Source organism: Globicephala melas, chromosome 3 (assembly GCF_963455315.2).
Source record: "Globicephala melas chromosome 3, mGloMel1.2, whole genome shotgun sequence".
Classification (NCBI taxonomy): Eukaryota; Metazoa; Chordata; class Mammalia; order Artiodactyla; family Delphinidae; genus Globicephala; species Globicephala melas.
In genome coordinates, this window is record NC_083316.1 from 132737802 (window position 1) to 132809890 (window position 72089).

At 38.8% G+C, this 72089-nt stretch overlaps 1 protein-coding gene across 3 annotated transcripts; it reads right to left on the reverse strand.

The window, feature by feature from the left end:
• Positions 1-17687: 17687 nt before the first annotated feature.
• Positions 17688-51385, reverse strand: SOX30 (SRY-box transcription factor 30). 3 transcript variants are annotated; one of them, XM_030834254.3, is made up of 5 exons: positions 50365-51385; positions 48134-48373; positions 46738-46917; positions 40112-40604; positions 17688-19357 (listed from the first exon to the last, which is right to left on the reverse strand). In XM_030834254.3, exons 1-5 carry the CDS (start codon positions 51383-51385, stop codon positions 18976-18978), a joined length of 2316 nt encoding a protein of 771 aa, XP_030690114.1. In that variant the 3' UTR covers positions 17688-18975. The 3 variants fall into 3 exon arrangements, with proteins under 3 accessions (XP_030690114.1, XP_060152531.1, XP_030690115.1); XM_060296548.2 differs by lacking the exon at positions 48134-48373; XM_030834255.3 differs by lacking the exon at positions 40112-40604 and having other exon boundaries at positions 19124-19357.
• Between the last annotated feature and the right edge of the window lie 20704 nt (positions 51386-72089).

A 72089-nucleotide genomic window follows, 5' to 3' on the forward strand; every position in this document is an offset into this window, starting at 1 on the left:
AACAGAGGTGAAGGGAGCCAGAGAGATAGATAGAGACCAGATCATCCAAAAGTGGTTTCTGTATCAGGCTAAGGTATCTGAGCCTTCATCCTGAGGATAATGGGGTGTCCCAAAAGAACTGAAGGCAAGGACCAATGTGTTTGATCACCTTTGCTTACCTTGCAAGGTACAATACCCGATGCATACTACTATAAGCAAGAATAGTTAATAATATTTTCTCTCTCCTGCACTAGCCTTCATGAACTCTCCAGTGACTGTGAGGAGGATACTTTGAGGAATCTTTTATAATAGACTCCGCTAAACCAGTGTGTTTCCATGTTTTTGACCATGATCCTCAGTAAGAAATACCTTTTACAACAGAATTCAACTGAATTATGTTTAAAAAAAGAAAAACACTTCCCTAGACTATCAAATTCACGATGGCAGTGACAAAAATGTATGACTCTTTTGATTATCACTATAGCCTCTATATCTGGCACAATACTTGTCCTATGGTGGGCCCATAATATTACTATTATTACTAAGTATGTATTTACTGAATGAATGAATAGATGGACGTTCGATAAATGATTCAAAATGCGTTGCAAACTACAAAGAGTTATACAGATACAAACAATTGCTGTTAGCATCCAACTCAGAGCTGGATTTATGAGGCTGTATGTTAGATCACCAGAGCAGGCAGGGGGAGGGGATGCTGAGGGCAGAGTAGAATTTGGATATAATGCCAACAGTGGGTGGTGCCCCATACACCCCACTGGAATGATTCATAGTACTTCCTGGGCCAGGGTCCCCCTTCATAGCCCCACTTCCTCTTTAACAGACCGTGAGTAATTTCAGTGGCATACTGAGACCATGATTCAGAGACTGGAGATGAGAGGGTTTGAAGATTCCCTCTCAAAGAGAGTGCATCAAATGCACAAGGTAGTCTTCTTCACTGATTAGGGGACCTGGGTTTTAAAAAGCCACTGCTTTAGATACCTTGAAAGTGCGTTTGGCTCAGGGAGGGTAGCCAGGGACCACTTAAACCCATCATATCCTCCCTGCCTCTTGAAGCTTATTGACCAGTATCATTTGCAAAGCCCTTCTCTTGCATTCTCTGTAACCAAAGTTCTCTAAGCAAAAAGCCAAGCCAAGGAAACAACTCTAAAAGGAGTTGTTTGCCCAAATATTAGCAATGCTAACTGGGGCTGAGAAATTACTTCCCCCCAGTGTCAATATTCCTGCAAGGTTTAAGGATTAGAATCCCATTTGAAGAAGGGCTGGTCAGAAGAAATAATGATTTTCTGTCATTTTCAAAGAGCCAGAATCTTTTGTGATGAATGAAGTCATCATTAAAGATCTTTAGTTCAGGACTGCACTAACAATAATTTAATAGTTATAGATGACTGTGGGGGGAATTTCCAATACCAATCACATAGAGCCTTTTTCATTCAAAAAGCAAGCCAAGGGCTTCCCTAGTGGCACAGTGGTTAAGAATCCGCCTGCCAATGCAGGGGACACGGGTTTGAGCCCTGGTCCGGGAAGATCCCACATGCCGTGGAGCAGCTAAGCCCGTGCGCCACAGCTACAGAGCCTACAGTGTAGAGCCTGCGAGCCACAACTACTGAGCTCTCAAGCCACAACTACTGAGCCCATGCGCCACAACTACTGAAGCCAACGCACCTAGAGCCCATGCTCCACAACAAAAGAAGCCACTGCAATGAGAAGTCCGTGCACCGCAACAAAGAGTAGCCCTGCTAGCTGCAACTACAGAAAGCCTGTGTGCAGCAATGAAGACCCAATGCAGCCAAAAATAAATAAATAAAATAAATACATTTATAAAAAAAAAAAAAGCAAGCCAAGAGTTAAGACAATGTTTGAAAGCTAAGGTTCAAGATTAAGGGACTTTGGGAGCAAGACCTGGGTTGGATTCCATTCTCTCCCCTATACCTTTTAAGTAATCACTTTGGTCAAGTTAAAGAACATACCTCTCTAAGCCTCAAATATCTCAGCTATAAAAATTCAAAGGTACTCTGAGGATTGGAAAAAAAATGTGGAAAAGAATGTAGTGCTGTACCTGGCACATCATGTGTTAGATAAATAGTTGTGGTAGTAATGGTGATAATGATGATGATGGTGGTTGTGATAACCTTTATTATTTTGTCCTAAAGCAATATGAAGAGATATAAGATCAGGTTAATACTCAGATTCCAGTTGGAAAAATAAGCTGGATTCCCAAATAACCACAGTACCAAGCAGTATTCAAGAATGAGTATCACATTCCTATCTTCTTGAATTTATCCAAGCTGTTCCATCTACTGGAAAAGATGTCTCACACCATGTTCACTTCTTCAAATATGGCCTGACTTTGTTTCAAATGCTGTTATTCTATGAGACTGTCCTTGATCACTCAAGTCAAGGAAGCTCTCCTGTAAGCCCCCCGCCCTTCATTTGTGAGACAGTCCTACTGCAGCCTTTCAATAAACACTGCTTTCTACTTGAGTTAATTTGAGTGAGTTTCTGCTTCTTGCAGCCAAAAGAGCTTTGATTCAGATACTGCCAACGCATGTGGTTTCAGACATATTGAGTGTGAGGGTGCTGGAAACGCAAGGGAGGATGGAAGCAAGCCAGGCAGAGGGTAGGATGTGGGAGTCACAGGCTGATCATCAAAGATGGTTCAGAACCCATGACATCTCTAGGGAGGGAAAGAGAGATGAGAGAAAAGACTGGAAATATGACTGATTTCAAGAAGAACTTAGATAAATTCTTGTCCCACTAAACGAAATCACACTACCACCGAGCACCTAGTGTGTGTGGCTGAGCACTGCCTAGGCACCAGGAGAGAATGCAAAGTAGAGTAAACACGACCTCTGACCTTCAGGAAATTACACCTACAACTTCTACTGAGCACAGATGAAGTGCAAGGATGACTATCTTGCAGTTCTTTCTCTTAGAGGGTCTTAAAGCATGAGACAGAAGAATCAGACAAGATCATACCAAATAATATATTCAAAAGTGCTTTAGCAATGGTAAACAGCTTTGTATATATAACTGATGTTAGTGTTCAGTCCACAGTTATGGAGGACCTACTGTTCCAGGCACAGTGGCAAATCTTTTATACATATTCTTTGAAGGAAAAAAAGTACCCTAGAAGTAGGTGCTATTATCCCATTTTACAGATAAGGCAATGGAACCTCAGAGAGGCTAAGTCCTTCTGTAAGGTCATGAGGCTGGTGAGTAGCAGAGCCAGAAGTAAATGCACATTTATGTTTAGCAGATTGTTGACAGAAGGAGAAAAAAATTATATTTTCAATAAGTGGTACTGGAACAACTGGATATCTGTACGAAGAAAAGGGAATCCTGGCCTATACCTCACGTTGTATACAAAAATTACCTTGAAATAAATCATACAGCTAAAAGTAAAGCTAAAACTACAAATTTCTAGAAGAAATCACAGGAGAATATATTCACAACCTGAGGTAGGCAAAGATTTCATGGACAGAATACAAAAGTATAAACCATAGGAGAAAAAAATGATAAATTAGACTTCAAAAAAAAGCCACCAAACTTCTGCATTTCGAAAGAATGCAGAAACAGCAAGCCACAATTTGGAAGAAAATATTTGCAATGTAAGTATCAGATAAAGGGCTTGCAACCAGAATAAAAAGAAGGTAACTCAATCTTTTAAAAAGGACAGAAGGTTTGTAAAAGATGATACATGAATGGATAACAAGCACAAGAAAAGATGTTCAACATGATTAGTTATCAGGGAAATGCAAATTAAGACCACTGTGAGATACCACTTTATACCCCTGAGAATGACTACATTTAAAATGACTGACAATACCAAGCACTGGGGAGGATGTGATGAAGCACCTGGAACTTTCAGATATTCCACTTTGGAAAACAGTTTGGCAGTTTCTTATCAAGTTGAAAATATACAGGACTTCCCTGGTGGTCCAGTGGTTAAGAATCCGTCTTGCGATGCAGGGGACACTGGTTCAATCCCTGGTCGGGGAACTAAGATCCCACATGCTGCAGGGCAACTAAGCCCGTTGCGTCACAACTTGAGAGCCCAAGTGCCACAACTACAGAGCCCACATGCTCTGGAGCCCGCGCGCCACAGCGAAGAGCCCACACGGCGCAATAAAAGATCCTGCATGCTGCAACTAGGACCCAACACAGTCACCAAATAAATAAATAAATATTTTAAAAATATATATACTTATTCTATGACACAATAATTTCACTCCTAGGTATTTGCCCAAGAGAAATAAGTGCACATACAAAGAGAGTTTTACATGAATGTGCACAGAACCTTCATTCATAATAATCAAAAAATGGCGAACTCAAAGGCTAAACAGATCATTGTACATCCATAGAATAGTATATTACTCAGCAACAAAAAAGAACTATTCATATATACAACAACACTGATGAATCTCACAAAATTTCTGCCGAATGAAGCCGGGAACAAAATACTACATTCTCCGTGGTTCGATGTAAAAGACATTCTGGAAAAGGCAAATCTAAGCTGCAGCGGCAGAAGATACATCGGTGGTGGCCTGGGGTGGGGAGTTGGGGGGTGGGCATTGCTTGGAAGGGGCAGGTAAGAATTTTCTAAATCTTGATTGTGGTGGTGGTTGTATTGGTGCACACTTCTGTCAAAATTTATTGAGCTATTTGTACATTTAAAATGGGCACATATCACTGTATGTAAACTCTACCTCCAGAAATAGTTTTTAAAAGAAACTTAAAACATGGCGAATTGTTCCACAGGCTCTGCGGCGGGGAGAGGGCCTCCTCAGGTAGACTTGTTGTGGAAGACGTGGAGTTGGCATGGGCGGGAAACCTTCCGGAAATTATTTAGTTTATAAGTCACTCTCCACCTTGCCAAGACCTTTCACACTCTTAGAAGTTGCAGTCCCTCCTCAGGTCCTGTCAGACATGGAGTGCTGGGCCGGCAGGAGCAGGGCTGCCCAAAGGACAACAATATGGAGAAAGGGGACTGTTTTTTCCAGGTACCTCCCTGAACGTAGGACACATCATCTGACTTAGTTCTGAGTTCCCCACAAAAACCCTCACGGCCTTGCTCCTCCTCTGGGCTCACATCTCTGCCTCACTTCCTTAGAGGGCTTGTCTCTGCCTCTAGCTCTCACTCAGCAGCCAGGGGCCCCTCACAGGTCCTTGGGCAGAACAGAGACTGCAATAGCCATCAACTCTGAACCCTTTACCTTCTCCTTCAGGGAAGCCACAGGACACATTGGATGGAATAAATCCCGCCAATCACAAGCATTCAAACATTCTCATAAGTACTGTTCTTTTAAAAAGCTGGAAAGTTGGGTTGAGGAGTTTGGGGTTATTATTAGCACCACACACTATAAAAAGGAAATGCCACTGATGATCTTAGATGGCTGTATTTTTATATGGGATAATTCAAGCTTCCTTCTTAGAGTTTCCAGTCATAAGAAATCCTTAATAAAAATACTACCTCAGGTCGTACCCTCAAACCCAGCTCAGCATTGTTGAAATCCGTTGGGACTATTCCAGTCAGGACTGACTGGGAGAATTAGGATTGCATTTTTAGCCCATTCTTATGGCTGTTCCCTTCTGAGCTGCTCAGGTCTGTCCTACCAGAAGAAAACAACCAATTAATCAACCTATGTATAAATATTTGTAGTGACCATGTGGAAGCAGCATGGCAATGGGCTGATCTGCAGACTCTTATCAGACTGATCTGAGCTTGGTCCCTGTGTTGCATAAGGCAAGTTGCTCAGCCCTTCTGTGCTTCCTCTACAGAATGGGTCATTGTGAACCCTGTGAGCTAATGCCTAATGTCTGGCACTTAGTAAATACTCAGTAAATGCTGATTCATTATTATTATGTGTTCACTCATGCCTCTTACCATGGGGACTGCAAAAGTGTGGTTTTGCCTTTGGGAATTCTATATTCCATTTTGACACTCAAAACATACAGGCAGGAGAATAAAAGAACAACAGAAGTAATGAAATCTCACGTTAGTGAAGTTGCTAAGAAACGTGCAATTTAGCCTTTCAGATACTGCTGGCCCCCTGCTTTGAGCTTTATTGGAGAGGAATTTGTCAGTGTGTGTCAAAAGCGTTTAAAATGTGTTTGTCCTTAAGAAAGCAATCTGTCTGTCATGGAGGACTGACACAGGAGGACCATGCCATTTCTGTATGTAGACTAGAAAACTTTAAGGTCTCTTAGAGCCCCAGGAGTCTGGGGCATCTTTAAGTGAAAATATTAATCTGAATTTGGAAAGTCATAGGGGTTAGGGGTACCTAACTCCATGTATTCAGTTTAGTTAGGCTGTAGCAGATCACTAATTTTCCATCTTATTTCACAGAACCCAAGGCATGACTTGGGATTTACTGACATAGAAAATAGTCACGGCAGTTGTGTTTCCATTGTATTTGCACCCATCACCTCCCATCCCAAGAAGAAGGAATAAATCTGCAGCTGTTGTTTGAACTTCTGCAATCTGAAACAATTTGAAAACCACAGCTGTTAGAGGCATAAACCTGATTCTGGCTTTGTCCTTGATCCACGTCTCATGTTTCATGGAACTCACCAAAAGCCGCGCTCTGGGGGTTGAGTCAGAGAAGGCCGCTTCTCCTAACCACCAGCCTCCCAGAAAACAGAAGTGCTGAGTGCTTATTCCTGAGGGGACTTTCCAGCGTGAAGCAGAGCCCGTTTGTGCCTTGGTTCAGTGGAACCAAACCCCTGAGAGGGGTGCTGATATTCCTAAAGTCCTACGAAAAGTTCAGCTACTACCCAGCTCTGCCCACTGGCAAGCAGAGATGAACACTATGGCAAACACCAGCATCTGGCTCCCAGCAGCCTGGCTATTTGGAGGAAGGGGCAGTCTGGAGGGCTTTAGTGCAGCTCAAGTTAACCACGCTAGTCTACCCTCACTTCCACAGAGAACAGCAGGCTGTATTCAGGCATCTCAGCGACAGCTGTGCCTTCCAAACCAAAACGTTGTTCGGAAAGATGATCCAAATGTGGGCTATGTGTTTCAGTGGGATTAGGTGGGACTTTCCTACTCAAATGGCCCTTTGTGTGCTTCACAAAGACAGGGTATTAACCTCACGCGTGCTAAAGCATGATGGATGACTTGGAGCTCTCGATCTACATTTGGCTGGCAGTCAGAACTGAACCATCAGAATGCCTGGGTATCTGATGGACAGTGCCTGGCTTATTCAGACTTGTTTCTGATGGAGCGGGTGGATCCTGGGGCTTTTGCTCCATCCAGGTTTGATAAGCTAAACAAGGCTGGAATGTTGTTACAAAGTTCCTCTCAAGGCAGCAGAATTCAGTGTCCTGAATCAGTAGGCTCTATTATCATTTTTGTTTATATTCAGCATCTTTACCTACTTCCAGATCTACTCCGACCTCTGCCCATTTGTTGCAAGGTGTGGTCTCACCCGAGACTGGGGCAACCGGAGCACAGGGCCTCTGCTCGAGTCACTTCTCCCAGCTCCTTAAAGTCACCTGCTTGGTCTTCTTGCTTTCTCAGTAAGATCCCTTGCAAGTGTGAAGTGCTTCTGTCTTCATCAGTGCTTTGGACTGTCTTCCCAGGCCAAGGGGAGTCAGAAGTTGACCTGCTCTATCTTGCCTGTTACAGGCTTGCACCATTATATGACAAGAGTTCAACACTCCCAGGCTGGAAGTGGGGTGGGATTGCCCCTCCATTCTCCTACAAACCAGAGTGGAGAAGGGGCTGCTTCATCTTCTGGTGAAGAACTGAGCTTTTAGAGGTTTCAGAATGATTCAGATGTCTTGGTTCCCAACAAAACTGTGTGGGAGACTTAGGCTGGCCTGCTGCACTGATCCCTTGACTAGGCCCAATGGCAAACAAGTTATCATGTGGGAGGAGCTAAGCTAAGTACCTGGGGTGTCACCAGAAGTCATGAACCCAGAATCCAGGCATTATAAACCTAATAAAGGATTCAAGGGAACAAGCACTCCTCTGGCCTGGCAGACCCTTCACTCCACATGCTGAGTCTCTTCACTCAGTGTGAAGAAGGGGCTGAGACTGAGATGTGTAGGCTGCTGGCCTGAGACAAAGTGAGGTCTGGGGTTGAGGTGGAGAGTGGCTGCATCTGCCATCATGGAGCCCTGGTTCTATGTGCAGCCTCTGCCCTGCTCGCTGGCATTGGCAACAGTGAACCAAAGTGAGAGCGACCTCAGTAGAATGGCACATCTTCTCAGTTATTCCCAGACACAACCAGCCTTTGTGCTCTGGCCTAGCTCAGAGGAAATAAGAGAGCCTCTTAGAAAGTTTAACTCCGGGACTTCCCTGGTGGCGCAGTGATTAAGAATACGCCTGCCAATGCAGGAGACACGGGTTTGAGCCCCAGTCCGGGAAGATCCCACATGCCGCAGAGCAACTAAGACTGTGTGCCACAACTACTGAAGCCTGCATGCCTAGAGCCCATGCTCCACAACAAGAGAAGCCACTGCAATGAGAAGCCTGTGCACCGCAACAAAGAGTAGCCCCTGCTCACTGCAACTAGGGAAAGCCTGTGCACAGCAACGGAGACCCAATGCAGCCAATAAATAAATTTATATATATATATAAAAAAATAAAGTTTAACTCCATGGAAACTTTTACAAGGTCAAACTTTTTAAGCTCTGGCACTGAATTTACTTACAGGAATCTATTCTAAACAAAAGAATTTGTTGTCCTCTCCATGTTGGTAATCACAATATATGTCAGAAATAATTTAAATTCCAATAGAAAGGGATTGATTAAAGGGATTATGTTATATCAATACAAGTAAACCATTAAAAGTTGTATTCTAGATTAGTTCTTCCTGGTAGAAGTACAACCCACCACCAAGAAGTTTTCTGATCAAAACTCTAGATCTAACCACCAATTTATAGAAAATTCAGAGGACAGAGAAGCATGTTAAATGACAGCAAGGGAATGCAATCAGGAAAATTCAGAATGCAACTACTCTACAAAACAAACCTAGTTTCTTCTTCAACAATAAAATATACAAGAAAAATAAAAGACAAAATGGGAACATACAGAGAAAGAGACTTAGGATATATCTGAACCAAATGCAATGGGAAGACCTTTCTTGAATCCTGACTCAAACATACAGTTGCAGGGCTTCCCTGGTGGCGCAGTGGTTGAGAGTCCGCCTGCCAACGCAGGGGACATGGGTTAGTGCCCCAGTCCGGAAAGATCTCACATGCCACGGACTGGCTGGGCCCTTGAGCCATGGCCGCTGAGCCTGCGCGTCCGGAGCCTGTGCTCCACAACGGGAGAGGCCACAACAGTGAGATGCCCGCGTACCGCAAAAAAAAAAAAAAATAATAATAATATTTGCAATTTGCTTTTTAAAACTCCATGGGGGGTGGGGGCGGGAGGGTAGGAAAGTATAGAATTGGTGATTGTCAAATGTGAGTGATAGGTACAGAAATTTTATGATAGTATTTACGCTTCTTTTTAATAATTTTATTTATTTATTTATTTTTGGCTGTGTTGGGTCTTCGTTGCTGCACGTGGGCTTTCTCTAGTTGTGGTGAGTGGGGGCTGCTCTTCGTTGCCGTGCACGGGCTTCTCATTGCGGTGGCTCCTCTTGTTGCGGAGCGTGTGCTCTAGGCACCCAGGCTTCGGTAGTTGTGGCATGCAGGCTCAGTAGTTGTGACTCGTGTGCTCAGTAGTTGTGGCTCGCAAGCTCTAGAGTGCAGGCTCAGTAGTTGTGGTGCATGGGCTTAGTTGCTCCGCAGCATGTGGGATCTTCCCGGACCAGGGCTTGAACTCATGTCTCCAGCATTGGCAGGCAGATTCTTAACCACTGCGCCACCAGGGAAGTCTTATGCTACTTTTATATAGTTTGAAATTTTTCACAATAAAAAGTTTTTGGAAATCATGTTGTGGAAGAAATCTTGTGTCATGGAAAACTGTTTATGGCATATTACATTAAAAGAAAGAGGGAGTTGTATCTTAAGTACTATTATGATCTCATTTTTGTAACTCTGTGTATGTGTGAAAAAGTCTGCAAAAATATATGAACCAAAATGACTGATGAACTATGATTAATTCTGAATGACTGAATTACAGTGATTATACCTTTTTAGTGTGTTCACTGCTATAAATTTTTATAATAATCATTATTACTCATATATAAGCATGAAATAACAATGAATATATTTAAAATTAGAAAAAATATATGCATAACTATATTTGCACAGAAAAGTTATGGGAGGATAGTCTTCTAGGATTTGGGGCTTTCCTGTGTTTTCCTAATTCACTGAAAAGAGTAAAATTTCTTATAAAAAGAAATTTAAAACAAAGAAAAGTTGGCTTCATTTTAGGGCACTGAAATGGTTCTGATCACCAATTCCAACCTGGGGCAGGGGGGCCTTTCCCACACCACCAACAGGCAATTCTCCATGACACTGGCTGGGTATTCTACAATGTAGCTCAATTCTGACACCATCCACCTGGAGATAATGTCAGACCCTACAGGTGAAGGACTCAGTCCCACAAGACTGTTTCCACCCTACTTCAGACACCAGTCATATCCCCAGGTTACCACCTGTGTTTCCGACTGACCAGGTAGAGAATGAAGCTTCCCAGTGACCCTCTGCTAGGATTCAACCAATTTGTTAGAGTGGCTCACAGAACTCAGAGAAACATTTTATTTATTAGATTACCAGTTTATTATAAATGGTAATAAACGGATATAAGTCAGGACCATCCAGATGAAGACATGCATCAGGACAAGGTATAGGAAAAAGGGCATGAAGCTTCCATGCCCTCTCCAGGTATGCTACTCTCCCAGCAGCTTCATATATTCAACCTGGACGCTCTCTGAACCTCATACTTTGGGGATTTTTATGGAGGCTTCATCACATAGGCATGATAGATCATTAACTCCATTTTCAGCCCTTCTCCCTTCTCAAGAGAATGGGGGGCGGGGCCGAAAATTCCAAGCTTCTAATCATGGCTTGGTCTTTCTGGTGGCTGACCAGCACTCATCCAGCCGTCATCCAGGAGCCCACCCAGAGTCACCTCATCAGAACAAAGACGCTCCTATCACCCAGAAAACTACAAGGGTTTCAAGAGCCCTGCATCAGGAACCAGGGTCAAAGACCAACTATTAGAAAAAAAGACGTTCCTAGTTCTCTGATCACTTTGGAGATTCCAAGGGTTTTAGAAACTCTGTGCCAGAGACAAAGACCAAATCTGCATTTATTGTTATAAATCATAATATCACAGATATTTTAAGAAAATGTTTGAATACGTCATAACTACCAATTTATGCACTCTATTTCTGTACAAAGTTGAACAGTTCCCTGGCAGACCTGAGTTCTGTTCCTCCACAGAGATGTTTGATGTGGGACAAGTCAATTGTTCCTGAGTCTCAGTTTCTTCCACTCACTTGGTGGGTGGCCTTGGATAAGTCACTTCACTTCTTTAAGTCCTCAGTTTTTTCATTGGTTAAATAAAGAAAACAACTATTTACAAGCTTGTTATGAAGACTGAGATAATCCCATAACATACCAGATACAGTTGCACATAGTAGGTGTTCAGTAAAGTGTAGCTCCTATCTATTAATTAATCCAACAAATATTTATTGAGCATGCAATACACTGCAGGCACAGTGCTAGGTATTAGGGATAATTCGTCAAGCAAGAAACACAATGTCCCTGTTCTCTTGAAGCTTCTAGCCATGGTTGGTGGGGAGAAAATAAACAAGGAAACAAATAAATGAGATAATTACATTTGGTGATAAGTGCTTTGAAAAGAAAATTATTTCTGTGGTTATATTTACTATTAGTGTAAAAACCTTCCTGGTCAATCTCTCTCTACTCCTTTATGTTTTAGGAGCCACTCTCAAATTAAAGAGAGCTCAACAATGACTTTAACTGAGCTTGGAAATTCACTGAACTATTGACTCTTAAAGCGACATGAAGAAGACAGAGAGAAAAATGAAATGTTGGTGAGAGGAAAATCCTGAAGCTCTACCATAGCTCCCAGATGCCATTTGTGAATCATTGCCTGGTGGGATTCAGAATTACCTGGGGAGCATTTTAAAGATACAGACTCCCGGGGCTTCCCTGGTGGCACAGTGGTTGAGAATCCGCCTGCCAATGCAGGGGACACGGGTTCAATCCCTGGTCCAGGAAGATCCCACATGCCGCGAAGCGGCTAAGCCCGTGCGCCGCAACTACTGAGCCCGTGCTCTAGAGCCCGTGAGCCAGAACTACTGAGCCCATGTGCCACAACTACTGAAGCCCGCGCACCTAGAGCCCACGCTCCACAATGAGGGAAGCCACCGCAATGAGAAGCCCGCACACTGCAACTAAGAGTAGCTCCCACTCACCACAACTAGAGAAAGCCCGCGCACAGCAACAAAGACCCAACACAGCCAAAAATAAATAAATAAATAAATAAAATTTATTAAAAGAAAAAAAAAGATACAGACTCCTAATTCCCATCTTCAAATATTCAGATTCTCGAGATCCAGGAATTTTTGTTGTTGTTGCTTTTTTTTTTTTAAGTTCACTGGTAATTCTTATGGGCAATCAATCATGGGAAGCAGTGCTTGTCAGGCAACTTATGAATTCCATTAGTCATTGAAGCTGAGAATACAGAGCTGTGTCTGTTAGTCTGCTGGCCACCATATATTTATTTTTCTAATTTCTCAAATACTTGCCCTGGTTGGCCCTCAAGGAACTTAGAATGTAGTGGGAGATATAAATGAAGGTGCTGTGGGAATACAGAGCAGGAACAACTAAGTCTTTGAGGGTTAGAGAAAACTTTCTGGAGGGGAAGAATTCTGAATGAGTTAGAATCTGCTCCAGCTGCATGTGACAGAAAACACAAAATTATAGTGGATTAAACTAGTTAAAAATTTACTTTTCTCTCATATAAAAGCTTCTAGTCTGTACAAGTGCTCACTCTGAAATCTCATCATTGAAATTTACTAGGACAAATTACTGAAACTGCAAACTTAACACTTTCATATGATTAATTACGGCACATCTGCCTGAAGCCATATTATGCAAACATGAAAAGTCATCACTTAGGGGCTTCCCTGCTGGTGCAGTGGTTGAGAGTCTGCCTGCCGATGCCGATGCAGGGGACATGGGTTCGTGCCCTGGTCCGGGAAGATCCCACATGCCGCGGAGCGGCTGGGCCCTTGAGCCATGGCCACTGAGCCTGCACGTCCAGAGCCTGTGCTCTGCAACGGGAGAGGCCACAACAGTGAGAGGCCCACCCACCGAAAAAAGAAAAAAAAAAAGAAAAGTCATCACTTAGGAAGCTACAGAGTATGAAAAACAGCTCGTGATAAAATATTGAGGAAATGCAAATTTGTGTATATGCAGAATTGTGTATGTGTTGTGATTACAACTGTGTGAAAAATGTGTGTATATGGGCAAATATAGAAAGACCGTCATAAAATAAAAACAATTATTGGATGGATTACAGGTTTTTTCTTCTCTGAAGATTCCCTTTAGTACAGTTATATTGTTTTCATAACAAAAATTTAAATGTCTTGCAAACTTTACATGGTGTCAAAGGTAGGAGTGCTTAAGAATCACCTGAGGAGCTTATTAAAAATGCATATTCCCAGGCTCTAGCCAGAGAGATTCTAATCCTATAGATCTAGGGAATGGCTGCATTTTTAACAAGTATCCCAGGTCATTTTGTTGGAAGCAGTGCACTGACCACATCTGAAAAACACCACCATATCTAGTGTCTCAGAGACACTTAAAAGTGTATAGAGTTGGAATATTATGTGTGCCAAGACAGCCCAACTTTGCATTGTCCTAAGGACTCTGGCCAATATTCCACTATCATTGTTGGGGAAACAGTAAGAAAGTTTAAAACAAAGACTCCATATTCACAAAAATGTTTTCTCTCCCTGGTTTATATAGTGAAATATCACTAAAAGGTACAGCTTTGATCATTTTTCTTTTGTCTTTAAGCAAACTTGAAGCTACCTAATAAAAGCAACCCAGGCACTAACAGTTATGTATCTCCAGTTCTCTTACAGTCCCCATGTATCCTGTAACTTACTCCATGCCTTTCTAATAGGCCCAACACAAGTTCAGCTATAATCTGCCTTCGTGAGTGAAGCTCAGTCATTTCAAATTCGACATCTGCATTGCACAATGTGCATAAGCATAGATCTGCATAGATCCAGTTGATTCTGTACTCACTGTATTCACTAGAATGATCAGTTTATCTTAGTTTGCCCAGGAATTTTCTGGTTTTATCACTGGTCCTAGGTCCCATGACCTCCACCCCTGCAACCCCTCAGTACTGGGCAAACCAGGACGGTTGGTCACCCCCATACCTTTCCATTGCCTGTGACCCATGTAATTACGCACAGCTTAAAAGATCCTTTCCAGGAGGGGTTATCAGCCTCCACAGACAGTGTCCCAGGGAATCCAGGCACGAACATAGCTTTTGGAAGATCTTCCTCTGAAAAAGAATACATATAAAATGCTGTTCATTATTTGTTAGAAATAAAACATTTCCCTGAAGTGGTTTCAGAGGAGCCAGGGATTTAAGGTGCAGCAAATGGTCCTCCTCCTACATCTCCATCTCCCCCTTTTTCCTGCAAGCATTCATCATTTAATGAAAAGTTTACTAAGATTTGTGTGTGTTACCCATCAGAAAAGAGACATGTAGGATTCGGTCAGGCAGTTAGAATGAGGAAAGCAGAGATAAAGGGTAAATCTGTCTAGAGGATGTGGAATTTTTCATCAAGTAGAATTAGAAAGTAACTCCTTCCACACTTGTTTTCAGAAAAGTAGTTTTATTGTGAAACTCTTGGAATTTCTCTAAAATCCTAAAAAGTTAAGATGATTCAGAAAGCTGGAACAGGATGTTCCTCAGCAGAGTCTGTTCTAACATGTAGGACAGATTTTTCAGAATTACGTTGTTCACATCAAAATTATACTACTTTAAAATATTGCAAGTAACATAGAATCCCCAGAATTTCATTTTGAAATCATTTCCAAAATGGAACTTTCAAAAGTAGCTTGTATTTTTGGCTCAGGAATAATCCTTCTGACAGCTGGTTTTCACTGTGAAAAATACACTTATATGGGAATTTAGCACATTTGCCCACTCAAATTCTTGGGTGCAATATCAACTTTCATTAAAAAGTCAGTTTAGTGGACAATCAAAATTTATAACAACTCTAGGTTTCAGTTCTTCTGTCTTTTAAGACCATCAGATACTTAATGCAGAATACAGGTTAATTAGTCACCACCTTCTTTCAGTAAATGATTTAAGGATTTTTTCCGATCAATGCAGAAAACCATATGTGAAGCCAATGAATGAAAACCGAAGCAACAGCCATAAGCAGCATTTTCCAGAGTGAATTCTGTTAGTAGACATTATGTTAAAAGAAAAAAGGATACTCACACTCAGGTAGGGGAGCACTGAGATAAACAGAGCTCAACATGTCATGTCAAGATTTTTGAGCTTTGTAAAGACAATAGGCATTGGCACTCTCCAAGGTGGGAACACAGCATATATTTCCCAAAATTATTTGACCAAATATTGTCAGAATATCTAAAAGGCTTGGGTTCCAACTAACACCCTTAGAAAAAGACTGCTCTTGACTTTCTAAATTTGATGATTCAACTACTTGAAGTTGGGACTAAATCTATTTTCAGTCTATTTGCAGTGAAAAGAATTTTTATTTGCAAATAAGAAGGGCAGATTTGTCCAAAGCACAGAACAGTCTGAGTGACATTCAACACACTTTGAAAGGAAGTTATTCTTATCACAAATATGGTTACCTCCAATTTACAATAAGAACAAATAAGGCCTTGAAACCTATTAGAAAGTGCTTGTGGTTTCAAGCTTAGAGAATTTCACTTTGATGACTTGGAGAGGCAAATGAATTCATTCCAATAGGGCAGGGTTTTGTTTAGTCTATAGGTCTCTACTCAGAGCTAACAGTGGTTTGAAGAGCTATAAATGAGCAGATATGGGCATTTGCAGCTAGGCATGCTTAACTGCTACTGGATATTGTTTCACCTAAGAGAGACCCATATTTCCCAGCCCGAATTATATTGTGGATCTGTAAACAATCTAAACTGACTTCTGATCCCAGCATTAAGGGAGAGAAGGAAGAAGATTAAAAGAGTAGCCCTGACTCAACAGCCATTAAAATGAAGATTGGGGAAGGACTAGCCTGAAGACAGTTAGTTAGGACACACTGAACTATCCTCTATATTATTCCACTGCCTTACAAAGGGATTCCCCCAGTGAATTTGTCTATAAGAACAAGGTCCGTTGGAGATATTGCCTCACACCTCTCAGAATGGCTATAACCAAAAAGTCTACAAATAACAAATGTTGGCACAGACGTGGAGAAAAGGGAACCCTAGTACACTGTTTTTAGAAATGTAAACTGGTGAAGCCACTACGGAAAACAGCATGAAGGTTCCTCAAAAAACTAAAAGTAGAGCCATCATATGATGCAGCAATTCCACTCCTGGGTATATATCCAAAGAAAAGGAAAACATTAATTCGAAAAGATATACACACCCCAATGTTCACAGCAGCATTATTCTTTTCACTGCAAATAGACTGAAAATAGATTTAGTCCCAACTTTCAAGTAGCTGAATTATCAAATTTAGAAAGTCAAGAGCAGTCTTTCTCTAAAGGTGTTAGTTGGAACCCAAGCCTTTTAGATATTCTGACAATATTCGGTCAAATAATTTTGGGAAATACAAGATGTGGAAGCAAACTAAGTGTCCATCAATAGATGAATGGACAAAGACACACACACACACACAATGGAATATTACTCAGCCATAAAAAGAATGAAATTTTTCCATTTGCAACAACATGGATGGAGCTGGAGGGTATTATGCCTTTTTTTTTTTGGCCACATCACACAGCATCACACAGCACAGGATCTTAGTTCCCCGACCATGAGGGACCCATGTCCCCCTGCAGTGGAAGCACAGAGTCCTAACCACTGAACCGCCAGGAAATTCCCTATTATGCTTAATGAAATAAGTCAGACAGAGAAAGACAAATACTGTATATTTTCACTTATATGAGGAATCTAAAAAATAAAACAAACAACTATAGCAAAACAGAAACAGACTCACAGGATAAAGAACAAACTAGTGATTACCAGTGAGTAGAGGGAATGGGAGAGGGGCAAGATAGGGATAGGGGATTAAGAGGTACAAACTACTATGTATAAAACAAGCTACGAGGATATAGTGTACAGCACAGGGAATATAGCCAGTATTTCATAATAACTTTAAATGGAGTATAATCTATAAAAACATTGAATCACTGTTTACACCTGAAACTAATATAAATTGTAAATGAGCTATACTTCAGTAAAAAAAAGAATAAGGTCTGTGATCAAAACCCCGTTCAGTCACTAAGGTGCAATTAAAATGAAATGGGATAAAATGGCTCAAACTGTCACATACAACGGTGTAGACATCTGTCATGGTGTAGACATCAAATGTGCTGTAGCTCCAATGTGAAGTTACATGTTTGTTCTCTACCAAGAAATTCAAGTTTTGGTCTTTAACCACATTCAGATGATATTGCACAGAGTAATAATAAATATAAAATGTGAAAATAAAAATTTTATTGGGAAGAGGAAATGTTACATACAATTAAGTATATGGTTGATGAAATGTATCATACAGTAACAGCCTTTGCTTAAGGAACAGGTTTAGTAAAGGAAGAAGTTGGAAGCTTAGTATAGGTTTCCATACATAACTTCCAAGCAGTTTTAAGTAAAAGATCTCAATTTGCATAAATTATACAGATCATTGAGAGAAAAGTGTATTGGTTTGTGGTGATTTCTGATCATCAGTTCACGTTGTGTCTTGTAGATCTCTTTTACCCTGATCCCAACTCTGGTGGTTCTGATCCTGTTCTAATATGGTTCTCTCCATCCATAAGTGGGCATTTACCCAGAGGCCACATCGCAAATAGGATTTTTTTGCTCATTATGAATTAAACAAATTCCAGGTGCTCTTAAATGAACTCCATGGTTTTAAAGACAGCTGCTTGAACCAAATCTGGAAGAGCTCTTCCATTTAGGGAGTGTTTAAGTCATAGGTACACATCTGTAAAGAGTTTGGAAATGGCATCATAATATGTGTACACCATCTTTGTTGATACAGTTTCAAGTAAGCTAATAGGATCTGTACAATTCTAGAGACTATTAAGTTAAAATGAATATCGCATGTGGTATGGAACCCATTCTCATTTGAGCAATACTCATTTTGCTTATTTCTGTCTCCCAAACAGAAAACATCCAACAAGAACAATTTTCTCTATGTTTATTTAATTATAAAAAAAGTAGAACAATGCATACCAAATGTAAAAAGATATCCAAAAAAGATGATGAAAATGTTTAGGAACAGAAATGACTAATTTAGCTGAAGGAATTACTCAGGTTCCATTAAGACATATTTGCAACTTATAATTGGTTATTAGTGTAAATTAACTTTAGTAACTGAGTCCCAATTTACTACTAAAAGTTATCAAAATATTTTCAAAATGTTACATAAAAAGTGAAACATCCATAAGTATTACATAAACACCAAACAAAACATCATATAAAGAAAAATAAATGTATCCTGAGATAAAATACAAATCACACTTGTCATGCCAGATTACACACCCCCTTTCCCCTCACATATAATTGTGAGGATTCAGTGTTTTGCACGTTCCAAGATAAAGTGATGATAATATACGCTGATGCAAATTTCAGCCATAAAAATAAACTACTTCATATCTTAAATATTCCTACGATGAAACATCAGGATTCCAGTTTCACTAATCAAAAGTTTATGAAGGCATAAATTGCATTTGGTTTTGACTCCTCAGATCACAGCTGAAAACTCTCAGCAAAGCATTCTAGGCTCTTTTTTTCACATCAAGTGACCCAGAATATATTTTAAGAAATATTTATTTTCTGCACATATTTGTTTTATAATTATAAATTCTTGAGCACTTTTTCTTCTTCCTCATCATCACTGTCAGTGACATTGACTTGCTGGATGTTAGAGGGAGTTGATGTCGGGGTTGTGAAGACACTTTCCAAGGCTCCAGTGTCCAGCTGAGGCACGAGATTTAAGTATTCTTCCCCACTGTGGCTATGGCTGTTACAGTAAGAGGTCCCATCCATGCTCTCACAACTCCAAAAATCTTCGCTGTGAGCACGTTCATCTGGGTAGTCTCCATAAGGATAGTCTCTATTTAAAGCTGAAAACATAGCCTCATGGTTCTGGCATCTGTCTTCATAATAACCAAGGCATTCTGGCACTGCACTTGGAAAATTTCCATAGCCAAAAGGAGGCCGACTATAAGGGCACGTGCTGTATCAGAAAGACAAAAAAGGAATTCGATCATAACTTGTCCACATGTTGCCTTGTATACAGACTAACTGAGCAAGTTTAACTGGGGCCTAGAGAGCTCCCAAGATAACTTTCTGCAACTACTTCATGTACTCATCCACATGTTGCCTAGTCCCAACATAAAACAAAGTAAACAACATAAAGCAAAGTAAGCTTATAACTATTACCTATTATCAGCCTCAGGTTTCTTACCTTTGGCAGCCTTAATAAAGAAAAATTACTTATCTGGGCCTTTCTCTCATGATGCCTTATGCCATGTAAGGTTTTAGAAATGCAGACACCTGCTGTGCTGTGCTAAATATTGACACTTAGTAAGCAGTGTAACAATTGTTCTTACTAGTATTTGAAGCAAAGTTTACAGGAGGTGGGGGGAAATGTGTAACTGGGTTGAAATCAAGAGCTCTTGGGGATGGGGGAGGGCACTCGAACAGAGGATAACAACTTAATTTTTAAACTCACTTTCAATAATTAATTATATTAAAACACTCAATACCAGAAAGATTTAGAACTGATATTAAACTGTGGTTTTTAGAGATCTTTTCCAAAAAAAAATTTGGAGTGTGGGAATGTGAAGAATTGAAAAGATCACTTTGCTGTTTTATAAACTAATGGTTTTTCTTGTAAGGCAAATCTAAAAATTCTGCCATTCAAACCCATTTGTCAATTTTTTAAAAAAAGTATTACTCCACTTTTCAAAGGCACAGAACAGGAATCATTGGAAGAGTTATGTAGAAAAGTCCAACCAAAAGTTGCCTGGACTCATGGACTCCATCTAGTGACAGATAATATAAGCATAATAACCAGGCTCATTAGCAAAACCCAAGACAAGTTTGGTGTTTCATTTCATGCTCCCACATTTTTTTTAAAAGGTCAACTTTGTTTCCTTCCCTTTAAAAATATAAGTATGATTGACATAATAGACTATCATCTCAAATTCTTTGTAAATATAGGGTTTCTTCAGTGGTTGGTGTCCTACCCCCAAATCTCCAAGTGCTAGGGACCTTGCCCGTGTTCAATATCACAAATATGAGACCTAGTTTCTGAAACGTTTCAGGTTTCCATTCCTACTGCCACATCCTTATTCAGGCATTTTTACTTTAATACATACATCCTGAATGCATTGTACTTGCAGCTACTATGACTTTGCTCGGTAGCTCTTCCACCTTTAGATCTCTTCATCCATTGGATTCCACAAATACTTCAAGGGTGTGCTCAAATCTACTTCCTTCACAAAGCCTTCTTCTCTTCAGCTAGGAACAATTCACCTACTAACTGTTCTTTTAGGACTCAATATAGGCAAAATATTACACAAGGTTTGGTGGAGAATTTAATTTAAAAAAAATCTAAAATCCAGGTAGTATATACTTGATATGTGCTAAAGTGTGCTATAATGCAAACATCACACAGCTATATTGGTGTGGTAAAAACAAGTTAGTGTTATATCTGGAGAACAAAAAGATCAGTAAAGATAAGAGTAATCCTGGACTTCCCGGGTGGCATAGTGGTTAAGAATCCGCCTGCCAATACAGGAGACATAGGTTCAAGCCCTGGTCTGGGAAGATCTCACATGCCGTGGAGCAAATAAGCCCGTGTGCCACAACTACTGAACCTGCACTCTAGAGCCTACGAGCCACAACTACTGACCCGGCATGCCACAACTACTGAAGCCCATGTGCCTAGAGCCAGTGCTCCACAACAAGAGAAGTCACCCCTATGAGAAGCCCGCGCACCACATCGAAGAGTAGCCCCTGCTTGCCACAACTAGAGAAAGCCCGCATGTAGCAACAAAGACCCAACACAGCCAAAAATAAATAAATAAATTTATTGAAAAAAAAAAAAAAAGAGTAATCCTAAAAGGTTACATGGATGAAAATGAATACCTACAGAAGCATCATGGTGTAGTGGGAAAAGCAATCCTGATGGGTGTGTAGTGATATTGCAATGTTGTTTAAAGTTGCAATTCCCTAATGATATATGATATGGAGAATCTTTTCATATGCTTAATTGTCATCTGTATATGTTCTCTGGTGAGGTATCTGATCAGGTCTTTTGTCCATTTTTAACCGGGTTGTTCATTTTCTTATTACTGAATTTTCAGAGTTCTTTGTATATTTGGGTAACAGTCCTTTATCAGATACATCTTTTAAAAATATTTTCTCCTAGTCTGTGGCTTGTCTCCTCTTTCTCTTGATACCATGTTTTTTGATACAAAGTAGCTTTGTAGTAAGTTTGAGGTCACGAATTGTGAGTGCTCCAACTTTGTTTACCTTTTTCAAAATTGTTTTAACTATTCCAGGTCACTTAAAATTCTATGTAAATTTTAGGATCAGCTTTTCCATTTCTGCAAAAAAGCTGCTGGGATTTTGAAAAGGATTATATTGATTTTGTAAATCCCTTTGGGAAGTATTGCCATCTTAATAATAAGTCTGCCAATGCATATACACGAATACCTTTCCATTTATTTCAGTCTTCTTTAATTTATTTCAGCAATGTTTTATAGTTTTCAGTTTACAAGTTTTGCATCTCCTTGGTTAGATTTATTCCTAAGTATTTTACTCTTTTTGATGCTATTGTAAAAAGAATTGTATTCTCAATTTCCTTTTTTGAGTGCTTATTGCTTGTGTACAGAAATACAAGTGAATTTTGTATATTGATCTTATACCCTTCAACTTTGCTGCATTCATTCATTCACTCTAATAAATTTTTGTGGATTCTTTAGGATTTTCTATATATAGGATTTTCCATATATAGTATCATGTGTGAAAAGAGGTAATTCTACTTCTTTTCCATTTTAGATGTCTTTTTTTCTTGCCTAATTGCTCTGGCTGGAACTTCTAGTACAATGTTGAACAGCAGTGGTGAAAGCAGGCATCCTTGTCTTGTTCCCAGTCTTAGGGGGAAAGCTTTTGGTCCTTTGCCATTGAGTATGATGTTAACTGTCGGTTTTTGATAAATGCCTTTTATCATGTAGAAGAAGTTCCCTTCTACTCCTAGTTTGCTAAGTTTTGAAATCAGGAATTGATTTTTATCATGAAAAGGTGTTGGATTTTATCAAATGCTTTTTCGGCATCAATTGAAATGATCACGTGGTTTTGTTCCTTCATTCTTTTAATGAAATGTATTACCCTGATTGATTTCCTGATGTTGAACCACACTTACAATTCCTGGGGAAAATCCCACTTGGTCTTGGTGTATAATCCTTTTAATATGCTGCTCGATTCAGTTTGCTAGTATTTTGTTGATTCTGTAATTTTCTTTCTTGTGATATCTTTTTCTAGCTTTGGTAACAGAGTAATGCTGGCTTTAGAATCGTTCCCTCTTATATATTTTGGAAGACTGTGAGAAGGATTAGTGTTAATTCTTCTTTAAAAGTTTGGTAGAATTCACCAGTGAAGCTATCTAGTCCAGGGCTTTACTTTGTTGGGAGGTTTTTAATTACTGATTCAATCTCTTGATATATACTTATTCAGATTTCCTATTTCTTCTTGAGGCAGTATTGGTAATTCAAGTATTTGTGCATTTCATCTAGGTTATCTAACTTGTTGGTGTACAATTATTTATTATTATCCTATAATCATTTTTCTATGAGGTCAGAGTAATGTACCCAGTTTCATATCTGATTTTAGTAATTTATGTCTTCTCTCTTTTTTTTCTTAGCTTAGCTATAAAAGTTTGTCAATTTTGTTGATCTTTTCAAAAAGCCAACTTTTGTTGACCTTTTTTTCTCTATTTCATTAAACTCTCTATTGTTTTTCTATTCTTTATTTCATTTATCTCTATTCTAATCTTTATTATTTCCTTCCTTCTGCTAGCTTTGGGTTTTATTTGCTCTTCTTTTTCTAGTTCCTTAAGGTATAAAGTTAGGTTGTAATTTGACATCTTTCTTTTTAAATGTAGGCTAGGGCAGCTATGAATTCCTCTATCAGCACTGCTTTCGCTATATAATTCCTTAAGTTTGGGTATGTTGTGTTTTCACTTTCATTCATCTCCAAGTATTTTCTAGTTTTCCTCGTGATGTATTATTTGACCCATTGGTTAAGAGTGTGTTGTTTAATTTCCAATATGTGTGAACTTTCCAGTTTTTCTTTCTGTTATTGATGACTAGTTTCATTCCATCATGGTTAGAGAAGAAACTTTTTATGGTTCCAATCTTTTCAAAATTCCTGAGACTCATTTTGTGATCTAACATATGGTCTATCCTACAGAATATACATTTTCACTTGAGAAGAATCTATATCCTGTTGTTGGGTGGAGATCATGTATTTCTGTTAGATCTAGTTGGTTTAAAGTATCATACAGTCTTCTATTTCATTTTTGATCTTCATCATTTTTGGATGGATGGTCTTCCATTCATTATTTAAAGTATCCACAGCTAATATCATACTCAATGGTAAAAAGTTTAAAGGTTTTCCTCTAAGATAAAGAACAGAACAAGGATGCCCACTCTTGCCACTTATTCAACATAGTACTGGGAGCCCTAGCCACAGCAATTAGGCAAGTAAAAGAAATACAAGGCATCCAAATTGGAAAGAAAGAAGTAAAACGGTCTCTATTTGCAAATGACATAATAATATATCTAGGAAAACCTAAAAACTCAACCAAAAAAACTGTTAGAATTAGTCAGTGAACTCAGTAAAGTTGCAGGATACAAATTCAATATGCAAAAATCAGTTGCATTTCTATACACTAACAGCAAACTGTCAGAAAAAGAAATTAAGAAAAACAATTCTATTTACAATTGCACCAAAAAGAATAAAATACCTAGGAATAAATTTAACCAAGGATGTGAAAGACCTGTACACTGGAAACTATAAGACACTGATGAAAAAAATTGAAGAAAACACAAATAAATGGAAAGATATTCTGTGCTCATGGATTGGAAGAAATAATATTGTTAAGATATCCGTACTACCCAAAGCTATCTACAGATTCAGTGAAATACCTATCAAAATCCAATGGCATTTTTCACAGAAATAGAACAAACAATCCCAAATGCTTTCTGGAAACATGAAAGACAGTGAATAGTCATAGCAATCTTGAGAAAGAAGAACAAAGCTGGAGGCATTTTACTCTCTGATTTCAAACTATATTACAAAACTATAGTAACCAAAACAGTATGGTATTGGCATAAAAACAGACACATAGATCAATGGAACAGAAAACAGAGCTATAAAAAAGCCCATGCATATGTGGCTAATTAATTCATGGCTATTAATTAACAAAAATAGACAATTGGGAGAAGATAGTAGCTTCAATAAATGGTGTTGGAAAAACTGGACAGCCACATGCAAAAGAATGAAACTGGACCCCATCTTACATCATATACAAAAATCAAGTCAAAATGGATTAAAGACTTAAACATAAGACCCAGAGCTTTAAAACTCCTAGAAGAAAACATAGGCAATAAGCTCCTTGACAACTGAATTGGCAAGTTCTTTTTCTTGGTTTTTTTTTTTTTTATTTGACACCAAAAGCAAAGGCAACAAAAGCAAAAATAAACAAGTGGGACTACATCAAACTGAAAAGCTTCTGTACTGTAAAGGAAACCATCAACAAAATGAAAAGGCAACCTACCGAATGGGAGAAAATATTTGCAAATCATACATCTGATAAACAATTAATATACAAAATACATAAAGAATTCATATAACTCAATAGCAAAAAAAAAAAATCTGATTTAAAAATGGGCAGAGGAGCTAAACAGATATTTTCTTCCCAAAGACGACATACAGATGGCCAACAGGTACATGAAAAGGTGCTCAAGAACTTCCCTGGTGGTACAGTGATTAAGAATTCACCTACCAATGCAGGGGACATGGGTTCAACCCCTGGCCTGGGAAGATCACACATGCCGTGGAGCAACTAAGCCTGTGCACCACTCACCACTACTAAGCCTGCGGTCTAGACCCCGCGAGCCACAACTACTGAGCCTGCGCACTACGACTACTGAAGCCCACGCACCCTAGAGCCCATGTGCCACAACAACTGAGCCTGCGTGCTGCAACTACTGAAGCCTGTGTACCTAGAACCTGTGCTCCACAACAAGAGAAGCCACCACAATGAGAAGCCCACACACCTCAATGAAGAGTAGCACCTGCTCGTCACAACTAGAGAAAGGTCATGCGCAGCAATGAAGACCCAATGCAGCCAAAAAAAAAAAGGTGCTCACAATTATCAGGGAAATACACATTAAAACCACAATGATATCATTGCTACCATTTGCAACAACATGGATGGACCTTGAGGACATTATGCTAAGTGAAATAAGTCAGAGAAAGACAAATACCATATGGGTTCACTTACATGAGGAGTCTAAAAACAAACAAACAAAAAACAAAGAAAACCAAATCATAGATACAGAGAACAGTTTGTGGTTGCCAGAGATTGGGAGTGAGAGGTGAGAAAAATGGATAAAAGTGGTCAAAATATACAAACTTCTTATTTATAAAATAAGTAAGTCCTCAGGATGTAATGTACAGCATAGTGACTATAGTTAATAATACTGTATTGTTTTTTTGAAAGTTTCTAAGAGATTAAATCTTAAAAGTTCTCATCACAAGAAAAGAATTATGTTGTATACTGAGACTAATATAATGTTATATGTCAATTATATCTAAATAAAAAATAAATAAAATTAAGTAGTGAAGTCTTCAACAATTATTGCATAACTGAGTATTTCTCCTTTCAATTCTGTCAATTTTTGCTTCATATATTTTGGGGTACTGTTGTTATATATGTATGTGATTATAATTGCTATACCTTCTTAACATTTTATTATTATTTTTGGCTGCGTTAGGTCCTCGTTGCTGCGCGCAAGCTTTCTCTAGTTGCAGCAAGTGGGGGCTACTCTTCATTGTGGTGCGCGGGCTTCTCGTTGTGGTGGCTTCCCTTGCTGCAGAGCATGGGCTCTAGGCACGCGGGCTTCAGTAGTTGCAGCATGTGGGCTCAGTAGTTGCGGCACATGGGCTCTAGGTGCACAGGTTTCAGTAGTTGCAGCATGCAGGCTCAGTAGTTGTGGCACATGGGCCCTAGAGCACGTGGGCTTCAGTAGTTGCAGCGCCTGGGCTCAGTAGTTGTGGCGCACAGGCTTAGCTGCTCCATGGCATGTGGGATCTTCCCAGACCAGGGATCAAACCCATCCCCTGCATTGGCAAGCGAATTCTTAACCACTGTGCCACCAGGGAAGTCCCTTCTTAACATTTTAAAATAGATATGTGGGAGTTCCCTGGTGGCCTAGTGATTAGGATTCCAGGCTTTCACTGCTGTGGCCCGGGTTCAATCCCTGGCCAGGGAACTGAGATCCTACATGTTATGTAGCGTGGCCAATAAATAAATAAAATATGTAATGTCTTTGTCTCTTGTAACAATTGTGACATAAAACCTATTTTGTTAAATACTATTATAGCCACCTCAGCTCTCTTTTGGTTACTACTTGTAAGGAATATCTGTTTTTATTTTTTCACTTCAGCCTATTTGTGTCATTGGATCTAAAGTGAGTCTCTTGTGGGAATTCCCTGGTGGTCCAGTGGTTAGGGCTCTGCACTTCCATTGCAGGGGACACAGGCTTGATCCCTGGTCAGGTAACTAAGATGTCCACAAGCCACATGGTACAGCCAAAAAAAAAAAAAAAATCTGCTCAGTGAATATCATGTTTATTTTTTAAAATAAATAAAGTGAGTCTCTTAGAGACAAGATTTAGTGTGATTATTTTTTAAATTCATTCTGCCAATCTACCTTTTAATTTAATCCATTTAAGGGGATTACTGATAAGGAAATACTTACTCTGCCTTTTTTCTATTTTTTGGCTGTACCACGTGGCATGTGGGATCTTAGTTCCTGAGCTGGGGTGCAGGGGTGCAGTGGAAGCATGGAGTCCTATCCACCACCGCCAGGGAATTTCCTCAAATATTTTTAAGTTATTTTCTTAAGTGGTTACCATGGGGATTATAATTAACATCTTAAATTTATACCAATCTCGTTTGAATTGATACTAAGTTACCTTCATTAGCATATCAAAATTCTGCTTGTATACAGTGCCTTCCTTCCTTCGTATTGCTACTGTCATACATTTTATATCTATTAACAGATTTTATAATAGATGTTTTATGCATTTGCTTTTTAAATCACACAGAAAAAAGTTGTTAACCAAAAATACAATATACTTGGCTTTTAAAAACAAAAGAAGGACTTCCCTGGTGGTCTAGTGGTGAAGACTCTGTGCTTCCACTATAGGGGGCATGGCTTTGATCCCTGGTCGGGGGAACTAAGATCCTGCATGTCTCTGGCGAGGCCAAAAAAACAAAAGAAAAAAGATACTTGGCTTTTCTATCTGTTATTTTAGTAACTTTTACCAGTGTTCTTTATTTCTTTGTCTGGCTTTGAGTTACTGTCTACTGCCTTTTCATTTTATTCTGAAATACTTCCTTTAGCATTCCTTTAGCATTCCTTGTAGGGTAGGTTTACTGGTGGTGGGTAGTTTTACTGGTGATGAACTTCCTCTACTTTTTTTTTTGTAGGGTAGGTTTACTGTAGGGTAGGTTTACTGGTGATGAACTTGTAGGGTAGGTTTACTGGTGATGAACTTCCTCTACTTTTTTTTTTTTTTTGGCCACACTGCGTGGCTTGTGGGATCTTAGTTTCCCAACCAGATATCATATCTGGAGCCCTGGCAGTGAAAGTGCCGAGTCCTAACCACTGGACTGCCAGGGAATTCCCTCTCCTTCATTTCTTTTCTTTCTTTCTTTCTTTTTTTTTAAATTTTTGGCTGTGTTGGGTCTTTGTTGCTGGACACAGGCTTTCTCTAGTTGTAGTGAGCGGGGGCTACTCTTCGTTGTGGTGCGTGGGCTTCTCACTGCAGTGGCTTCTCTTATTGCAGAGCACAGGCTCTAGGCACACAGGCTTCAGTAGTTGTGGTGCATGGGCTTAGTTGCTCCACAGCATGTGGGATCTTCCCAGACCAGTGATCGAACCCGTGTCCCCTGCATTGGCAGGCAGATTCTTATCCACTGCACCACCAGGGAAGCCCTCCTTCATTTCTGAAGGGTAATTTTGTTGGTTATAGAATTCTTGGTTGATGGTTTCTTTTCTTTCAGCACTATGCTATGCCACTGTCTTTTGACTTCCCTGGTTTCTGATGAGAAACTGGCTGTTGACCTTATTGAGAATCTCCTGTACAAGATTAGTCACTTCCCTCTTGCTGTTTTCAAGATTCTCTCCTTCTTTGGCTTTGACAGATGATTATAATGCATCTCTTTGAATTTACCCTACTTAGTGTTCATTGAGCGTCTTGGATTCCTATCTTTCTTTAAATTTTGGAAGTTTTGGGTCAAGCTATTTACAAGTCTTCTTCAGCCTTGATTTCCTATTTACATAGAGCCTAAAAAGCAGTCAGAGGTGAAAGCTTAGGGTTTTCTCCAGTGTTTGCTGAACATGTGTTTAGCTCTGGATATGTTTGTGCCCCTGTGTACTGATTCCTCAGTATACATGGGAGATTTTCAAAGACTCTATTCCCCATATATCTCCTTTCCCAGTCTCTTCTAGGCTTTTCAGTCTGTCTGCTGCTTGTCCTGTCTGTTGTCCCTTAACCCAGGCAGCTGTGGACAGTACATACCTTTAAATATTTTCCACAAACACTAGCTGTGAGGCCACTCCAACTCTAAGGGAATGCTTGGGAGAGTCAAACTAAGGTAAGCCCCTGAGCCAATTCCTCAGGAAGTCACCAGACAGGTCAAAAATGCACAACCATAATGCTTTAAGAACAAGGTCTGTACTGCCTCCTCTAATAGCAACAAGTCACACCAGGAACATGGGTCACCATCCCCTTGGCCATCACTGAAGTAGAAAATGTGAGATGGCTGTGGCAAAAATACCACAGTGCTCTCTTATCAGAATTTAGCAGCTTCTTTCTTCATTAAACACCCCTCCAGCTGATTCTGACAGGTTTTGCCAGCTTAATTATTGCTTCAGTGGAGAGAGAGATTCTTGGGGCTCCCTATTCTGTAAGTCTCAGTGACATTCTACCTCAGTGGTGTTTTGTACTTTTCAGAATATAAGTTTTGCACTTATTGTGTTAAACTGATTCCTAAGGTTTTAAATTCTATTTTATTGTAGATGGAATTGTTTTCTCAATTTCATTTTCTATTTATTCACTGCTACTGTACAGAAATGCAACTGTTTTATATATATTAGTCTTATATCCTGAAAACTTGCTGAATTCATTTGTTACTTATAATAGCTTTTTTTGTGGATTCCTCAGGATTTTCTATATATAAGACTGTGCAATATATAAATATAGTTTTATTTCTTCCTTTACAATCTAGATACCTTTTATTTACTTTTCATGTCTAATTGTCCTGGATTAAACCTCCAATAAAATGTTGAATAGAAGTGGTAAAAATGTACATCCGTGTCTTATTCTTGATCTTAAGTGGGTCTTGCTGATCTCCAGTCTTTGCCATTAAGTGTAATGTTAGTTAGGGTTTTTTTGTTAGATGCCCTTTAACTAGTTGAGGAAGTTTCTTTGTATTCCTAGTTTGCTGGAATACTTCATGTTCAACAAGAAGAAGTGCTCAGTTTTGTCAAATGCTTTTTTTCTGGGTTTATTGAGATGATTGTGTGGTTTTTGTCCCTTATCCTATACTACATTAATCGATTTTCAAATGTTAAACAACTCACATTCCTGGAATAAATCCAAGTTGGTTACAGTGTATAATCCTTTTGTTATGCTGCTGAATTCAGTTTGCTAGTATTTTGTTGAGGATTTTTGTCTCTGTATTCATTAGAGATATTGACCTGCAGTTTTTCCTTCTTATGTTGTCTTTCTCTGGTTTTGGTAGCAGAGCAATACTGGCCTCACGGAATGAGGCCCTCCCATTTTTCGGAACAGTCTGACTATGAAGTGTGTCTACTGTAGACAACATATAGTTAAGATCTTGATTTTTATCCAGTTATACAATATCTGCCTTTTGATTGTTTAATCATTAACAGTTAATGTGATTATTGAAACAGCTGGATTCATGTCTGCCATTTTATTTTTTGTTTTCTATGTGTCTTGTATTTTCCTTGTGGCCTTCTATTCCTTCTTTACTGCTTTCTTTTGCATGAAGTAAATATTTTCTAAATAACTTTTTAGTTCCTTTAACAACTTTTCCACTATTTTTTCGTTATTTTCTTAGTGGTTGCTCTAGGGCTAATCATATAATCTTACCTTACCTGAATCAACTTCAGATTTTTACTAACTTAATTCCAGTAAAATATAGAAATTTTTAAAAAATATGTATTTATTTTGGCTGCACTGGGTCTTAGTTGCAGCATACAGGATCTTCATTGCAGCATGCAAGATCTTTAGTTGTGGCATGCATGCGGGATCTAGTTCCCTGACCAGGGATTGAACCCAGACCCCCTGCGTTGGGAGCGTGGAGTCTTACCCACTGGACCACCAGGGAAGTCCCAAAATATAGAAATGTTGCTTGTATATAGCTCTACTCCTTCTTCCCCCTTTTTGTACTACTATTGTTATATAAATTATAGCTATATGTTATCAAACCAGCAATCTATTGGTATGATTATTAATTTATATAATTTTATGCCTATTAAATAAGCTGAGAAGAGAAAGGAGAGCAAGCATATACTTTGAAGTTTGTTATATTAACCTTTTTATTCACTACTGCTGGTTCTCTTCATTTGTTCCTGTGGATTCAAGTTACCATCTGCCATCATTTCCTTACTCTAAAACAACTTTGCCTCCACCTACTTCCTTATGCTTTTATTATCAAATATATTACATTTCTATATGTTATAGGTCCCCCAAAACAATTATTTGCATATTGTTTTATACAACTGCTTTTAAAACCAGTCAAAAGAAGATTTATACTGTCTTTTTTATACTATCTTTTATTTATTTTTTTATTTTTATTGGAGTATAGTTGCTTTACAATGTTGTATTAGTTTCTGCTGTACAGTAAAGTGAATTGGTTATACGTATACATTACATATATCCACTCTTTTTTAGATTTCCTATACTATCTTTTATAATTGCATTTTTACCTTTACTGGGCTCTTTGGCATTTTGTTTGTTTGTATTCCAACTACCATTAGTGATCACTTACTTTCAGCCTGAAGAACTCCCTTTAGTATTTCTCACAATGCAAGTGTGCTAGCAATCTCAGTTTTGGATTACCTGAGAATCTCTTTACTTTGGCTTCATTTTTGAAACATGGCTTCACTAAATGTGAGTTGACAGGTTTTTTTCAGTACTTTAAATATGTATTCTGGCCTCCATTGTTTCTCATGGGATGTCAGGTGTTCATTTTACTGGGGTTTCCTTGTACATGATGAGTGTCTGTCTGTCTGTCTGTCTCTCTCACTTTGATTTTCTCTTTGGCTTTGGATTTCAGTATTTTACTATGATGTGTCTCGCTGTGGATCTCTTGGCTTTTACACTACTCATAATTCATTAAATTTCTTAAATGTGTAATATTTTTCATCATATCTGGGAAGTTTTCAGCTATTAGGTCTTCAAGTACTTTTTTCTGCTTCTTTCTCTCTCCTCTCTCCTTCTGATACTCCTTTTATAGATACACTGGTACACTTAATGATTACTGTGTTCTGAGGCTCTGTTCATTTTTCTTCATTCTTTTTCCGCTCTATTCTTCAGATTGTATAATCACTACCAGTCTATTTTCAAGTTTTCTGATTCATTCTTGTGTTCGTTCAATTTTACTGTTGAGCCCCTCTAGTGAATTTTTCATTTTGGTTATTGTACTTTTCAACTCCAGAATTTCCATTTGGCTATTTTTATAATTTCTATGTCTTTATTGATATTATCTCTATGAAGAGACATCATCATCATAACTTCCTTTACTTCTTTAAGAATGGTTTCCTTTAATTGTTTGAATATATTTATAATGGCTTGGAAGCCTTTGTCAAATTTGAAATCTGGGCCCTACCACAGGTAGTTTCTTTTGTCTGTTTTTCTCCCCCATGTACAAATCGTGCTTTCCTGTTTCTGTGCATGTCATAATTTTTGGTTGAAGTCTGGACGTTTTAGGTAATATACTGTAGGAACTCTGGACAATGACTCTTTCACTTCTCCAGGGCTACTTTTTTTGGGTTTTTTTGCTTGTTTTTTGTTTACTGACTTGACTAGACTATTTTATTTTTTATTTTAAAAAATATTTATTTATTTATTTATTTATTTATTTATTTTGGCTATACCGGGTCTTGGTTGAGGCATGCAGACTTCTTAGTTGCAGCATGCAGACTCTTAGTTGTGGCATGCAAGCGGGATCTAGTTCCCAGACCAGGGGTCAAACCCAGGCCCCCTGCATTGGGAGCACAGGGTCTTACCCAATGGACCACCAGGGACAGACTATTTTAGTGAAGTCTATTTCCTCTGCAGTGTGAACCTTGAGTGTCACTCCTCAGAGGGCACAGACTTGGACATGAATACAGTCACCCTAGGATGATATTGGTTTTAGCAGGACTCTCTTTGACTATCTCTTTCCCTGATTTTTGTGTTAAGCTCTCTGACTCATTTGTTATCACATACAGCTGTTAAGATTCCACTAATTGCTGGTTGATTGCTCTGTTTTCGAAATGCCTTGGGGCAGAGATTGTTCCACAGTCTGATCCAATTAAATTCAGAAGGGGTAAATTTTGAGGAGTCTTTGAGGTTTGTTCTGACTGCAGGAGGGCTCTTCTTAGCTGTTTCTTTCCCTAGTTCTCTTTGGTGTACTAGCTGGCATACAGTAGCTGCTTGGTCTCAATTAAGAGGAGTCTCTTTTTATTTGCTTATCACCAAAATCTCATTGTTTTCAAGAGTGTCCTTAGGGTTGAACTTCCCCACACTGTTTCAGATAAAGTCAAATTCCTTTGGGGGAAAGCTTCTGAGCTCTCTGTTCTTATGGCAAAATCTCTGGTCTTCTTGGCTTGCCTCTGCCAGCATAGAACATCTCTTCTACAAGTGACCTGGGTCAAGCGTGTTCAGGGTTGCAGTATTCTCTGCCTGTCATCCTTAGAGTTGAGTGGCTATCCTGTTAGTAGGGGCTGAGCGAAGAAAAGGAACCCCCAACCTCTTGGTCACACTCACCATCAACTTAGTTTCTTTAACTCAAGAGCTGGAGAGGATGAGAAATGCTACCATTCTCTGTAAGATATTGTATCCCTTGATTAGGAGCTGAGGGGAGTGAGAGCTACCTTCTTGGCCATACCCACCCAGAGTTGGCATTCCATCCAGATGAACTGAGGGTGGGAGTGAGGGATGGTATTTGTCATGGCTCAAGGGTCATAGACTCTTGCTGTTCTCACCAAGTTTTAGGATGTTTTCTTGAATAAATGTTTCTTCATTTGCTGTATGCCCTTAGGACACTGCCCAGAGAATTTAAGCGGTTAGTTTTTTAAAATAGTTTTCACGAGTCATGCTTGTTTGCTTGGGAGCAGCTTCACAGAGCTCCTCATGCTGCCACCTCAGAAATGAAACTCCCTCTCACTTATCTTTTTAATCATACTATTTCTATTAATATCCTTGAGCTTTGTTTTGGATGCAGTTAATTACTTGAAAACAGTTTGATCATTTCAGATCTTACAAATTTTTAGATAAAATTTTTTAGATAAAAATTGATTAGAAATTTTTAGTCTAGGCCTAGCTGAAACAAGACTCTCTAAGTATTTAATACCCCATCAAGGTTTTCCAATCTGGTGAGAACAGGAACTATTTCCAGCCTGGTGTGATTGCTGGGAACTGTTGTTTCTGATTTTTCAGGTAGTTTTTCCATTAGCCTTGGGTAATTTTCCTCACAGGCATACACTGATCAGTATTCAGCTGAATACTCAAGATGGAACCTATGCAGAGATCCAGAGTTCTTGCACTGTGCAGCTTTCTTCTCTCCACTACTCTATCCTGAGAATTCTAACTGACTTGGTTTCACTGGTCTCTCAGCTCCATCTCCTCAACTCAGGGTGTCTGCAAGGATCTGCTTGTGCCACGGTTTCCAGGTCAGTAAGCTGGTTAGATTGCAAGGCTTACCTCATTTATTTTCTGTCTCTCAGGGATCTTCATATTCATTGCCTGGTAAATAGTGTCTTGAAAACCATATCTTCATATATTTTGTCTGTTTTTTATCATTTCAGATGAGGGTAGATACAGTTCCTTATATTGCATCTTGGCTGGTACAGAAGTCCTCTTTAAACATTTGAAATATTGATTTTTAGTCTCTCCCTGATTTTCAGTTATTTCAAATTCTTGGGGCGTTAATTCTCCTATTTGTACCATCTACTGACTCTTGTTCTTAATGAATACTTTCCTCGTGTTCCATAATTTTCTAAAGTTCACCTTTAATAACAATTTCCTCCCTTTGGAAATTCCAAGTGGCTTGAATGGTGGAAATGTTCCTCTAGAATAGTTGTCCCAGGTAAGTCATCCAAGAACTAATTTCTATGTTCATTTCTCAGTTTATTTTTTTTATTATTTTTTAATATTTATTTTATGGGGGGGCTGCATCGGGTCTTAGTTGTGGCACGTGGGATCTTTGTTGAGGCATGAGGGATCTTTCGTTGTGGTGCCCAGGCGTCTCTCTAGTTGTGGCATGTGGGTTTTTTCTCTTTTCTAGTTGTAGTGCACAGGCTCCAGGGCACGTGGGCTCTGTAGCTGTGGCACGCAGGTTTCAGAGCATGTGGGCTCTGTACTTTGTGGCACATGGGCTCTCTAGTTGAGGCATGTGAGCTCAGTAGTTGTGGCACGTGGGCTTAGTTGCCCCACAGCATGTGGGATCTTAGTTCCCTGACCAGGGATTGAACCCATGTCCCCTGCATTGTAAGGTGGATTCTTTACCACAGGACCTCCAGGGAAATCCCTAACTTCTCAGTTTATCAAGTGGATAGGTTGATTTCAGATTCTCAACCAGTGTGCAGTATAATCTAGGGTTTTGATTTCTAACAGAAGACTTTTTTCCATATATAGCCCTGAATAAAAACAAGTTTCCTTTGTGCTTTCTCTGGGTCAATGATAAAAATCTTCTATTACTTCATCAAGGTTGAGAGGCCTTTCTAGGGTCTTAGCTTTTTTTAAAAGTTATTTATTTATTTATTTAGGCTGCACTGGGTCTTCATTGCTGTGTGTGGGCTTTCTCTAGCTGCAGCAAGCGGGGGCTACTCTTCATTGCAGTGCATGGGCTTCTCATTGTGGTGGCTTCTCTTGTTATGGAGCATGGGCTCTAGGCACACAGGCTTCAGTAGATTTGGTGTGTGGGCTCAGTAGTTGTGGCTTGTGGGCTCTAGAACGCAGGCTCAGTAGTTATGGTGCACGGGCTTAGTTGCTCTGCAGCATGTGGGTTCTTCCCGGACCAGGGGTCAAACGCATGTCCCCTGCATTGCCAGGCGGATTCTTAACCACTGGGCCACCAGGGAAGTCCTCTAGGGTCTTAGCTTTATGAAGAGGTTTTAGTTTCAGCTCCTCACCTTGAGCAGAGTCATGACCTCATATCCTCTCCTTATGTAGGCATTAAAACCCAAGTTTATAAATGCTGAGACTATATGAACCTGCAAACTACCCCCAAGACCACTGTACTAGTTTTCAGCTCGTTTGTCATTTTGACGAAGGGGGATTTATTTTCCTTTCTTGTGATTTCAGCTAGGTATTAAATTGTTCATATATAAATTCAACAGTTATAGATAGTTACAGCAGAAGGTATTCCATATTAGCTAAATCTATCATGTTTTGGGACTATAAATTCTATCCTCCAATAAGGATTAGGCAAAATATTGTGTATGTATGTAGATGTGCATTATTACAGAAAATAGGTCCAAAACTTCAATTAAATTATTAAATACGTCTACAAACCAAACAAGGGTTAAGGATAATTGCTTTTAACTTTAGATCTGTTTGTCTAAAATTTTACAGTTAAGATGCTATATAATCCCACAAATTTAGAATTCTTTGGACTTACCTTCCCTAATAGATACATAGATATAGCTATGTCTGATTATATTTTTTTATACATTTCAAGCTAATAAATTCCCATTTATCATTCGTATCTTTTCTATATCCCTAACTGCAATACACTTTTTAAAAAATAATTAATTAATTTGTTTATATTTTTGGCTGCATTGGGTCTTTGTTGCTGCGCGTGGGCTTTCTCTAGTTGCGGCGAGCAGGGGCTACTCTTCATTGCAGTGTGCGGGCTTCTCATTGCAGTGGCTCCTCTTGTTGCGGAGCACAGGCTCTAGGGGCACAGGCTCCAGTAGTTGTGGCACGTGGGCTCAGTAGTTGTGGCTCGCGGGCTAAGAGCGCAGGCTCAGTAGTTGCGGCGCACTGGCTTAGTTGCTCCATGGCATGTGGGATTTTCCTGGACCAGGCCTCAAACCCGTGTCCCCTGCCTTAGCAGGCAGATTCTTAACCACTGTGCCACCAGGGAAGTCCCTGCAATACACTTTTTGAACACATTTATTTACTCAATGGCCAACAGAATGAAGATCCTAGATATCTCTTGTGCATATGAAAGTATAAATACTACAAGAAGGCGGAGGTATAGAAGAAAAGGTGGGGCTTCCCTGGTGGTGCAGTAGCTGAGTGTGCCTGCCAATGCAGGGGACACAGGTTCGAGCCCTGGTCAGGGAAGATCCCACATGCAACTAGCAACTAGGCCCATGAGCCACAACTACTGAGCCTGCACGTCTGGAGCTTGTGCTCCGCAACAGGAGAGGCTGTGACAGTGAGAGGCCCGCGCACTGCGATGAAGAGTGGCCCCTGCTCGCTGCAACTAGAGAAAGCCCTTGCACGGAAACGAAGACCCAACACAGCCAAAAATAAATAAATAAATAAATAAATAAATAAAAAGAAGAAAAGGTGGGGAGTGAAAAGAATAACTAAGAAATTAATATAGTACAGAAAGAGAGTGTCTCAATAAGCACAGTATGAAGATGGTTAATATTTGAAGGTAGGAGGATATTAGCCCTCACAGCTAGGGATCAGCATTTCTAAGTGTCCATCTGTTTCATAAAGTGACTCCTTGATTAAACTGCCTAACCTCCTTGATTTTTACTCTAGATACACAGGGCAAAATATCAAATATGTATATTTGGTATATATTTAATATATATATCAAAAGTCATTACAATTATGGTATTGAAATGGTTGAATAATTCACACGTAAATGGAATAGATTAGGGAGGAAATATTCTTTATAGAAGACTATTATTAGTTGGGAGAAGAGACAATAGAAAAATTGAGAGGAAATCAATTAATTTTGTTATTTAGCCAGGCTGGATTTTACTGAAATATACTATCTAAATAAGCATAAATAAGATCATCCATATCCTTGGGAAAATTATCATCACACACATACAGGTAGAAGTTAGGAGCAACTTAATATTTAAAGCTGACATACTTGTTTGAAATTCTTACATGAAATAAAATTCCGTATAAAACTACCAACTCACTTCATTTGGTTCCTTTAATAGCATTGTTTTTTTTTTTGGTTTTTTTTTTTGTTTTTTTGCGGTACGCAGGCCTCTCACTGTTGTGGCCTCTCCCGTTGCAGAGCACAGGCTCCAGACACGCAGGCTCAGCGGCCATGGCTCATGGGCCCAGCCGCTCCGCGGCATGTGGGATCCTCCCGGACCGGGGCACGAACCCGTGTCTCCTGCATCGGCAGGTGGACTCTCAACCACTGCGCCACCAGGGAAGCCCAATAGCATTATTATTAATTAGCAATAATGGTAGTAAAGATAAAGGTATAGTTTCTGTCTTCTAAGGACATACTTTTCAGAGTTTCTTTTCAAAATGTTCTTTAAACTATCAGATGATTTGTACATTAACAGCTAAATCCCATAAGTCTTGTCATGAGTAAGGAAGAGAAATTTCCTATGATTTTATCTATTTATTATATAAGGAAACATTTCCTGCCCAAAAGTCTACTTGACTACATGATTTTTCCATTCAAAAATACAGTATGTATTTTCCATGTGATTCTCTGCTAGCAACTAACAGCTACCAATCAAGAGAAGCCATTATATTGAGAAGCCTTTACTGATACAGTGAAAAAAACAAACATGGAATTCAAAATCGGATAGCAAATCTAAGTTTGGCTACTGGCTCTGCCATTTACTAGTTGTGTGACCTTAACAAAGCTATTTAACAGCTGATCAGTTTCTTTATCTGAAAAAGTAAAGGGATTACTATGCCTAAAACAAAGGATTGTTGTGAGAATTATAGATAAAAATGCCAAGTTCTCAAAATGCTAAAAAGAAAAAAACAATAACAACTAGAGTGAGATTGTGGTACACAACCTGTTCTAGATGCCTCTTTTTCTCCTTTAATGTGAGTAAATACTGTCTAAGTCTTTCCTTTATTACAAAATGAATTATGTAACAAAGATAAAATTTCCGCAGTTTTAGTTTGTGGACCTCGAGGTTCTAACTAAGGCTGATCTTCTCAAACCTACTCACTTATTAAATTCCAGCTATGTCCTAGCACTCTTCTTATAACTAAAAAAAAACACTGTAAAATTCTCTAAAATTCCTGCAACATCTCAGATCCTAGGAAATAGCAATGAGAAGAGATTATCAACTCCTGTCCTTAGGAGTCTCTTGAAGTTTGATTTCTTGAACTAAAAGACTTCTGAAAGCTATTAAAGAAGAGCCTATTGCGAAAAACAAAACAACAAATAGCAAAATCTCCCTTTCTCCTGATCTGATCCCCTAGTTCCACTTTCTTCCAGTTCTGGGCTAAGGACTTGAAAGCAAGCAATCCCATTATGAATTGAAGCAACATAATATATACCTCAAAAGTTCTTTGAGGCCTTGGTACCCAAGTGGGGAGTAGTTTTACTTTCTAAGTAAGTAACCATAAAAGATTGTGTTAAACACGTAACACTCCATTCTCAACAGAAACCATCTCTGTCTACACACTTAACAGCAACTGAAAAGTAGAGGTTAATGCCACTTTATTAGAATGCTTGCAAAGAAGTTAAATTCTATCACTCCAAAATGAAAAGTTACAAATTTGTTTTCCCTAGATACTTCCCTGTGAAAATAAATTCCTTTACTGGTAATTTACGTAAGAAACGTTTTGGTTTGTTAAAAAGGGCACTGAGAGGGTATATAACTTCAGACAAGTCATTTAACCTCTTAGATCAAGTGCTCTCTATATCCCTGCTACTCAAAGTGTGGTCCACAATCAGCAGAACTGACATCACTTGGGAGCTTGTTAGACATGCAGAATATTACGCTTACTATAACTCAGTATAGGAAACTACTATACCCCAGACCTGCTGACTCAAGAGTCTTCATTTTAACAAGATCACATGTGGTTTATATATATATATATGAAAGTTTCAGAACCACACCTCTATACAATCAGGGGGTTTGACTAAATGATCTTAAATTAAGGTCACGTATAACTGATTATTTTTTCAAGAGAAAAATCAGATCTGACAACACTGGCGCCTGTATTCTCATGCGGCAACAGTAGGCTGGAACTGAGTAGCAGCTGCCTCATAAGATGGGGCATGCACTCTCCTTGGCTTCCCCAGTCCTCATCTGGCCCCTCCATGTATTTATATTAACTGCTTGCCCCCTATTTAGCCACTAATCTAAATTATATAGATCCCAAGCAGTAATGAGGAAGTTCCTTTTTCAGTAAATAAGAGAGGCCTTCAGAGGTAAAAATTCATTAGCTATAAGTAGTTTTACGTGAAAGGAAATAAATTGTTCATTTACCTTGATGGGAAGTAGTGAGGTCCAGGTAGGAAGTAAGGGTGATGAAAAGCGAATCGCGGTGGCGTCCCAAATAATGTGGCTGCATGGCCAAGGGGAGGGGGCTGGCAGACATGTGAGTGTGGAATAGGAGGAGCTTGGGGGATTGGAGCACTTCTGGGACAAGTGGAGATGCTGGGATACTCCTCGGGAGGCTGGATGGTAGAGGCTGCAAATCTGGCGTGGGCAGTACTTGCACTAGTTGGAATCCTGCTGGTGCTCTCCAGAAAGACAGGAGTGGGTCTCTTCACAGAGTGACTGGCTCCAGAATGCAGCTGATGAGTGTCCGTTTCGGAGGGCCCAGCAAAGCACTGGGGTAGGAGTGGTGGACAGAGGGGCAAACTTGGAGCCTGGACAGCCACCTGGGCAGTACTGGAGATGCTTGGCTGGAAAACTGTGATGGGGCTTGGGCGCTGGACTGCAGGTGTGGGCAGCGGGATGGCAGGTGGAGCTTCATCTTTGGAAATAAAAATAGCATGGGTCAGGCATGAACTGAGTCACTCCATATTTTTCTTTTTTCAGCAGAACTTAATAAACTATACGACCAGAAGCCTTCACTAACCACCTTACCTAAGAACATCACCACTCTATTTTACCATCTTGAACAAACTGAAGCCGTCTTGTTCATTTATTTTACATTCTTGTCTCTCTTTCCCACCTAGATTCTAAGTGCCATAAGAGGAGAGACCTTTTCTGTTTTGCTCACTACTGTATCCCCAGGCCTCAAAATTCTGCCTGGCACAGAATAGGCCCTTAAAAAATATTTTTTGGATTAATAAATAAATGAATAAAATGATTGAGTGATTGAGTGAAAGACAAATACACACAAATGCTGGCACATATATAAAAATGTTTCTAAAAGAAATAGTATGAAACTACTGATAGTGGTTACTTTTAAAAGGTGGTCATCTGGAATAGGGGACAGGGCCGTGGGACGCCAGACTTTCATTTTATACCTATTGGTACTATTTGAACTTTCTATTCTCTAAATATATCAATTTTATTTTACATATTAATAGAGGTTTCATCCTAGTGGTATGGGTCATTTTTCTTTTATTTTATATACTTCTCTATATTAAACTAAATTATAATTGACATTTAATTTTTTAATTGGAAAAAACTAAAGAAACAATCAGTAAAATTATTTTGCTTTATTGCATTCAATATGAATACATAAGGAAATTCCCAAGTGAGACTAAGACTTGCCATAGGTCAGCAATTTGTGACAGATAAGAAAGGAATATTATCGCAGCAGGGCATGCTGGATATAGCAGAATTTTTAGAGGCAAGTGAAATAATCATGTATTTGATCTTTTTGATCCTGAAGAAGAGAGGACTGCTGACCGAGTTGCTGAGTTATCCAAATGACACACTTAGCCTAAATTTAACTCAAGTTTTCCACAGAAATACAGAGAGAAGCCAAAGCAATAGATTCATGATCTAGTTTATTTCCATGCAGTTAGGTCTCTATTAATATAGAAGATGCAGTCCAAGAACAGACCCTGTGGTTAGAAATGTTTCTGTCAGAGGCCAAAAGGATTGTGAATCTTCTCTCAGCCTTGGCCAGGTAACACCTTCCTCTCCTTCCTTCTCTCCAGATAAGTCAAATAACTACCCCTCCTCCCCCTTAAACCTGGAGGTAGGGAATTAAGGGGTATATGTGTTTCAAGTTGGCCTCTGACCCAGTGAAGTAGAGGCAACACAGGAGCAGGGTGTAGATGAAGCGGTACTGATGCTCAGTTAATGGGGTTACATGGACTAGCCCTCCAATCTGTGAGGCACAGGCCTTAGGCCTTTCCTGATTAATCAAACATAATTTCCCTCTTCAGGTTCCCTCAGAACCTATAAATCTATCAAACATCACAAAATAGTGTAAATTTGCAGGTCTGCCACCCTTACCACAATCACAAAACTGGGAGCTCAAGAGCAGGAACAGTTTAATTCATGTTTGTATCCCCATTACCTGGCACAGAACTTGGTTAATAATAGTTAAGAAAGGTATGACTAGATGAAAGAAAAAACAAACTAACAAATAAACCTATAGCTGACAGAACCTCTACCACTCATCTGGTATAAGGAAAATCTCCTCCTCTATGCAACTATGAAGCCAGGCTGACCTGTAAAATCTCTCAGTTTTATTCACTGAATTATCACTGCACTCAAGACATCTGCTCCTAAAATCTACTCTGATGCAGATTTCTTTTCCCTGTACAGTACAAGAGGCTCTTAGTCCTCAGAAAAGAAGTATGGTCATTTTAGGCAAAGGAAACACAAATTATAGGAGCCATAGAGAACAATGATATTATTTCAGTTATTGAAGAAGGAAGGGACTCATCCTTTAGCTGATACAAATGTTCTTTTCTACCAAAGATATTTTTATAAAATAAGGGGTACCAGTGAGGCATGAGGTGATAAAATCATGCATCTATTTAACTAAACAAATATTCACTTAGCAACTAACATGTGTCAAGCACCATTTTGGCCTGAGGTAAAAAATCAGATAAATCAGGTGCATAGAGAGTTATATGGTAGTATAATGAAGATGTCCTAAATGTCAAAATTCATGTTGCTAAACAAGAGGTTAAAGTCTGCAACACCTAGTCATCACTGATTTACTGTCAGTGAATAGGGAAGACCTGTGGAACGGGCAGAGATCTAATGTATCACACTGTAGATAAAGTATGGAAAAGACCAGCCAGTCACCTGGTTTCTCTCCTTCTAGTATACAGCTAGGTTACATTTCTCAGCCTCCCTTGCAGTTAGGAGTGGTCCTGTGGCTCAGGCTAACCAATGGAATGTAAGAAGAAGTGATATGCACCACTTCTGAAACTGGCCCATAAAAAACTCTCATGCATGATCCTCCATGCTCTTTTCCCTTCCGCAGGTCATGCACACTTGGATGCTACGTATCAAAGATGGAAGAGCCATAGGTTAGAAGAAAACTGTGTCCATGAATCCCTTGGAAGAAAGCCAGAAATACTTATTTTGCACTTTACATGCGTAAAAAAGTAAACCATGATTCTGTTTAAACCGTTATGTTTAGATGAGTGTTGAAGCAGCTAGCATTATCTAATTGTTACATGAGGTACAGAGCAGAATTTTAGATCTATAGTACAATATGAGAAGAAAAGAAAAAATTTAAAGTTATTAATAACTTTCAACAATTCTGGCAAATCTCTCCCACCCACTCCTAAAGAGGAAGACTCTACTGCCTGTGTTGAATGGATGAAGGATGCAACCAGGCTTTTGTTGTGTGACTGGGATAAACAGGAAGGAGTAGAGAATGGCATAAACTGAGGACAGACCAAATTTCTCTACAAGAAAAAGTTGTATAGAGGTAGAAAGAAGAACAGGAGGACGAGCATATGGCTGAGGAGAGAGAAACAGAGGCAGAGAGAGGAGGAGAGGACAGAGAGAAATAGAGTAAGAGCAGAGACATAGAGACAGAGATGGGAAATGGAGACTTGGGAAGAACAGTTAGACAACTGCTAAGAAAGATGGGACTTTGGGGACAGAAATGGTAATGAGGAACCTAAGAAGACTTACTATAGTTTGAACCATAAGATTCCATCTTCCTTGCCTCATAAGAAAACCTACAATAATGAGCTACATCACTTTTCAAGGAATTTTCAAGCCATATCTTTGTTTCTTATGGATATAAAACTTTGCTAGGGGACTTCCCTGGTGGCGCAGTGGTTGAGAGTCCACCTGCCGATGCAGGGGACATGGGTTCGTGCTCCGGTGCGGGAAGATCCCACATGCCGCGGTGCGGCTGGGCCCGTGAGCCATGACCGCTGAGCCTGCGCGTCCGGAGCCTGTGCTCCGCAACAGGAGAGGCCACAACAGTGAGAGGCCCGCGTACCGCAAAAAAAAAAAAAAAAAAACTTTGCTAGAACTGATCTTAAGTCAGGGACAAGACCAGATTTTTTTGCATTATAATAACAGTATCAGAACATTGGAGGGTTTTTTTGGTTCTGTTTCTGTTAAATAAGAACAGATGGGTAAACCAAAATCACATCACATGTTTACTACCAAAAAATTAAAATAGTAGTAAACATTTTTAAAGTAAAAATTTAGAGAAAATGTATGAATTCAGAAGAATGAAAGATGTCAACTGAGTTTGGATGTAATAAGGAAAACCCATTTCAGGTTTGAGAAATAAAATGTAGAAAATGAAATAATCTCACCAGAAAATTCCTAAATATATAAAACTGACATTTAAAAGCCAGGCTAAAATAAATATAGCTTCTACCAAACTTCCAGAATCCTTTAAAATAAATTTGACCACTTAATGTAAAATGAAAATGCTGGCATAACTGGCATCAAAGACATATGATAAAAGAAAGTATCTAAAAAGTATTCTGGACTATCTGGCTGTAAGTACTTTCAGAAACTAGAAACAGGAGACAAGCTCACAAGATCAAAATATCACAAGATCTTAGGTAGCATTCACTGAAGAACTTTAGAGAAACTCAAAGTTAGAGCTGAGAAAATATTAGATGAAGTAAATACAAATGGTCTCTCTGCCAAAAATGCTATGCCAGAGCATTTTCCAAGTTATTGGAAGTAGTGAACTTGTTATTGGAAGTAGTGAACTTGAGAACTATAGTTTGGTAAGTCTATTTTCTACACTTAAAAAGCTGATGAAATCTATACAATGTATTAGTGTATAAAGGTTGCTAGGAAAAAAGAGCAAATTTTTTCTGATAAGAGATAAATTATACCTCACTCCTCACTAACTTCATATCTTTCTTCCATGGGAATAAACAAAACAAGTTTGAAAAACACAATTACCATGACTTTAGGTTTAGAATATAATATAAAATTAATTGAAAGAAACAAAAAAGGGGGTGGTGTAAAAATTTGTATCTGTAGGTAATAAGCGATTAAAAGTAGATTCTCTTAGGGATTTGTGCTATAATTTGTTCTTATTTAACAATTTTATAAATGATTTAGAATATAAAATATATAGTGAAATTTCCAAATTTGCAACTGATAACAACTCCTCCAAGTAATATAATGCCACACTGATGAGTACAAACTAAAAGAACATATTTCAAAAGTTGTATGATTGGGCAGCAGAGTAGCCAATAAATCTCATCATAATTATTATATAGCTATTAAATATATATATATATCATAATTATTATACATATAACTTTATATATCTGGGAAAATAATTCCCAAATTTTATACTTAAAAGATAATGATTTTTTTAATCATTTGAGATCCAATTAAATCTTTACTGACACTACATATTACTAGAAATAAGAGAAATTTAAAAAGAAAAAAGCAAACAAAAGCTCATTTTCCTTAGATTTGATTACTTTGCATATGGCTCTGAAATGCTTCCTATAATTCTGCTTCTCATACTTAAATAAAACATCATGGATGCGAGAGCTCTACCACTTTCTATCTCCCCAAATCTTTGCTCAGAATTGCATAAAATTAATATATTGTATAAAACTGTCAGCTGTCTCAAGTAAGAACACTGATAAATATATTTCTGGGGAGAGAAAACATACAGCATTTAACTGTGGATAGAATGACATGGAAGAGGGGTCTTAGAAAAAGGGGTAAAAAGAAGAAACAGATGATAAAAGTGTAAATCATAAATAACAGATAAAACAAGGTAAGTTTTTAAAAAAAGCACAATTAAGCCTAGATTGAAATACAGGATTAAAAGAGATACTACCAAATAGCAAAGGGTGAAAGTGCCTGCCTGTTCTGGGAGAGGACAGGGTGATAGGATCAGCTTTCTTTGCCTTGAGCCTAGATACCCTGAAAGTGGCTTTGTTGGTATCCATTGCTACAATGATACACAGGAAAAAAACTGAAAATGTCTAAGATCCTAATAAGTTAATTTTCAAGATATCTAAACCTCTCATCACATAGATATGAGGAGGCAGAAACTGGAAAGAACAGTAGTTTCAGGACAAGTGATAGCAAGTAGTGAACGTACAAAGCTCTGCCTAAGAGATGACTAAAATAGGCTCTGGAAGAACAAACTAATGATGGATAGACCTATAACAAGTTCTTAAGATACTAGATTCTCAATTTTGGGTTCTTAAAAGCAAAAGACAGGAATGTTGTGAAGAACTGATAACAGAGGAGAAATTTAGGGAAAGACAATGTAATGAACGAAATATCTGGTAGAAGATAACTTCCATTGCTTTTCTAGGGCAGCAAAAAAAAAATGGTCTTAAGAGATCAGTCACTACTACTATATTCCAGGACAGGATGCCTCATACCCCATCAGCAAGGCATTCTTTTATGCTAATAGTAAAAACATATTCCTATTTCCTATTGAATTACCTCAGTCATTTCCTGCATTATCTGCATAATCTATGGACTCATCCTGATTTGCTTAAAAGGTCTGACACAGAATATTTGCTACTCTAGCAAACCAAGGGTTTTGATGTCTACTGAAATCTTTCTTTCCCTGATTTAATGTTTTCACTCTATTTTTGATTTTTTCTTAACATTGTTGTCCTAAACTCTTAAGCTAACAGAAACAAAATTTCAAGTTAAGAGGTAAAATGATCACATAGCCATTAAAAAATTTGTAATCTACAATAAAATCAACTCACCAACTGAATGAGTGATGGGGTTCTGTAGGCTGGGAATTACCACAGAGTAGGTAGGTGAGCAATAAGGATAAACTGTTGTTGAATTTGTAGAGATGATATTCTGTGTGGTACCAGAAAGTACATTGGAAACGCTTAGAGGGAAGCGTTTTCGCTTCCCTGGACGAGGCTGATAAATCCAACCTAGAGAAGATAAACTATTTTTAATTTGAACATATAGATCCTATTCAGCCTTTAAATAGTTCTTTGCACATTAGAAGTCCAAAACACTTCTAAGTCTTCATTGTCTAAAGTATCTTTTCCAGCTCTATGATACCATTTCTGTGCATTTTAGCATATATATCCATATGGCTCCTAAGTAGTGGCCAATGTTGTAACCCATAATACAAAGGAAGAGGAAGGGCAAATGTCTTTTATCCAAAGACACATAATGAATTTATAGTAAAATCAACATTAAAGGCACTGAGTTTGAATCCCAAAGCTTTTCCTCTACCCATAAAACAATGCCCCAGTAAGATACTATTTGTCTCCTCCTGTTTCCTCACTTTCTATAAGACACAATTATCTATATCTTACGATGAAGTGGTTACTAATGACCAGTCACTATTTTTATGCCTTCTTCAGAAAGAGTCACTCTCTTAGACTTGGCAGTCTCCAAGTCCACAAACCACCCAATTTCCTTCCAAACTCAGAAAAGTGGAGTTAGGGCAGTTGTAGCCACTGCATAACCAAGAGAATCACTGGTTCCCTGTAACCACTGCTCTGACGATTCCCCCCTAGAACCTTTCTCCTACTACTTTAGAAAAATAGTTATTCTTTTCCCACCATGCACAATATGTTGGCCATACACTGTGCTTTTACCAAGCTTAATATCAATTTCCTCACTGCTGGGGAGAGAATCAGAATTTATTTCAAACTACATCATGATGAGGATAAATTTATCAGTCAGAAGGCAGCACTATATTCTGATAATCATATAATATTAAAATGGAGCATGGTGTTAATGCCTGTAGCATGCCCTGCATATTTTCTCTGTTGCTCTGATCTGAACTTCATTTTCTAGCATATTTGAAAAATTATAGCCTAGAACTCTGGAGCTTTACCTTCATTACGTTTATATTTATATATTTAATCAAAACGACAGTAAAACTGTTTGTCCCCAGGTGTGCATTAGTTGGCAAATATGAGACCAGATATCCCTCTACTTTGTGCTGTTTAAGGAAACTTATGCCCAGTATCAATTAAATCATTACTGTAATATTAGCCAGTATTTTCTCTATTGTACATATCAGATTAGAAAAAAATTACATTTTTGTATTTCAGTCTCAAACTAACCTATTCTTTACCTAAATAAATTTAAAGAAATTAGAAAGAGGCTTTGTTCATTTCATTTGATTACCAGGAAATTCCTCTCTGTGCTTTTCTTTAATCTTTTGTGCTTCATCATAATAGGGTTTCTTTTGTTCTTCACTAAGTTTGTTCCACTCTAACCCGAGCTGGACACTGATTTCTGCATTGTTGGCTGCTGGGTTAGCTTTGGCTAGTGCTGGCCGGTGGATCCTTGCCCAAACCATAAATGCATTCATGGGTCGCTTCACATGACCATTTCTGTCCTTACTGAAGGGAGTGTCTGGTATTCCTACATGACAAAAATTAAGAGACTAAATTAATGTGCCACACACACACACAATTTTAAAGTGAAGTGCACTTCCACCTATATTTACTTTTTAAATATCTGGAGAAAATATACACTTCAATATAGCCAAGGAACTGCCAGTGTTCCAGAATTCCTCATAACCCCTGAACTCTGCATTCTAAACTGTGGCTTAGAAAGACTCTTCTCTTCCTCAAAAAGAATAATATTGTTGAAGATACTGTGGAAGTAATAACGTTGAAAACACAGTAAACTGCTGGCTTACTACTTCTTTGAGCTATATTAATATCTCTAACAATAATTAACATTTAGTTTATTTCCCATTAAAATATTCTAGTACTGGGGGACAGGAATTAGGACTTATTAATGACTATAATCCCAGCGCTAGGTGGGTGTACCCTAAATGTTTAAAGGAATTCATTTACATGCCACTGGAGTGCCCATTCAAGCAAAAATACTTATAATATTAATATACTATATTATTTATATTTTGTCATGAAGGTGAAGCACCTGCCAAGGTGGGTCACTAACACTAGTTCCATGTCCCAGGAGAAAAAATAAGAGGAAAATAAGAAAGGTGACTTTTTGAAAATCACAGAGACAGCTGAAATTACAATAAAGGAAGTTGTTTAAATTCACATCTCTTACATAATTCATCAAAAACCACTGCCTATACACTTCATATACTGTTTCTCTTTATTTTAGGGTTACTTGATATATAAAATTTTAAAATGCACAAAGGATGAAATAAGTATTATAAAGAAAGCTTCCCCTTTCTCTCCTTTAGAAAATGAAAACAAAGTTTAAAAATTACTGATGATAAAAAGCAAGAGTATGGGGTACAGATGAACTTATTTGCAAAGCAGAAATAGAGACACAGATGTAGAGAGAACAAACATACGGGTACCACGGTGGGGAAGGGGAGGGTGGGATGAATTGGGAGATTGGGATTGACATATACACACTACTATGTGTAAAATAGATAACTGATGAGAATCTACTGTATAGCACAGGGAACTCTACTCAATGCTCTGTGGTGACCTAAATAGGAAGGAAATCCAAAAAAGGGGATATATGTACACATATAGCTGATTCACTTTGTTGTACAGCAGAAACTAACACAACATTGTAAAGCAACTATACTCTAATAAAATTTTAGAAAAAAAAAAAGCAAGAGGGTGGGGTGGGGAGGAAGAATCAGTAAAGAAAATAAGAAAACAATGAAGAAAGAAGTCAATGAAGATATGAACTGAAGATTAATATGACTTTCCATTGACATTTACTGCCATAGTATTCTGTCTGAATTACATCTTAAAATAAGAATTTTCTAGCTATATATTTGGAAATAACGGATAGAAATAAAATATCTACTTGTAATTGTTACTACTGTAACTGTGGTCATTTCTTTGAAAACAACTTATTCTACAGTGTTTTCATTTTCTATATTTCTGTAAGTCCTTAGCTTTTAGAATACCATTACAATTAATTATGTACTGTTCTCGCCTAGAAAATGTTTACTCCTCATTTTTAAAGAAGATAAATCACCTCTATATCCAGTATAAACTTTCCTGTTTATTTTTTCATTAAACACTATTTTTTCTTGTTTCTTGATACATGTAAAAATACTGAGCTACTATAATACAATATTTTAAAATGTTGATTATCTGTAGCATATAAACTGAGGGCTTTGTGTTATCTAGCAAGAATATTTCTATTTTTGTGTATAAACATTAGTCACATCTAAATCTCATCCTCCACTGGGCCTTAAAAAAAATAATTATTTTTAATGTTTGGGAATCCTGAACGTGTTAGCGTATTTTACTGCTATATGTACAAGTCAGAAGTGATCTTTGCAGACTTTGCCCTGAACCCATGATTTTATTTTTCTAGTTTATGCTTCTCAACAGCTGACATGTCAGCTACGGGGCAACAGCCGAAGTTTAAAAAACCAAATTGTTTCCCCTGCCGTCTAATACCTGCATCTGAGGGAAGCACGGTGAGTGGGACATCTTTGGTTTCAATTTTTACAGAAGGCTCCAGTAAGGACTGCATTTTAATAGGCACTGGTGTCAAGGGGACCTTGGTCAATCCTATCAGCTCTGAAGGTGGAGGTCCCTGAAACTGGATCCGGGCTCCAGGGGGCACGGTAGGAAGAGTCAAAGGGATCCTGAGGTCTTGCTGGTGCGGCCCAAAGGCAATGGACGGCTGGGTCAGGATGACATCCTTGCTGCCATGGACCAGGCCACTGGACGCGGGCTCTGTGCCGAGCCTGGAGTCCTCGCGGAGTCTCTCAGGCTCCTCCGTTTTGATGACTCCTTCGCTGATAGCCGCCAGGCTTTTGCCTTCCCCTCCTTTCGCCGCCGTGTAGCTCATGACCTCCTCCTCTTCCTCCATCTTGCCCTTCTCGTCCCCTCGGGGGCTGTCGATGGCCGGCCCGGAGCCTCCTGCCTTCGCCGCCTTGGAGGCCTTAGGGCCCGCCTTGACGGCCCTCCGAGGTCCCACTGACGGATCCAAGCTGGGGTCCAGCTCCTGCTTCTCTGCCTTAACGTGCACCGGCAGGGGCTGCCCCAGGTGCAACTGAGGCCTGCAGGGGGAGCCCTCGGGCGGCGGCGGCGGCGGCGGCGGCGGCAGCAGTAGCAGCTCGGGCCTCAGCTGCAGCAGCCGCGCCTGCGCGGGAGAGGCGGCTGCGCCTTCCTCCCGGGCCTGAAGCAGTGGTGGCCCAGGCGGCAGCAGTAACACCTGCTCCGGGTTCACCTGCAGTACCCGCCGTGCCGCGGGCTGTACGCCCGACGCCGGAGCCTCCCCGCACGACGAGGCTAACGTCACAATGGCGGCCGCGCACGGGGCGAGCGGCGACGCAGAGGGCTCCGCGGCCGCTGCCCGAAAGAAGGCGCCCTCGACAGCCACCGGGGGCGGAGCGGGGCGCAGCGGGCGCGGCGGGGTCGCCCGCGGCAGTTGGCGCGGCTGAGGCGGCGGCTCCGGCCTGGCTCTCTCCATGGGGGGAGGGGGACGCCCCGGCCTACTCCCGGCCCGGATTGTAAGCTCAGCCGTTTGTTGGCGACCTTCTCCCCTCCCCCTTTCAGTTAAGACCCTTCCACGGCCTTTGCTACCCAGAACCCTACGCGGTTCAAAAAGCAGCCCTTGGTCTTGGCCTCGCCCAACCACAAGTGTCTTGGTACCCCCCCACCCGCGGTCCGCCAATCACAGGCACGTTCTCCGGCTCCTCCCGCCCTCCACGCACCCCTGGTACCGAGCCCTCGAATCGCCCGCTACGGCCGGGCCGCGGCACGTGCTGCCCATTTTCCCCCTGTGACTCTCCCTCTCTTCCGGTGTTCTCTTCAGTCCGTTGTCCTTAGTTACCTCTCCCCAGTCCGGAGCGCCCGACAGTGGCGTTGCCCAGGAAACAGAGCGGTTCCACGCCACTGACCTCCAGGAGATAAAGCCGTGTGAGTTCTGCACAAGAGCTGGACATACCTGCCTTGTACATGCGGTTTGCAATTCCAGAATACCTTGTGGGCCCTGACTCTCACCGGGGTCTTTGGATTTGTGCCAAGGGAAAAGAAGGCAAATTTTGCAACTTCTCAATAATCCCCTTAGCTGATCTTGATGGGAAGAGTGTTCGACTTGGCCATTACTGTGCTAGTTAAACTTTATATTTATTACCACTCCTGTGGGCCCTGCTTGCAAAATACATCCCAAATTCATCCACCTCTTTCGGTTTCTCCCAGCATTACTCTGTTCTGCTCTTACATCTGGATACTGCTATAGCAGTATCTTTTTTTCACCTTTCACCTGGATCTTTCACCTGGATACTGCTATAGCTCTGTAAATAGTCTCCCTGCTTTTCGCTTTTGTCTCACTATGCTCTAGCTGCCAAGAATCTTTGAAAAATACAAATCTAGTCCTCCCACACCCTCTCTCCAAAAACAAATCTTCTCAGGCCACTCAGTAAAGGTTTAAAGTCTTGGCAAGGTCCGTAAGGCCCCAAATGGCTTGGGCTGTAGTTCTCCTATTTACCACTCTAGCCCCAGCTTTAGCTACACTGCCTCTCCTCATTCTTTCTCCTACTTCAAAGATGTTTGAATATGACTTCACTTGTATTTCTCCCTTGTGTCTCCTTAACACCTCCTGCTCCTATTCCGAATTGCACCTCAACTAGTACTTCCTCAAAGTCGTGTTCTCTGACTCTGAAAATCAGGTCAAATCTCCTTTATGGACTCGTACCTCTATCACCTCTTTTAAAGTTCTTACCACAATTTGTAACTATATATTTCTTTATGGCATTATTCTGCTGCCTCCTCCACTTTACTTATACTCCTTGAGGGCCGACTGTGTTTTGTAAATCTCCAATGCCAATCATAGAGCCTGGCGTATAGTAGACATTCAGTAAATACCTGTTGAATGAATAAAGACTGTCGTAGTCTGATAATAAAATAGTAATAATCACTACCTATATTAAGGGCTTACTTTTATGCTAGGCATTGCTTCAAGTCCTTCGCGTGCTTATGCCTCTCCTTTTACTAGTACTGTATTGTGTTTGTTTCCATTAAATATCACCAAGAGACAGAAGAAATATTGTATTAACATTTGTTACATTTCTAAGTGATGTCCTGATTAAAAGCTATAAATTTATCTTGAAGCAGATAATTTTTTGCCACCAGAACAAGTTAGCTCTCAAAGAAGACCTGACCCAACTCTCTTTCTAATGCCCTGTTGTCAAATGTGGCAAATAGGAGTTCTTACAACTGGCAGGTAGTCAAGGGCAGTGGTTCTCAAATTTTTATCTCAGGAACCCCTTATATCCACAAAAATGATTGAAGATTCCAAAGAGCTTTTATTTATGTGGTTTTATCTGTCAATATTTGCCATATTATAAATAAAAACTGAGGACTAGTTATAGTTATCAATTCATTTTAATTCATTCATTAATGAATAGTTATCAATTCATTTTAAGTATCTATAATAAACCCATTACATATTAACATAACACATTATCATGATAAAACTATGTTTTCCCCAAAATTAGAAGAGTGGAATTGTGAATCTACTGTCTTAGTGGAAAAAAAAAGTTGGATTCTCACGGCTGCTTCTGCATTCAGTTTGTTGTAATTCATGCCATATAGGCTCTAGAAAGCTTCACTGTGCACTCATGAGAGTATGAAGTAAAAAAGGCAAATATTGTCTTAGAATTATTATGAAAGTACTGTTAACCTAGCAGACACTCTGAGTAAGTCCCTGAACCACACTTTGAGAACCACTGACAAAACAAAGGCTAGTGAAAGAGGCAAAGGAATAAATCATGTTAGTGTTGATTTTGTGCAAGACTAATACATATTCCAATCTGAATTAGTAATTCAAGGCACGTGATGTGTCAGTCCTCTGTGGTAGCAGTGCAAATAGTATATGGGGAGTATATTTTAAGCAGAAAGCAATCTTTTTAAAAAACAAAAAACTTTTACTGAGGTTTGATTTATATATAATGTTTACAATTAAATGTACAATTTGATGTGTTTTAATAAATATTTAAAGTTGTGTAACCATCACTACAATCCAGTTTCAGAACATTTTCATAAACTCAAAAAAGTTGGGGTAAGTTAACTCTAAAAGTCCTCTTGTTCCCATTTGCTCCCACCTTCAACCCCAAACAACCGCTTGTATGCTTTCTGTCTCTATAATTTTGCCTTTTCTAGAAATTTCATATAAATAGAATCAAATAATGTGTAGGCTTATATGTCTGGCTTCTTTAACTTAGCATAATGTTTTTGAGGTTCATCCAAGTTTAATGTATCAGTAATTATTTTATTACAGCATAGTATTCCATAGTATGGAAATACCTAATTATTCAGGGATATTTTATTGTAAGATGTCTCCCACTCATTTTGTTTATCCACTGACTGGCTGATGAGCATTTGGATTATTTCTAGGTTTTGGCTGCTATCAATATGATGCCCATTCATGTATAAATATGTGTGGGGACATAGGTTTGCATCTCACTTGGGTAGGCACCTAGGAGCAGACTTACTAGGTTATGTGGTAAGTTTATGTGTAACATTTTACAAAACTGCCAAACTGCTTTGCAAAATGTATCATCTTACATTTCCACCTACAACATATGAGGGTCCCAGTTTCTCTACCTCTTTTCCAATATTTGGTGTCAAAAGCCTTTAAAATTTTATCCATTCTATATAGTATATATAGAATATATTATAGTAGTAGTATATAATAGTAAATAATTGTGTTTTAAAACAGTGAATAATAATTCACAGTGAATAATAATGTTGAGCATCTCTTCATGTGCTTAGTTGCTATTCATATATCTTTATTGCCTAGTTCTGTTTAAGTTTCTTTTGCCTATTTAGATTGTGTTGTTGATTTTCTTATTTTTGATTTTTAAGGATTCTTAATATATTCTGGATATAAGTTCTTTATTAGATATATGTTTTGCAAATATTTTCTTTCAGTCTGTGGCTTGTCTTTTTGTTCTGTTTTTTTTTTTCATTCCTAGTAGTGTCTTCTGAAGAGCAACATTTTTACCTTTGATGAAGTCTAATTTGTCAATATGCCATTGATTATATTTAAGAAATCATTGCCTAACCTAAGATTAAAGATTTTTCTCTCGTGATTTTCTCTAGAAGAGTTTAGTTTTAGTTCTTACATTTAGCACTATGATCCATTTCAAGTTAATTTTTATGCAAAGAAAGAACTAGTTCGTTACCTAACACTCTACAGTTGTTTCAGTATCATTTGTTGAAAAAACTATCCTTTTCCCATTGAATTACTTTCTTTTGTTGAAAATTAATTGACAATATATGCATGACTTTATTTCTGAACTCTGTTCGGTTCCTCTGATCTATGTCTGTCTTTATGCTAATACCACATTGTCTTGATTACTATATCTTTATGGTAAATTTGGGGATTATGTCATATAAGTTTTCAAACTTAGCTCTTTTTCAAAATCATATTGGCTAGTCTTGATCCTTTAGATTTTCATATAAATTTTAGTATCAGCTTATCAATTTTCACCAAAAACAAGCCTGCTGATTTAGGTAGCCTGCACTGGATCTATAGATCAATTTCGGAAAAGTGGACTTCTAAGCAATATTGAGTCTTCAGTTTGCAGGCATGGGATATATGTCCATTTATTTCAGTCTTTAATTTTTCTTGACAATGTATAATATTCAGTGTACAGTTCTGCACTTCTTTTGTTAACTTCATTCTAAATACTTTAATTTTTGATGCTATTATGAATGTAATTGTTTTCTTAATTTCATTTCTAGTTGGTTATGTACTGATTTTGTATTCATTGCCTTACTGCACTGGCTAGAAGCTCCAGTCTAGTGTAGAATACAAGTAGTGAGAGTGAACATCTTTGCTTTGTACCTAGTGTCAGGGGAAAAGCAATGTCTTTTATTTACGCGTGATGTTAGTTGTAGGTTTTATGTAGCTGCCTTTTATCAAATTAAAGATGTTTCTTTCTCTCTTTCCTAGTTTGTTGAGAGCTTTATCATGAATGTTTGTTGCATTTTATCAAATGCTTTTTCTTTTTTTAAATTCACATCTAAATTTTTTCATTTTAAATTTACACAGTTGCAAATGATTTGATTTCTGATGTATTGTAAATATTGATACTTTATCGAAAGCTTTTTCTACATATTTTGAGATTGTCATACTCCCCTTTAGTCTAGGGGTCAGCAACATTTTCCAGAAACGGCCATATAGTAAATATTTTTGGTTTTGTGAGCTATATGATCTTTGTTGCAACCGATCAACTCTGTTTTATTGTAGAATGGAAGCAATTATAGAGCACGTGTAAATGAGTGGGCATGATTGTTTTCCAATCAAACTTTATTTAAAAAAACAAAAGTCATGCCAGATTTGGTCTCTGAGCTGTGGTTTGCTGACCCCTGCTTTAGTCTGTTACTACTACATGTATTACATTAATTGATAGTCAGATGTTAAACTAGCCTGCCTTAGTGGATACACCTATTTGGTCATAATGTATAATCTTTTTTATACAGTATTATACACAGTTACTATTCTAAGAATTTTAGCATTTATATTCATGATGGATATTGGTCTGTAGTTTTCTTGTGATATCTTTGAAACTTTGGTATCAGTAAAATGAGCTGGAAAGTGTTCCATTCGCTTCTAGTTTTGAAAGGATTTGTGTTGTATTGGTATTATCAATTCCTTAAATGTTGATAGAGTTCACCAGTAAAGCCATCTGGGCCTGGACTTTCCTTTGTAGGAAGATTTTTTAGTAAGTCATATAATTTAATGTCTTTGATATAGGTCTATTCAGATTTTGTATTTCTTCTCGAGTCAATTTGATAATTTCTATCTATGAATTTGCCCATTTCAGCTAAGTTGTCAAATTGTTGGCATAAGGTTGTTCATAATATTTCTTCATAATCTTTTAAATTTCTGTAGAGTTCAGGATGTTTCCTTTTCATTCCTAATTTTGGTAATCTGTATCTTTTCTCTTTTTTCTTGGTCATTTTACTAAAGTTTTGTCAATTCCATAGGTCTTTTCAAAGAACCAACCATCAGTTTCACTGACTTTTCTCTATTGTTCTGCTAGTTTTTTTCTTTTAATTTCTGCTGTGGGCACTATTATTTTGTTCATTCTACTTACTTGGGGTTTGATTTGCTCTTCTTTTTCTAATTTCTGAAGATGAAAGCTTAGTTAGTTGATTTTTTAAGTTATTGATTTTAAATCATTTCTTTTCTAATAGAAGCATTTAAAGCTATAAGTTTCTCTCTATGCACTGCTTTACCTGCTTTCCATTACTTTTGCTATGGCATGATTTTGTGTTCATTCAGTAGAAGATATTTTCTAATATCTCTGGTGATTTCTTCTTTGACCTATGATTTATTTAGAAGTGTACTGTTTAATTTCCAACTCTATGGAGACGTTCCAGATTTCCTTCTGCTCTTTATTTCTAATTTAATTCTACTGTGGTCAAAGAATGTTCTTTGTATGATTTCAGTCCTTATAAATGTATTGTGACTTGTTCTATCACCTTGCATATGGTCTATTCTATAGAATGTTTCATGTGTACTTGAGAAGAATGTATATTCTACTGTTGTTGGGTAGAGCATTCTAGCTGTTTAATAATATTCAAGTATTCTGTATCCTTTCTGATTTGCTTCTTGTCATATCTATATGCTTCTTGTCATATCTATATCTATTATCAATTATTGAGAGAGAAATATTGAAATATCAACTGTAGTTACTGAATGGTCTATTTCTCCTTTGATTTTGTCAAATTTTGCTTCACATATTTTGGGGCTCTCTTGTTAGGTGCAAGTATATTTGTAATTGTTGTAACTTTTTGATGAACTAACCTTTTTGTCATTATGAAATATCCCTCTCTGTCTGTAGCGATATTTTTGTTATTAAAATCTATTCTAATATAGCCTCTCCAGTTTTCTTATGGTTACTGTTTGCTTGGTATACCTTTTCCCATCCTATTACATTTGATGTGTTGTATTTTAAATATAAAGTATTTCTCCTGTAAACAGAATATGCTTTTTAATCCCATCTGATTGTTCTGCCTATTAATTGGAGTTTTTAGTCCAGTACAATTTAATGTAATCATTGATATGCTTAGAATTGTGTCTGTTGTTCTGGAATTTGTTTTCTCTGTGCTTTTTGTTCTTTGGTTTCTCCTATACTGCTTTCCTTTGGTTAAATATTTTTAGCTTACAATTTTAATTCCTCTGTTGATTTTTTTAGATGAGTTTATGAGGTTTAGTGTGTGTGTATGAGAGTATATGTGTGCACACAAATGTGCATGCTCTTTAGATTACAATATTCATCTTTAACCTATCAGAGTCTTCTACAGTCTTCCTATACTGACTTGATTCTGATAAAATATTGCACTATTTCACCAGTAGAACTCCATTTCCTCCTCCTTCCTTTATGCTATTATAATATATATTATAAACCAAATAATAGAGTAATATATTTATTGCCTTAAACAAACTTGTGGTTTTCAAAGAAAATAAGAGAAAAATTATGTAGTCTTTTATATTTACCCACACATTTACTATTTCCCACGTTCTTCTTTCCTTCCCACAGATCCAAGTTATTGTCAAGCATCATTTCCTTTAGTATTTTTTGGAAGGCAGGTGTGCTAGCAACAACTTCTCTCATTTTTGTTTATCTGCAAATATTTTTATTTCACCTTCATCTTTGAAGGCTAGTTTAATTGGATGTAGAATTCATGGTTGACTTGTTTTTCTTTCAACACCTTGAATATGTCATTCCACTATGCTCCTGTTTCTGAGAAGTCAGCCAGTAATTATACTTTTGTTTTTTCCATACATAGTGAGTCATTTTTCTTTTGCAGCTTTCACAGTTTTCTCTTTGTTTTTGGTTTTCAGGAGTCTGACTGTAATAAGTTTAGGTGTGGTTCTCTTTATTTTTATCCTACTTGGGATTTGTTGACATTTGGATTGTATGTTTTGTTTTCTCTTAAATCATATTTGGAAAAGTTTTAACCATTATTTCTTCATGTATTTTTTTTCTACCCATTGGCTTTCTCTTCTCCTTTGAGGACTCCCATTAACACATGTTGGGACCCTTACCATTATCCTGTAAGTCTCTGATGCTCTGTTCATCTTTCTTCAGTCCTTTTTATCTGTATTCTTTGGATTAGATCATTTCTATTGATCTAATCTAATCTTCAGGCTTGCTGATTCTTCCTTCAGCCATCTCAATTCTACTTTTGAGGTGTCCAGTGAAATTTTCATTTTAATTGTAGTACTTTTTAACTCTAGAATTCCAAATTTTAATAACTTCTAGTTGTTGATTTCCTATTTATTATCATACTTTTCTATAATTCTTTGAACATATTCTTAACAGCTCCTTTGAAGTTTTTACCTGCTAAATTCAATATCTGAATCCCACTCACATACAGTAAGTTTCTATTCACAGAAAGCTATCTTTTGATTTGCTAATGGATCTGATAGACTCTTGCTCTCTTCTCTTATCTCTCATGGAAGGGCATCAATAATAATTGTCAAATAACATAAAATATTAATTTCAGTAGTTGGTTCATTGACAGTTTATATAAGGCATAGCACGAAGTGTTATTTATTTATTTACTTAATGATGGAAATCTATCTGCCATCAGATTCCTTGTAGTGTTCAGAACTTCACAATGTGACCTTATTTGGAAATACGGTCTTTGGAGATGTAATTACTTAACAAGTGAGATGAAATAATACTGGATTTGGGTGAACCTTAAATCCAATGACTAGTGTCATAAGAAGAGGAGAGGACACAGAGAAGATGATATAAAGATGGAGGCAGAGATTGGAGGGATGCATTTACAAGCCAAGAAATGCCAAGGATTGCTGAGAGCCACCAGGAGCTAGGAAGAGGCATTGAACAGATTTTCCCTCAGAGCTTCCAGAAGGAATCAGTCTTGATTTGAATGTGCTAGTCTCCAGAACTGTGAGAGAATAAATGTCTGTTGTTTTAAGCCACCTAGTTTGTGATACTTTGTTATAACAGCCCTTGGAAACTAATATATTCCGTTTTCTTTTCTTAATAGGTAATGTGTTACAGAAAGTTCTGGGATTGGTTCTTTTCCATTGACTAAGGAAGGCTTAGAGGAGAATTTCCATTCGCTGACTGACTGATTTATTCATTCCATAAATATTTACTGAACCCTAGAATGTGACAAGCTCTGTGCTAGGCACTAGGAATATAACAGAGAATAAGACAAATGATTCCTCTTCCCTTACACAACTTACGTTTTTAAGAGAAATTTTAAATTCATACCAAAACTGTTCAGGGTCACAACAGTGTCCTCAAAGAAGGTTACTTAAAATGAATCGAATAAAACAATGTTGTGGACAGAATGTTTGAGGCCCCCCAAATTTCTGTGCTGAAACCCTACACCCCCACCCACAGTGTGTCTATATTTAGAGATGGGATCTCTAAGGAAGTAATTAAGGTTAAATGCGGTCATAATGGTGAGGTCCTGAACTGACAGGATTAGTATCTTTATGAGAAGAGACACCTGAGAACTCTTTCCATTCCTATGATCACCTCAAGAACACACTGAGGAAAGTCCATATGTGGACATAGTGAGAAGATGACCATCTGCAAGCCGAGAAGAGAGCTCTTACCAGGAACCACCTCTACCGGATGTTGATCTGGCACTTTCAGCCTCCATAATTGTGAGAAAATAAATGTCTGTTGTTTAAGCAAGGCAGTTTGTGGTATTTTGTTAGGGCAGCCTAAGCAGATTAATACAAACAGGAACCAAATATCCCTGGAAATTAGTGGAAAAGGTGTATTTTTATCTTTTAAAAATTATGAGTTTAATTGAACTTACATTTTAGAAATTTCATATTATAGGTGCCACGGTAATTCTTAGAACAGACATAGAATGAACCAAGTGCTAATTGTTTATGGGGGAAGATAGACTTTGGTGGGGAGGCTTTCAGTGCAGAGAATTGAGTTAACTGTTTTCCATAGACCAGCAGATTATTATTTTTGGTTTGTACAAGTCCCTGTATTAGTTCCCTATTGCTGTTGTAGCAAATCACCACAAATGTAGTGGCTTAAAACAACACATACATAGTTCTTTAGGTAAGAATTTCGAAATGGGTCACATGGGACTAAAACCAAGATGTCATGAAGGCTGCATTCTTTCTGGAGGCTCTAGGAAAGAATCCATTCCTTAACTTTTCCTCTTTCTAGAGGCTGCCCACATTTCCTGGCTCATGAACCTCTTCTATCTTCAAAGCTAACAGTTGGATCGCTCCGACCCTGCTTCCATCACTACCTCATCTTCTCTGGCTCATTTATTTCCCTTTCCATCTTTTACATAACCTTGTGATTACATTGGACCCACCCAGATAATCTAGAATAGTCTCACTATTTTAAAATCCCTAATCACATTTGCAGAATCTCTTTTGTCATATAAGGTAAAACATTCACTCATTCCTAGGATTAGGACATGGACATCTTTGGAGGTGCTATTATTCTACCTGCTGCAGTCCTCATTCCTGTTTTATTTTATGTCATGTCATATCATGTCATTTTTTTATGACACTTCTCCTTCATTCACCATTTCTATTCCCATTCCAGTTCTACTCTCCCTCACCTCCATCCCCCAGGCACCCACTTTATTATTTTTTAAATAAATTTATTAATTTATATATTTATTTTTGGCTGTGTTGGGTCTTTGTTGCTGCATGTGGACTTTCTCTAGTTGCAGGGAGCAGAGGCTACTCTTTGTTGCAGTGCACGGGCTTCTCATTGCAGTGGCATCTCTTGTTGCAGAGCACAGGCTCTAGGTGCACAGGCTTCAGTAGTTGTGGCACGCAGGCTCAGTAGTTGTAGCTCACAGGCTCTAGAGCGCAGGCTCAGTAGTTGTGACACAGGGGCTTAGTTGCTCTGCGGCATGTGGGATCTTCCCGGACCAGGGCTCGAACCTGTGTCCCCTGCATTGGCAGATGGATTCTTAACCACTGTACCACCAGGGAAGCCCCCATCCCCTTTAAAATACTTAATGGAACCTTGGTTATATATGTACCATTTAGTGATATACGATGTTTTGTGTATACATGTATTTGTTTTTTAATTTACACATGTCATCCTAGATATAGACTCAGTTTGTTTCCTTTTTTTTTCACTTTTTGGAAATTTTTTTGCTTATCTGTATTTTCTACAGTGGATATGTTCACTGATTTTTAAAAAAACTTTTATTTGTTTTTATTTTTGGCTGTGTTGGGTCTTCGTTGTTGCGTGTGGGCTTCTCATTGTGGCTTCTCTTTTTGCGGAGCACGGGATCTAGGCACATGGGCTCAGTAGTTGTGGTTCGCGGGCTCTAGAGCGCAGGCTCAGTAGTTGTGGTGCATGGGTTTAGTTGCTTCACAGCATGTGGGATCTTCCCGGACGAGGGCTTTAACCCGTGTCCCCTGCATTGGCAGGCGGATTCTTAACCACTGCACCACCAGGGAAGCCCTGATTTTTTTTTTTTAGTGTTTTTTTAAGTGTGTAATTTAATGGGTTTTAGTATGTTCAAAACATTGTGCAACAATCACCATTATCTGATTCCAGAATAGTTTCATCATCCCAGAAGTAAACCTCAAACCCATTAGTAGTTACTCCCCATTCCCCTTTTCCCAGGCCCTGGAAACCACTGATCTACTTTCTGCCCTTATGAAGCACAAGTTTAAACAGTTTACCCTTGTCGTATAGGTATATCTGGTTCTGAGCTTCTGAATTATGCATTCTGTGCATCACTTTTTACTTCTCCATTCCTGTAATGGTGGACTCTTGGGTGCCTCTAGTGAGCTCCTACCACAAGCAGTGTTGCTGTGGACAAGACCTCATAAACCTATACAGCAGTTGCTCTGCAGATATACCCACTCTTCACTAACAGATTGCTCTCCCAGGTGGCTATTCCACTTCAAACTTCTAACAGCAGTACATAAGGATTTCCTTTTTCCAACTTCCTTACCAACATTTGGTTTTGTTCAATAAATTTTGCCCACCTCATCAGTGTATAGAAGCATCCAATTGTTTTAATTTGCACTTCTCTGATTTTTAGATAGGTTGAGCATCTCTTCATAAACTTATTAGTCTTTCACCTTTCCCCATCAATGATGTGTACATTAAGACCCTTTGCCACTTCATTATTGTGTTTTCCACTTTTTCCTTGTTGATATGCATGAGTCCCTTGTTTATTACAGATATTCAAACATTGAAAATATCTTATCTGTGACTCATCTGTTCATTTGTCTCTGACATCCTCTGTTGAACAGAAATCCTTAATTTAACGTGGTTGCATCCATCATTTTTTCACCTTATATTTTAGGCTTACAGGGTCTTGTTTAAGAAATATTTTTCCATCCCAAATTTCTCAAAGAAATTCTATTATATTTTCTTCCATTAGTTCTATAATTTTACCTTTATAGTTAGGCCTTTAATCTATATGGAACTTTTATGTGATATAAAATAGGGATCCAAGTTAATTTCACACAGTAATCTAGTTATACTAACACCATCTAATGATTCATGTTTTCTCTGCTAATTTACCCTGCTTCTATGTATCAAAGATCCCTATGAAGAGATCACATGGAGAGGACTTAAGCTTCTTGCCAACAGTCATGTAAGTGAACCATATTTGAAGTAGATCCTCTAGCCCCATTCAAGCCTTCAAATGACTATACACCCAGCTGACATCTTAATTACAACCTCATGAAAGACCATGAGCTGAAAGCACCCAGCTAATCTACTGAACTTCTGACTTACAGAAACTATGTGAGATAATAAATGTTTATTATTGTTTTAAACCACTAGGTTTTGGGGATAATTTGTAACACAGCAGAGGATAACTAATATAGTTTTAATACTGAATAACGAGTAAGTAGAGCTCTTTGGTCTCTATTATATGGTGCCCTTCACTTTCTATTTCGTTTCTATCAGAGGAATAAAAGTAAGTGATAGCTTTTCAATTTTGGTGTTCCCTAAGAGTGTAAGATAGTTAATAAATGGGAAAGATGGGAAAAGAGAGGAAAGAAGCTGAGAAAGGAACAAATATTTAAGGCCCCTTACAGTGTGCCTATTATGTCCTTTATTACCTTATTTTGATCAAAAGAGTATTTGGTCAGCTGGCAAAAATGTGGTTATCACATTTATTTTATCTTGGACCTCTTACTACATATAATCACTGTTGACCAAATTGAGGAGGCCAAAGCACTGTTGGCTTTGACTTGGCTGGAGGCATAGGTCATAGAAAGGAATGAGGCAGATTTGGAAAATACTGTGAAGGAAATGCATGTGTTGAATGGAGTTTGCACTAAATACTCTTTAAGGTCCATCATCCCTAGTGTTCTGAGATATTCATCCTTTGCCTGGTAAACTCCTATCTACCCTTCAAGACTCAGCTTAAATGTACCAGTCCTCAAAAAGTCATTAGTTCTACATACCTCAACGTAATAAAGGCCATATATGACAAACCCACAGCTAACATCATAGTCAACAGTGAAAAGCTGAAAGCATTTCCTCTAAGATCAGGAACAAGACAAGGATGCCCACTCTTGCCACTTTTATTCAATATAGTTTTGGAAGTTCTAGCCACAGCAATCAGAGAAGAAAAATAAATAAAAGGAGTCCAAATTCGAAAGAAAGAAGTAAACTGTTTGCAGATAACATGATACTATACGTAGAAAATCCTAAATATGCCACTAGAAAACTACTAGAGCTCATCAATGAATCTGGTAAAGTTGCAGGATATAAAATTAATGTACAGAAATCTGTTGCATTTCGATACACTTACAGTGAACTATCAGGAAGGAAACAATACCATTTACCACTGCGTCAGAAAGAATAAAATACCTAGGAATAAACCTACCTAAGGAGATAAAAAAACCTCTATTCAGAAAACTATAAGACACTGATGAAACAAATTGAAGATGACACAAACAGATGGAAAGATATCTCATGTTCTTGGATTGGGAGAATTAATATTAAGATGACCATAGTACCCAAAGCAATCTACACATTCAATGCAATCCCTATCAAAATACCAATGGCATTTTTCACAGAACTAGAACAAATAATTTTAAAATGTATATGGAAACATAAAAGACCCTGAATATCCAAAACAATTTTGAGAAAGAAGAACAGAGATGGAGGAATCACACTCCCTGACTTCAGACTATACTACAAAGCTACAGTCATCAAAACAGTATGGTACTGGCACAAAAAGAGACATATGGATCAGTGGAACAGAATAGAGAACCCGGAAATAAACCCATGCACTTGTGGCCAATCAATCTGCAATAGAGGAGGCAAGAATATACCATGGAGAAAATACAGTCTCTTCAATAAGTGGTGCTGGGAAAACTGGACAGCTACATGTAAAAGAATGAAATTAGAGCATTCTCTAACACCATATACAAAAATAAACTCAAAGTGGATTAAAGACCCCTAAGTGTAAGACCAAATACCATAAAGCTCCTAGAGGGGAATATAGCCAATATTTTATAATAACTATAAATGGAACATAATCTTTTAAAATTGTGAATCACTATATTGTATACCTATAACTTATATATAAACTATACTTCAATTTTTAAAAAAGCCAGTAGTTCTAGCCAGAGTGAAACATTTCTTTATCTAATAAATGCTTTCACAGCACTTTCTGTATACCTCTGTTTTGGCACTCATATTGGAAAGGGGATATGGCAATACTATTGGTTGCCTATCCTCCATATTCTTCCTTGCTAACAGAACCCTGCTTTTGTTCAGAAGGCACTGTGCCAAGTACTGTTCCCCATAGTCAGAGATTGGTATAATGGTGGGCATGTGACCCAAGCTCTGTCCACTGAGACATAAAGAGCAGTATGTTGGATGCTTCTGGAGGGAAATTTTTTTCCCTGTAAAAGAGCAGATATACAAAAAAGCTCTTTTCTGTTCATTTCCTTCCCTCTGCTTTAGATGTTATAGTGTGAGGATGTTATGTCTGGTACCATGGCAGTCATTTTCAGAACACGAGGAGAGAGCTCTCATATATATTGTGTGGATAGTGAAGCAGAAGAATTAAAAGTATTCCAATCCTTGGCATCACTGAGCCACTGAATGGACCATGGAACTGCCAAACTCCAAACTTTTCTGTGATGTAAGTAAATTTCCCACGTTGTTTAAGTTTTTGTAAGTCAGGTTCCAAGTTATTTTCATCCCAAAGCATGCAAATTGATAGAAAGGGAAACAAAAACAACATTAATTAAACACTTGTAATATGCCTGAATGTTTTGTTACCATGCTTCTCTCCCTAAATTGTCAGAGTAGGGACCTTGTCTTAATCAATTCCTAGCTCCTTCTATAGTCTCTGATTTAGAATGATTGCTTAAGAAGTGTTTGTGCAATGAATAAATAATAAATGAATGGATAAATCTGGAAATCAATGTGATGATGTTATTAGGAGGCAGTATAGAAAAAATGGCTAAGAGCATAACCTCACGTATTACATTTCCGGCTTCCAACCCTGGCTATACCACTTACTAGCTATGTGACCTTGGGCAAGTCACTTAATTTCTATAAAGCTGTTTCCTCAGCTATGAAATGGGTGTAATAATACTATATACCTAAAAGAATTGTTGTGAGGATATTAAATATTCTATATAAAGGGCCCAATACAGAATTTCACAAGTAACAAACACTGAACACGTTAGCCATTATTATTAGAGAAAAATAGAGAAGAGCCAACAATGATTCCAAATTTTCAAGCCTGGTTAACTGGGAAAATAAAGATAAGCTGGGCCAAAATTCAGTGTGGAAATGGAAAAGATGATGTTCATCTTCAGACATATGTAAAACAAAGCCTAAATATAATTAGAGAGTAAAGACATTTTGGATATAGAGAGAGTTACTCTGCTTAGATTCTGATTTAATTGCAGTTACTCATCCTGAAATTCTATAATCACAGAATTGTACTTTTAAATATAGTAATTTAAGAGGAGGATAACTTCCAGATTGCATCCATGATGAGTCAAATCCAAGGAGGTAGTAGTTTCTGAGATTCTGCCTAAAAATGTGTTCTCAAGTAGTGATCTTCAAAAACAAAATATTACAGAGAGAAAAGATTTCCTTAAATGGTGTAAATTCATGCAGTATCAGTGATGTGATGTGGTTTAGTCTCTGAAATCCCTTGAATTCTCTTCCCAAGTTGATGTTTCTTCACGGAAACAGAGGAAAGCTATGCTGGAAATATTTAGAGGGGAAATTCTGTGTATTAGCATTCAACCACTTTTGTTCCCCAGCTAGTCAGAACCAGTAATAAAAGTCAAACATGGAGGAGGTGTGACTAAGATGGCAGCGTAGGAAGACCCCGAGCTCACCTCCTGCCATGGGCACACCAAAATTACAACTATTTACAGAGCAAATGTCTAAGAGAATGACCTGGAGACTAGCAGAAAAGGTTTTCCACAACTAAAAATATAAAGAAGGAACCACAATGAGACGGGTAGGAGGGGTGGAGATGCAGTAGAGTGAAGACCCATATCCCCAGGATAGGCAACCCATAAATGGGATGAAATAACTATTACAGAGGCTCTCCCCAAGGAGCAAGGGATCTGAGGCCCACATCAGTCTTCCCAGCCCAGGGGTTTTGTACCAGGAAGATGAGCCCCCAGAATGTCTGGCTTTGAAGCCCAGCAGGGCTTGCATGCAGGAGAGCCAGATGGCTATAGGAAACAGATACTCCCCTCTTAAAGACTGCATACAAAATTCACATGCTCTGAATCCTAGTGCAGAGGCAGCAGTTTAAAAGGAACCTGGGGGACTTCCCTGTTGGCACAGTGGTTAAGAATCCGCCTGCCAACGCAGGGGACACAGGTTCGAGCCCTGGTCCAGGAAGATCCCACATGCCACGGAGCAACTAAGCCCGTGCACCACAACTACTGAGCCTGTGCTCTAGAGCCTGTGAGCCACAACTACTGAAGCCCGCGCGCCTAGAGCCCATGCTCCGCAACAAGAGAAGCCACCGCAATGGGAAGCCCACGCACCGCAACGAAGAGTAGCCCCACTCACAGCACCTAGAGAAAGCCCACGTGCAGCAACAAAGACCCAATGCAGCCAAAAATAAATTAATTAATTAAAAATAAAAGAAGCCTGGGTCAGACCCACTTGCTGATCTTGGAGAACCTCCCAAAGGGGCGGGAGGCAACTAGGACCCCCCTGGGGACATAGTTACTGGTGGCAACCATTTTTGGGAACTCTTTCTACCACAAGGACGCTGGTGCTGGAAAGCACCATTTTGGAGCCTCATTCCAGCCTTTTAGCACCAGGGACTTACCTGCCCACCAGCAGGCCAGCACCAGCTCTGGGCCCCAAGGGTCCCACAGCTGGCCATTTTGGGGTCTGAACCTGCCCACCAGTAGACCAGCAGCCACCTTATGAGGCAAGGCCTAACAGCCAACCAAGCTGGGGGCCACTCCCACCACAAGAAGGGCCCATGCAGCCCACATAGGGGGCACCCCAGAGCATATAGCTCTGGTGATCGGAGGGGAATGTATCACTGGGCCCCACAGGACATCTCCTACACAGGGTCACTTCTCCAAGGTCAGGAATCATAACCAACTTACCAAAAACATGGGAACAAACAGAGAATTAGGCAAAATGAGGAGACAGAGGAATATGTTCAAAACAAAGGAACAAAACCCCAGAAGAAGAGCTAAGAGAATTTGAGAAAAGCAATCTACCTGATAAAGAGCTCAAGGTAAATGATCATATAGATGCTCAATGAACCCAGGAGAAAAATATATGAAAACAGTGAGAAGTTTAACAAAGAATTATAAAATATAAAGAAGAACCAAATAATAACTGAAGAATATACTAGAAGGAATCAACTGTAGATTAGATGGAACAGATCACCAAACTGGAAGAGAGAATAGTGGAAATCACCCAAGCTGCACAGAAAAAAAGAAAAATGAATTTTTAAAAATCAGGTCTCTACAATTTTAAGAGACCTTTGGGACAACATCAAGTGTACTAACATCAAGTGTACTAACATCAAGTGTACTAACGTTGGGTCCCAGAAGAGAAGAGAGTGAGAAAGGGGCAGAGAACTTATTTGAAGAAATGATAGCTGAAAACCTTCCTAACGTAGGAAAGTAAACAGATATTAGGGTTCAGGAAAACAGAGTCACAAACAAGATGAACCCAACCCAAAGAGGTCTACCCCAAGATACATAATAATTAAAATGACAAAAAATAAAGAATCATAAAAGCAGCAGAGAAAAGCAACTAGTTACATGCATGAGAACTCCCATAAGACTCTCAGCTGACTTTTCATCAGAAACTTTGCAAGCCAGAAGGGAATGGCATCATATATTCAAAGTGATGAAAGGAAAAAGTCTACAACCAAGAATACCATACCCAGCAAGGCAGATCTGCTTCAGATTTAAAGGAGAGATAAAGAGTTTTACTGATAAGCAAAAGCTAAAAGAGTTCAGCACCACCAAACCAGCTTTAAAAGAAGCATTAAAGGGACTTCTCTAAGTGGAAAAGAAAAGACCACAACTGGAAATATGAAAATTATGAAAGGAAAAATCTCATTAGTAAAGGCAATCATATAGTAAAGGTAGTAGATCAACCATTTATAAAGTTATTTGGAAGGTTAAAAGACAAAAATAGTAAAAATCCTCTATATCCACAATAAGTATTTGGGGATGCACAAAATAAAGTGATGTAACATATGATGTCAAAAACATTAAATGTGTAGGGGGGAAGTAAAAATGCAGAGTTGGGAACCAAGATGGTGGAGTAGAAGGACATGCTCTCACTCCCTCTTCTGAGAACACCAGAATCACAACTAGCTGCTGTCATCGACAGGAAGACACTGGAACTCACCAAAAAAGATACCCCACATCCAAAGACAAAGGAGAAGCCACAAAGAGATGGTAGGAGGGGCGCAATCACAGTAAAATCAAATCCCATAACTGCTGGGTGGGTGACTCACAGACTGGAGAACACTTATACCATAGAAGTCCACCCACTGGAGTTAAGGTTCTGAGCGCCACATCAGGCTTCCCAACCTGGAGGTCTGGCAATGGGAGGAGGAATTCCTAGAGAATCAGACTTTGAAGGCTAGTGGGATTTGATTGCAGGACTTCGACAGGACTGGGGGAAATAGAGACTCCACTCTTGGAGGGCAGACACAAAGTAGTGTGCGCATTGGGACCCAGGGGAAGGAGCAGTGACCCCAGGGTAGACTGAACCAGACCTACCTGCTAGTGTTGGAGGGTCTCCTGCAGAGGCAGGGGTGGCTGTTGCTCACCATGGGGACAAGGACACTGGCAGCAGAAGTTCTGGGAAATACTCCTTGACGTGAGCCCTCCCAGAGTCTGCCATTAGCCCCACCAAAGAGCTCAGGTAGTCTCCAGTGTTGGGTTGCCTCAGGCCAAACAACCAACAGGGAGGGAACCCAGCCCCACCCATCAGCAGTCAAAAGGATTAAAGTTTTACTGAGCTCTGCCCACCAGAGCAACAGTCAGCTCTACCCACCAACAGTCCCTCCCATCAGGAAACTTGCACGAGCCTCTTAGATAGCCTCATCCACCAGAGGGCAGACAGCAGAAGCAAGAAGAACTACAGCTGCAGCCTGTGGAACAAAAACTACCTTCACAGAAAGATATACAAGATGAAAAGGCAGAGGGCTATGTACCAGATGAAGGAACAAGATAAAACCCCAGAAAAACAATTAAATGAAGTGGAGATAGGCAGCCTTCCAGAAAAAGAATTCAGAATAATGATAGTGAAAATGATTCAGAACCCCGGATAAAGAATGGAGGCAAAGATCGAGAAGATGCAAGAAATGTTTAACAAAGACCTAGAAGAATTAAAGAACAAACAAACAAAGATGAACAATACAATAACTGAAATGAAAACTACAATAGAAGGAATCAATAGCAGAATAACTGAGGCAGAAGAATGGATAAGTGACCTGGAAGACAGAATGATGGAATTCGTGCTGCAGAACAGAATAAAGAAAAAACAATGAAAAGAAATGAAGACAGCCTAAGAGACCTCTGGGACAACATTAAATGCAACAACATTCGCATTATAGGGGTCCCAAAAGGAGAAGAGAGAGAGAAAGGACTTGAGAAAATATTTGAAGAGATTATAGTCGAAGACTTCCCTAACATGGGAAAGGAAATAGCCACCCAAGTCCAGGAAGTGCAGAGAGTCCCATACAGGATAAACCCAAGGAGACACATGCTGAGACACATAGTAATCAAATTGGCAAAAATTAAAGACAAAGAAAAATTACTGAAAGTAGCAAGGGAAAAAAGACAAATAACATACAAGGGAACTCCCATAAGGCTAACAGCTGATTTCTCAGCAGAAACTCTACAAGCCAGAAGGGAGTTGCATGATATACTTAAAGTGATGAAAGGGAAGAACCTACAACCAAGATTACTCTACCCGGCAAGGATCTCATTCAGATTCGATGGAGAAATCAAAAACTTTACAGACAAGCCAAAGCCAAGAGAATCCAGCACCACCAAACCAGCTCTACAGCAAATGCTAAAGGAACTTCTGTAAGTGGGAAATACAAGAGAAAAAATGGACTTACAAAAACAAACCCAAAACAACTAAGAAAATGGTCATAGGAACATACATATTGATAATTACCTTAAATGTGAATGGATTACATGCTCCAACCAAAAGACACAGGTTTGTTGAATGGATACAAAAACAAGACCCATATATATGCTGTCTACAAGAGACCCACTTCAGACCTAGGGACACATACAGACTGAAAGTGATGGGATGGAAAAAGATATTCCACTGCATGGAAGTCAAAAGAAAGCTGGAGTAGCAATACTCATATCATATAAAATAGACATTAAAATAAAGAATGTTACAAGAGACAAGGAAGGACACTACATAGTGATCAAGGGATAAATCCAGAAAGAAGATATACCAATTATAAGTATATATGCACCCAACTTAGGAGCACCTCAATACATAAGGCAACTGCTAACAGCTATAAAAGAGGAAATCAACAGTAGCACAATAATAGTGGGGGACTTTGACACCTCACTTACACCAATGGACAGATCATCCAAAATGAAAATAAAGAAGGAAACAGAAGCTTTAAATGACACAATAGACCATATAGATTTAATTGATATTTATAGGACATTCCATCCAAGAACAGAT

Excerpts from the sequence above, each read along its gene's own strand:
- SOX30 (XM_030834254.3), bottom strand. The coding sequence starts at position 51,385 with ATGGAGAGAGCCAGGCCGGAGCCGCCGCCTCAGCCGCGCCAACTGCCG. Across the intron at positions 48,374-50,364 it reads CGTGCTTCCCTCAGATGCAG|GAATACCAGACACTCCCTTC; the intron begins GTATTAGACGGC and ends TTTGTCATGTAG. Across the intron at positions 19,358-40,111 it reads CCTCACTACTTCCCATCAAG|CACGTGCCCTTATAGTCGGC; the intron begins GTAAATGAACAA and ends TTTCTGATACAG.